General features: G+C 43.1%; 3 protein-coding genes and 2 non-coding genes across 5 annotated transcripts; 3 read left to right on the forward strand and 2 right to left on the reverse strand.

Moving 5' to 3' along the window:
- Positions 1-1,337: 1,337 nt before the first annotated feature.
- NDUFS1 (NADH:ubiquinone oxidoreductase core subunit S1) lies at positions 1,338-28,736 on the reverse strand. The gene is made up of 19 exons (XM_040984546.1): positions 28,654-28,736; positions 24,491-24,555; positions 23,652-23,743; positions 22,015-22,122; positions 20,683-20,759; positions 20,099-20,180; positions 19,878-20,008; positions 19,307-19,492; positions 17,207-17,341; positions 15,991-16,105; positions 14,299-14,444; positions 13,834-13,962; positions 12,713-12,842; positions 10,912-11,072; positions 7,332-7,486; positions 5,326-5,501; positions 4,328-4,462; positions 4,154-4,226; positions 1,338-2,899 (listed from the first exon to the last, which is right to left on the reverse strand). Exons 2-19 carry the CDS (start codon positions 24,549-24,551, stop codon positions 2,808-2,810), a joined length of 2,184 nt encoding a protein of 727 aa, XP_040840480.1. The 5' UTR covers positions 24,552-24,555; positions 28,654-28,736; the 3' UTR covers positions 1,338-2,807.
- Positions 28,737-28,918: 182 nt separating this feature from the next.
- Positions 28,919-31,376, forward strand: EEF1B2 (eukaryotic translation elongation factor 1 beta 2). The gene is made up of 7 exons (XM_040984547.1): positions 28,919-28,988; positions 29,277-29,377; positions 29,796-29,918; positions 30,202-30,328; positions 30,605-30,671; positions 30,944-31,069; positions 31,178-31,376. The coding sequence occupies exons 2-7, from the start codon at positions 29,298-29,300 to the stop codon at positions 31,330-31,332; spliced, it is 678 nt and encodes a 225-aa protein (XP_040840481.1). The 5' UTR covers positions 28,919-28,988; positions 29,277-29,297; the 3' UTR covers positions 31,333-31,376.
- LOC121159457 lies at positions 30,413-30,490 on the forward strand. The gene has a single exon (XR_005884373.1). It is a non-coding gene; the product is annotated as a small nucleolar RNA SNORD51 (small nucleolar RNA).
- On the forward strand, positions 30,694-30,826 carry LOC121159458. Its single transcript, XR_005884374.1, has one exon. It is a non-coding gene; the product is annotated as a small nucleolar RNA SNORA41 (small nucleolar RNA).
- A 4,829-nt stretch (positions 31,377-36,205) lies between the features above and the next one.
- Positions 36,206-37,379, reverse strand: GPR1 (G protein-coupled receptor 1). Its single transcript, XM_040984404.1, has one exon. The coding sequence runs from the start codon at positions 37,337-37,339 to the stop codon at positions 36,272-36,274; it is 1,068 nt and encodes a 355-aa protein (XP_040840338.1). The 5' UTR covers positions 37,340-37,379; the 3' UTR covers positions 36,206-36,271.
- Between the last annotated feature and the right edge of the window lie 34,034 nt (positions 37,380-71,413).

The raw sequence follows: 71,413 nt of genomic DNA on the forward strand, positions 1-71,413 counted from the left end.
TACTATCATTAGACTCATGAAGAAACCATCCTAGGAGTGGACATCTGGTACATCCTGTCTCACAGTGCCAAGCCTGCATTCACACCCGAGTGCCTGCCATCCATATGGAAGACCTGGACCAAGTTCCCTGGATCAGCTTTGGCCTGATCCAGACCTGGTTTTGCAGACATCTGGGGGGTGAACAATGAACACACTGACATCTCTTTCTCTCTGCCTTTCAAATAACAAATAGAAAGTAATCCCAAATTTATTCTTAGTAATTTTTCCATAAGTATAATGCACCTATATGACTTAACATCAAGAGTTTCTGCAAGCCAGCAACAAAAAATAACAGATGATTATAAATAACACAATATTGTTGAGAAAGTTATGGGTGAGTGGTGCAGGAGTTACCACTTGTAACACCTGCATCCCCTGTCAATATATCTGGTTTGAGTTCTGGTTTTTCCACTTCCAATTTAGCTTCCTGACAATTTGTACCTGGAAAGCAATAGATGAGAATCTCTGCTACTCTTATGGGAAATCCAGACGGAGTTCCACACTCCGGGCTGCCGTGGACCAACCTGTACATGACTTCTTCCTGCATTTCAAATAAAAATAAAGGACAGTTGTGACACTTTAAACTAATATCAATGTTGTACCCTTTGGGGAGTAAACCAGTAGATAGAAGATCTCTCTGCCATGCTTTCAAATAAATCAATACTTTTTTTTTTGAAGATTTATTTATTTTTATGACAAAGTCAGATATACAGAGAGGAGGATAGATAGAAATATCTTCCGTCTGATGATTCACTCCCCAAGTGACCGCAACAGCTGGTGCTGAGCCAATCTGAAACTGGGAGCCAGGAACTTCTTCCGGGTCTCCCACGTGGGTGCAGGGTCCCAAGACTTTGGGCCGTCCTTGACTGCTTTCCCAGGTCACAAGCAGGGAGCTGGACGGGAAGTGAGTTTGCCAGGATTAGAACTGGTGCCCATATGGGATCCCAGCACATTCAAGGCGAGGACTTTAGCTGCTAGACCATGCCGTCAGGCCCCCAAATAAATCAATCTTAAGAAAGAAAGAAACCATCAAGGGACATATTTGGAAGGTCTTTCCAGACTGCCTTCTTAACCAAAAGCAACCTGGAAAGGAGCTCTGGCTGACCACCTCCTTAGTGACTCCTGCACGGCTTACACTGTCACGGTTCCCACAGTCAGGTTATTCTCTTGTACTTTTCTTCCATCTTTAGTCTTTTTCTCCCTAGTAACCATTTTCAATGTTTGTGCTCACCATAATCTTAACATCTACCAATACACTAATATGTGCCCATAAAACAGATTTTAGTGTTTACTCTATGTAAAAACCAATACATTTTATTTAGTACTACTTACCCCAGACAAGACATTCTTGGAGAAATAAAAACATTTCAGCACACACTGCTTACAGGATAGCTAAGGACGCTGGATCAACACAGCAATTTTTTTCACCATTTTTCTACTTTAATATACCAACAACCCATGAAGTGTGCATATATTCAAGAATACTGTGTAAAACAAAATTGGAGTTTGCTCCCTTCAGGTGTAAGGGGAGAAGAACACAGAGATACAGAAAACTGTCACTGAATTCAAACATTTTAGCAAGAATTTTTAGAACTGACAACTGCGGATTTTAAGCAAAATCTGTAACATCATGATTTATCACTGAAGAGGAAAAAAGGATCTAAAAAATTCTAGCAATAAATGTACAATTTTGAAAGTATTAATGACACTACTTTAAAAACCTTATCTATTATAACAGGAAAATGGTTTTTTATGTAGTGGGGCTAAGTCTAATGAAAGCAGAAGAAATAAACATAATAAGAAAAGCATTTTCAATGAATTTTTCTTTTTTAAGCTTTTCAAAAACGGAATAAAAATAGAATTGAGCTTTAGAGTATTTCCTAGGTTAGCTGTAAAATTATTTCCTTTTTTATTTTCACAACTGAAAATTATGGAAGCTATTAGTTTTCTGTAATTTAGTTGGCGTAACACTACAGTTGGGGTTATAGTGAACACAGCATAGTAATGAGAATTAAATTTGTTTCTCTTCAGCCTACCCTCATTCCAAGTATAAATATGTATAATCATTTAATTATAACAATATAGAAACAGATTTGAGAAATGTGTTATTCATGAACTCAATATGGCATTTTAAAAGTAACAATCTATGAATGGAGGGTGTGTAGCAGTTAAAAATGGACTATGGAATAAAACCAGAGTTTAAATGTGACTGTGTGGCCTTGGACAAGCTACTTAATATGTACACTGGGCTTTAATTTCTTCATCTGTAAAACGAGGTACTACTACTATCTCACAGGGCAAAGGAAAACAACACATAAAAGCAGAGTGCTTAGCACAAAGAAAAAGCTAAATAATCATGAACTACTGTTACTGTTATTCATTAGCAAGATGTGATATATTACATAATTTTTCTATTTTGCAATCTTGACAGAATGATTAAACCTTTCCTTCAACAATATAAAAGGTGAGTCTTAATGGAAGGCCTTTTCATTTCACCTGTTTTATAAACATAACTTTACGAAACTAAACAAAAATCTTTGTATTCGTCACAAGGATCAATGCTTTTCATGAAGCCGTATCTTGAGAGCTTTATTAGCAATTTAACAATGTTTACATACAACACACGTTTTTCTGAAACTGCCAAGTATCTGATAACTACAGTTTCATTTTCAAATAAGCATGGTACAACATTAAATACAGTATCAGATTTTTTTCTGAAATTGATACACCTCCAAGGAATCATTCCAATGCAACTCGCAGTAGATGGTTCAGCATATGGACGGTTCCTCTACTGCCTGGGCACCCTCTGTAACAGCTTTAACACACTTGGCCATCGTCTGGGAGGCTCTGCTAATTGAATCTGAAAGATATTAAAAACATGTGCATTTGGATAATGCAATTTTTACAAGCATATTATATTTCATTGTTGTACACATTCAGTAACAAAAAATAAGGGTATAAAGTTGTATGCAATTATATGTAATTATATGAAACCAATAATTCTTCAGATAATTCTTTTATTGGCTAAATCATTTTAGTAATTATCCCTAGGAACAATCATAGAACAAATAATGCACCAATATACAATCACCAAAAAGCAAAGTATTAGAAACACAGGAAAAATGTGAATACTGTTGTTGAAGAAAGGTTACACAGCAGTACATACACTAAATTCCACTGAATCGTACACTTTAAAGATGAATTTTATGTGGATTAAATTCCTTTTTGTTTGGTTTTTGGTTGTTGGAGATGCAAAGGGAACAGAGAAAAACAGCGCCCATCTGCTGTTTCACTCCCTGAGTGCCGCAGTGAGACGAAACCCGAGAGCCAGGAACAATTCAGGGCTCCGGTGAGGCTGGCAGGAACCCAATTATCTGGGCCCCGCCTCCCGTCCCCAACAGTCTACATTAGCAGGAAGCTGGAATAAAGAGCCAGTGCAAATATGGAACCCCAGCACTCTGAAGTGGGAGCTGGGCATCGTAACAATTTTGCCACACTCCCATCCTGCAAACTATATGTCAATAACGCTGTCAGCCCTCTGCATGCGCCACAGCAAGTGAACAATCTCACGTAAGCACTCTTTCATAAACATGATTTTTCTAACATCTAAAAAAACTAATAAAAATAAAAACAATTTAAAAAACTTTTTAGATACAGATTGAAACAAAATTTTAAAATACACAACTATTTTAAATAGGTAACTATCTGTTTAAATATGCTTTTAGACAGATAACTATTTAAAAATTATCTGTTAACTATCTGATAACCTAAATGTCATATAAACTGTCCCAAGAGCTGGAGTGAACCTTTCAGTGGGGTCTGCATTCCGTAACAACATTCCTGATAATTCACATCAGATGAGCTGCTCAACACACTTTGTAAGTTCTAATGCTGTAATGTACAATTCATAAAACACCTTCAGTTTTTTGACACTTTCTAAAATGCTCATAAAATTGCTATACAAACTAATTTTTGTTAAAATTTATACATAAAATCTGTTCACTGTTTTTGGAGTTTTAGCCTTTACCTACATTTCAAAAATAAAAACAGTACAATCAGAAAAGCAGAGTACATTAGTTCCAATGTTTGAAAGACTTCAAAACAAAAACCATACCTGTCATGTAGAAATCTTTTATTGTTAGCTGAGGTGGAACAAGAGGGTCGGCAAGAAGCTGCTGATTCACAAGCTGGGAAAAAAAAATAAACAAGGTGTGAAATATGAGCACAGTAACAGCATTAAAAACTTTCCTATCACCAACACTGACCACGCACATGAGCTGGCTTTTACCTTGGAGAGCTCGCTAGCTTGCTGGAAGTAGTTGGCTCCTTCAACATCATCATACCGAACAAGATTAGGAGCAACTTCTTCAAGCCTTTTCCTCACTTGATCCAGAGTATCATATGGAAGAGTTAAACCGGCAATCTACAACACAGATCCCCAAAAAAGAAACAAAGCTTTAATATTTAAAAAAGTTTAAATAATTCATAATTGTAACTATGGTGAAATAAAGTACTAACACTGTAAAATCTATTGGTATTCATTTGAGATTACACATTAAGGAAACAAATGAGGTACACAAAAGTCAAAATATATAATGTATAAACAGCTATAAACTGATATATAATTCAGTTTATCAGTTCATTTATTTTTAAAAAATGGGACTTACTGGGGCCTGTGTTGTGGTACAGCACATAAAGCTGCTTCTTGAGAGCCTTGTGATGTCATGTACCTTATGGGCACTGGTTCAAGTCACACCTATACTGCTTAAAATCCAGTTCCCTGCTGATGACTAGCCTGGGAAAGCAGCAGAAGATGGCCTAAGTGCTTGGCACCCTGCATCCATACGAAAGACCTAGAGGAAGCTCCTCCAGGCTTCCAGATTTGACCCAGCCCAGGCCAGGCCACTGTAGGCAGTTGTGAAGTAAACCAGTAGATGGAAATATCCCCCTTTCAAATAAATGAATGAATGAATAAATAAATAACCTTAAGCAAAAACTGACTATGAAATAGACACTGCTAGCCAAAATCTGAGTATTCCTTACCTGTTATGAATCATATGCAAAGTTACACATAATGTGCAATAAGTTCCATAATATTCCCTTTAATAACAAGGAAATAAAAATAAGAATTTTAAATCCCATTTTCTGAAGACATTTTTCTTACATAAATTATTTACTTGTACATTTCAGACCGTGATCTTCCTTGACCTTGAAAGTCATTCTAATCAGCTAATATGTCAAATATCTTTTTAGCTACATTACTAAGAAATACCATAAAAAGAATACCTCAGAAAGGGCTCTTATGATTTTCCAGTCTTCTCTAGCCAAGCCAGGAGGTGTCACTGCTACTTTCGTCTGCTGAGCTCTGCCCTCGGTGTTGACGTAAGTAGCAGACTTCTCTGTGTAAGCAGCTCCTGGGAGAATGACATCAGCTATGGGAGCCCCAACATCACCATGATGTCCTGTAAGACAGAAACAACAAAATGTACTTAGTGAAAACTTGATTCACTATCGTACGTTATGCTATACTGGAATTTTAAAGTTACTACAAATATCTTTACAAATATTTAAACATTGTATTTGAAAAGCAGATTTTATAGAGAGGACAGACAGAAGATAGAGAAGGCCTCCATCTGCTGGTTCACTCCTCAAATGGCTACCAAGGTGAGAGCCAGGAGCCAAGAGTTTTTTCCGGGTCCCCCATGTGGGTGCAGGGACCTAAGGACTAGAGCCATCCTCCACTGCTTTCCCAGGCCACCAGCAGGGAGTTGGATCAGAAAACAGAACGGCTGAGAGCACATATGGGATGCCACCTCTTGGAGGTAGAGGATTAGCCTGAAATGTTAATCCGCATTGGCTCAGATAAGTGTTGCCAAAGCACTCAAATGAGGAGGAATTAATGCAAATACAGAACAGGATTATGAACAAAAGCATGGGAAAAAGGTATCAACGCAAAATTAATAGAAAAGAGTATTCTGAAACTCTATTACTCAGTAACAATGAACAAAACATGTAGAAAAGCTATGCAGGAGCCGGCACTGCAGCACAGCAAGTTAAACCACTGCCTACGATGCCAGCATCCTATCATGCTGCTCCACCTCCTACTCAACTCTGCTAATGCACACAGGAATGCAGCGAAAGATGGCGCAAGGCCTTGGGCCCCAGCCACCTCTACGGGAAATCCACATTGAATTCCTCATTCTCAGGTTATGCCCCATGATTTGGGGAATGAGCCAACAGACCGAAGGTCTAATTCTGCCATCCAGAATTAATCTTTCGGTAAAAAAGATACAGAACATTTCCTTTGAAAGGAAGTAAATTTCAGAAGCTAATGCAATGGCTTACTGGTGTAAGGCTCCAACTGTGGCGACAGCATCCCATATGTCCCAGCTGCTGCACTTATGCTCCAGCGCCACTGGTGGCCTGGGAAAGCAGAAGAGGATGGCCCAACACTTTATACCGTGATACCCCCACGGGAGACCCAGAGGAAGCTCTAGGCTCCCAGCTTCAGACTAGCTCAGCTCTGGATGCTGCAGCAATTTGGAGAACAGGCCAAGGAGTGAAAATCTGTCTCTTCCTAATTCTAATCTTCAAAAAAAAAAAAAAAAAAGAAATCTTACCCAAAAAAGTGGGGGAGGGTGAGAAGGCCCGTCACAGTAGCCCAGCGGCTAACGTCCTCACCTTGAACATGCCGGGATCCCATATGGGTGCCAGCTTGTGGCCCAGGAAAGCAGTCGAGGATGGCCCAAGGTCTTGGGACCCTGCACCCATGTGAGAGACGAGGAAGAGTGGAGAAACCAGTAGGGGGGAGGGTGATCCATTCACTGATTCACTCCAAAGGCTGCAATGGCCAGAGCTGTGCTAGTCCTAAGCCAGAAGCCAGGAGATTCCACCAGATTTTCCAGGAGGGTGTGGAGGCCCAAGAACTTGGGGCCATCTTCTCTGTCTTCCCAGGCACATTGGCAGAGAGCTAGATAAGAAACAGAGCAGCAGGGACAACCAGTGCCCATATGGGATGCCAGGGCGATAGGTGAGGCTTTGCTTGCTATACCACAGTGCCAGTCCCAGGGGAATAATTTTTAAAAGCAATATGAGTTACAGTTTGTGTTAAGACAACTGGTGGGCAGGAAAATTATTTAGTTCACTAAACATATTCAACGTACTATTCAAATGTACTTAGTGAAAACTTGATTCACTATCGTACGTTACGCTATACTGGAATTTTAGTAATAGATCCTAATATACATAAAGCAATATTCTATTCTGTTTCTGGCATGACATTTGCCACTTACCTTGATAAACGATGAAACAATCCTTTGGTAAATCCTGTCGCGTGACACAGCCTCCATCTGCTCCCAGGAGAAACAATACTTTGGGAGGGTTCTTTCTGATCGCTTCCACCCCGGGTTTATAGCCAAGATCCAGAGCAGCCACTTGGCTTGCAATCCTGCAAAAGCAATTAAGGAACTTTACTGTACTAGCAATTTTCAGTAAAAATATTACACGTGAATTTTTGGAATGACATCTAGTTTCTTTTCCATTCCTGCTATCCAAGGCCTTTTCTTATCCATGTCAAAACCAAAAATACTAATGTTATAACGTTCTAAAAGCCAACAATAATGTAAGATGGTTAGGACACTGTGAGTCTCTTCAAGAGATAATATATAATTGAACAATTCTAGAATCTTTACACTGTAATTATCTCCAGTGTGGCATTTTTCAGTATGCTAAGATATTAAAGATATAAACCAAGCATATTCCTAAGATAAAAAACTAATGTTTTTGAAAACCAAAAGTGATCAATTTTAAAACCATTAACAAACCTGTAATTCAGAGAAAACCATAATTCTGGTGTTATATCCTTTGGAATTCTGTCTAAGAATACAAAAAATTATACTTTTGTAATTTTAACCAGAAAGGCAGATTTACAGAGAGAAGGAGACAGAAGTATCTTCCCTCTGCTGGTTTACTCCCCAAGTGGCAGCTTCTCCTGGCAGAGACTCACATGCAGGTTCAGGACCCCAAGGCATTGGGCCGTCCTCGACTGCTTTCCCAGGTCACAATCAGGGAGCTGGATGGGCAGCGGGGTGGCTGGGACAGGAACAAGTGACCATAAGGAATTCCAGCTTGTGCAAAACGAAGATTTAGCCACTGAGTCATCCAGCTAGGGCCACAAAATTATTCTTATTACAGGAATCCAAAGAGAGATTTAAAATAACTAAGCTTTGAAACAGTAGGGTTGCTTTGGTCTTGAAGACCTACGGTGTGTAAGTTAAACTGGTACAACCTTTCTAAAACAGGTTGGAAGCATCTATCAAGAGCCTTAAAAGTGTTTATTTGGGGGAAATTCTTAAAAGAAATTATAGTAACAACAAAAAGTAGGGCCCAGCACAGTAGCCTAGTGGCTAAAGTCCTTGCCTTGAACACACCAGGAACCTATATGGCCACCAGTTCTAATCCTGGCGGCCCCACTTCCCATCCTGCTCCCTGTAGCCTGGGAAAGCAGTGGAGGGCGGCCCAAAGCCTTGGGACCCTGCACCTGCGTGGAAGACCTGGAAAAAGCTCCTAGTTCCTGGCTTCAGTTCAGCTCATCCTGGCAGCACTTGGGGAGTGAATCAGCACATGGAAGATCTTTCTCTCTGTCTCTCCTCCTTTCCATACATCTAACTTTGCAATAAAAAGCAAATAAATCTGACAACAACAAATGATGAACTGTTTATTCAGTTATGACTTGCACATGATTTGGCTCCCCAAGCTCAGTTGTGTGTTAGGAACTGACGGGTTAAAGAATCAGACATGATCTGACTCTAGCACCTGGGAGGCCGACCCAGTGTGAGGTCTTTATGTCACTGGCGTCTTGCTCCTGGAACACAGTTCTCACAGGAGAATGGGTTACATAAGCTGAGCATAAAACCCTGTCTACTTCCTCAATGTGTGGGGCTGCCTAATTTTGGACTGCGAGCCTCCAACCTTTAATTCAAAATAAAGCTTTTGCTTTCTTATGTGTCACAATCTCAAGATTTTTGTTGTTGTTGAAGATTTATTTTCCTTACTTGAGAGACGGGGAGACACAGGAGATTTTTCTATCCGCTGGTTCACTCCCTACATGGCCACAGTGACCAGGTCTGCGCAGGTCAAAGCCAGGAGCCTGGATCTGCACCCCCAATCCTCACTGTGGGGAGCACAGGCACTGGAGCCATCCTCTGCTTTCCCAAGTGCAATATCAGGGACTCGGGTGGAAGGTGACTAAACTCATCCAACACGGGATGCTGGCATCGCAGTCATCACAGAGGCTTAATCAGCTACGTCACAATACTAGCCCCACTCAGGGTATTTCACTTGAAGTAATAAAACTCTAACATACCATTATAGTTCTATTTTTGAAGTCTACCTTAAGGAAACAAAGTTGAGAGATGTGTATATCAGTACACTAATTAAACACATGTATTAATGTAACAGTAAAAAGGAAATGAGCAATAGAATATTAAGGAACTATGCATGTTTTTATTCACAAAGAATTTCCAGGGCCTGACAGCGTGGCCTAGCAGCTAAAGGCCTTGCCTTGAACACAGAAGGATCCCATATGGACATCGGTTCTAATCCCAGCAGCTCCACTTTCCATCCAGCTCCCTGCTTGTGGCCTGGGAAAGCAGTGGAGGACGGCCCAAAGCCTTGGGACCCTGCACCCGTGTGGGAGACCTGGAGGAAGTTCCTGGCTCCTGGTTTCAGATTGGCACAGCACCGGCCATTGCACTCACTTGGGGAGTAAATTATCGAACGGAAGATCTTTGTCTCTGCTCCTCTCTGTACATCTGACTTTGTCATAAAAATAAATGAATCTTAAAAAAAAAAAAAGAATTTCCAATTGTGGGAGGAAGCTCTTAAGCCTGTGACAAGGGGCTGGCACTGTGGCACAGCAGGCTAAGCAGTTACCTGTAATCTTGCTGCTTCACTACCCAGCTAACTCCCTGCTTACACACCTGGAAAAGCGGAGGATAGTGGTCCAGGTGTTTGGGCCCCTGCCACCTGTGTGGGGAACGTGGCTGGAGTTCCTCACTCCTACGCCGACCACGTGCGATCATTCAGTGAGTAAACTAGGGGGAAGAGCTCTGTGTGCCTCTTTCTCTCTCCACAATTCTCTTAAATAACAAATCCTTAAAAGTAAGAAAATATAAAAATGTCTGCAACAGCCAGGGATGTAAAGGATCCTAACACCTCAGCTATATCCGGCCACCTTCCAAGGACCTTAGCAAGAAGCCGAGCAGGTGGTACTATAGGGAAGCTCTCTGATATGCGACAAGCGTGTGCAAGCAGGAGCCTAACCTGCTGGGGCACAATGCACACACCAGGAAATCCTACTTGGTAATGAAAGCTGATGAAAAGCAGAGCACAAAACTGTATTTACAGTATGATTTCAACTAGACAAAAAAAACATTTACACAGAAAAAAATTAAATGTACCAAAACAGAAATAGCAATTATTTACTTATTGTAGAATAACAATCTTTTCAATTTTGTATACTTCGCTTTCCAATTTTTCAAAGAGCAAAGCATACATTGATATAATCCTTTTAAAAATAATCTCAATTTTCCTGTTAGCTTAAATTTAAATGATTAGTATTTGATCAGATTCAGATGATCTGTTCCAATTTTTGAGCTAAAGTATAACTTTTAATATTCATTTTTCTTTACACTATTATTACTTATTTTAACATTATTTGTTAATTTGATTTTTTCACATAGATTTCATACCTGCAACTGGGATAATGTTTAGTCTCAAATTGCTTGCAAATCTAAATGTGACAGCATAACAAGAACACATATCCACAAAATCATTTGCATTTTATACCATAAAGAGAATTACTCAACAAACCTATGAAGGATATTCATAACTTTCCAATCATCAGCAACACCACTAGTCATCCTAATTTTCTGTGCGATGCTGGAAACGGCTGCAAGAATTGCTGCCCCATCACTCCTTTGGAGTGCAGAACTGCCTAAGACGACCATTGGTTTTTTAGCTTCCTTTAGGACCTATTAAAAACAAAACAAGACAATTTTTTAAAAGATTAGAAGTAGATTAAATGTCTAATCAAACCTACATCAATGGTTGTCCCTTATCTTTTGCTCAGTCTGCTAGCCAAGTCCTTGGGAGACAGAGGAAGCTCCTGACTTCAGATTAATTAAGCTCTGGCCAGCGCTGCCATTTTATGAGTGAGCTAGTGGATGGAGGATCTCTCTCACTTGCTCTCCACTCTGTAAATCTATCTTACAAATAAGAACAAATACATCTTAAAAAAATATAAAAGACAATCCTAGCCAACCACCAGAGTAACTATGGGTAAATTCCAGACAAATTGGGTTATATCCCTATGGAAATTTAGATGGTGATACGCTCAAAGATTCATGTCCATGACCCAGTGCATTGGCCCAGTGACTAAATCCTCGCCATGAATGTGCCAGGACACCACATTGGTGGCGGTTTGTGTCCCAGCTGCTCCACTTCCCATCCAGCTCCCTGCTTGTGGCTGGGAAAGCAGTTGAGGACGGCCCAAAGCTTTGGGACCCTGTACCCACATGGGAGACCAGGAAGAAGTTCCTGGCTCCTGGCTCCTGACTTCGGACTGGCCTGGCACCGGCTGTTGTGGTCACTTGGGGAGTGAATCATCAAACAGAAGACTTTTCTCTCTGTCTCTCCTCTTCTATGTATATCTGACTTTCCAATAAAAATATATAAATCTTTTTTTAAAATGAATTACATATAAACTATCAAGGATAAATAACCTAAATGGCACAACAAAACAAAAAATCAGGAAAGGGCGGAGACAACATTAGGCTGACATTAGCTGAAAAAACAGTGTGATCTTAGAAATGTGTATCATGATAAGCTTCCTTTTCAGAAGTAAAACACATTCTCAAATAAACAAAAAATGAATTAAAAAAATCTAAAAATACATAACTTTTTAAAAAGAAACATTGGTAAATCTTCTTTTAGGAACAGTAAAAGTAAAGAAAAATTTAATTTAAACTGAAACTTCAATTTTTGGGTCCACTGTTGCAGCACTCATAGCGTAAGGCAAGCCTCTTTGGGTAGCACAAGCATCCCACCCGGGTGCCGCTCCGTGTCCAACTCTGACCCAGCTCCCTGCATGTGGCCTGGGAAAGTGGCAGAGGGTTTCCCAAGTCCTTGGCAGCCTGCACCCATGTGGCAGACTAGAAGGAGGGTCCAGGGTCAGGGCTTCGGGTCGATCCCGCTCCTATCATTGCAGCCACGAGGGGAGAGAAGTAGTGACCGAAGATCTCTCTCTGACTCACCTTTTCCCTGTAACTGTTTTCCACATAAAAGTAAATCTTTATAAAAAGATTCTATCAATTTCACTTCCATTATTTTCAGATAATTTCAAGTAAATTTAACCCTAATTAATAAAAAGAGCAAGCATTGTATGGTATAATTTCTATATCTATTACTGTCCATAAACAAAGAGAAGTCATTAAAAGCTTTTATCAATACTTGTTACGGGATGCTGGGATTCTGGTTAATGCTTTACTTTTGTCTCATGTTTTTTTCTGTACTGATATAATTTTTACCAATAACCACACTGTGTAATCAGCAAAAGAACAAATCTTAGAAATAATTAAAAACCAACAACAGTAGAAAGGTAACTCGAGAGCACCTGGCTGAATGGATGGGTGTCAGTAGCAATGTCCTGAAGAATCTGGGGAGAGTCTCCCAGATGATTGTATCTGTAAGTGAGGTCCACTGGACTGCCTATAAGGGCCACTTTCAAGTCATTATGAAGCCAACTGAAATGAAAACGTGTGTAGAGCTAAGTAAGTACAATTATTGGTTTCACTGAGGCTAAGTGCTACATTTATTATAAAATGTTTAACGCACAAAAGCACACAATGAACATTTAACAGATATACTATGAAAATACAGTGCCACAAAAACAAAAAAAGTAACAAAACAAAACAAACAAAAACACCCCAACAAATCACTAAAGAAATCCAGTGCGTTAATTTGTTGTATAGGAAGACACACTATAAGCCAGTTAAAAAAATTTTTTTACACTAACTGATTTGTATGTTTTATTTTGTAGTATTTACATGGCAGACACAATTATCTCTTAATTGTCCATTAAGAACACTTACAACACAGTTCATGGAAAAAAGAAAAAAAACTACATAATTCACATTTATTGTTTGGCCAGACAACATGGATCCATTTCCCCAGAAATAGTTAACTGCTATGACAACATATATGATTTGTCTGAGATAGTGCTATTTTTCAATTGTTATCCTTTTATTAAACAGGAAAAGGAAGGTACTAAAGATCAGGATATTAACCTGCAATATATAGCTAAAGACTGGAGGCTGGGCAAGAAAAAAAAGCTATAAAAGAAGTCATGAGAAAATGGATGCGATATGAATATGAACTGTGGATTAGGTTAACAATGTTTTTGCCAACATTTACTTTCTTGATTAAAAAAAGAGAATGTCCTTTCTCCTTAGATAATCCAAATTGAAGTATGTAATAAATGAGCACTATTTCTGCAACTTCCAAATGATCTAGAAAACTACTCACATTTAGTCATATGCAATCATAAAATGGTAAAATATTAACATCCATTAATCTGAGTGAACAGGTATCCATCTTCATTTGAAAATTTAAAAAATTAGCAAAACAAATAAGATGGAGACAAACCTGGAGACAATTATCCTTTTGGAGTTTCAGCTACAATGTAACTTTTTTCATACATAAGACAGAAAAGATTACCAAAATATTATTACTAACCTCTTTCGAATTCTTGCATTAAACAGTGGTGCCTCAAAACGTGGATTTGTACCAACCAGAAGAACAACATCTGCCTCTTCCACACCCGCAATTTTGGAATTAAGGAGATAATTGGAACGCAAATCTGTGCTAGAAACAGAGTATGTAAAATACAAGTTTACTTCACTTAAAAATTTGTATCTGACAAAAATTCACAGGATAATCTTGCATCGGCAAATTTACAGCACTTGCAGACAAAAAAATTTCATGAAATATCTCACTATTAAATAAGTCAAAGTTCAGATACTTGGCGTTAACCAGATACTCTCACCTACAGTAATGATGTGCTCTTGGTCTGTATGTGAAAATAAATAGGCGGTTATGTCAGAGAATTCAGGCTGCCAAACATGGTCATTAATGTGGTTGTTTAGTAACTTGTAAATGAAAGACAAACGAAGGTCTCAACCGTAAGATTTTATTCCTCACCCTGCTCCTGCAGTGGGGAAGACCTCTTCGGTGCACAACGAGTCCGAATCCACTCGATTCAGCAAATCTTTGAGAGCTACCAGGGCCTCAGCATCCACCAAGCCACCTGCAATCGCTGCCACATCCTTGCCTTGAAAACTCTGCAACTAAGACATCAATTGAGAGATTATCACCAAGAAGTCTGCATTTAGCAATAGCCATAATGAATTGTTCAGAAAATTTTAAAAACCAGCTAAAAAGTTACTAATCGTTAATCTTAAGAAACTGCAGAGGTGTGTGTGGAACCAAAGTTAATAACAACAAATCAGAAGGAAGCTTTTGAATATTTAGGAATCAAAGGGCTTCAAAAAGAGGGGGCTGGCATGCTGAAATAGCATGCTAATCTTGCACCTGCTAACACCAGCATCCCATATGGTACCAGTTTGTGACCTGGCTGCTCCACTTCTAATCCAGCTCTCTATTTACGACCTAGCAAAGCAGGGGCATACAGCTCAAGTCCTTGGGTCCCTGCACCATGAGAAACCGGGAAGAAGCTCCTGGACCCCAGCTTCAGGTCAGCTCAACTTCTTGACACTGCAGGCTTTCGGGGAGTGAACGAACGGATACAGATCTCTGTTTCTCGTTTTCTCTGTAAAATCTGCCTTACTTAAAAAGAAAAAACAGAGAGAGAGAAAACTGAAGGGGGTGTTCTGGAGAACTAGGGCTCTGAAGCTATGGTCAGTTACTTTAACTGTATCCTCATCTAAACAAACTGCCCTTCCTTCCAGCCGTTTGTCCAGGTTGCCCGCCTTTGACGCCAAAACCATCCCTTTCACTTTTTTTTAAAAAAAAGATTTATTTATTTTTACTACAAAGTCAGATATACAGAGAGGAGGAGATATAGAGAGGAAGATCTTCTGTCCAATGATTTACTCCCCAAGAGAGCACAATGGTCGGTGCTGTGCCAATCCAGAGCCAGGAGCCAGGAACTTCCTCCAGGTCTCCGATACGGGTGTAGGATCCCAAGGCACTGGGCCATCCTCAATTGTTTTCCCAGGCCACAAGCAGGGAGCTGGATGGGAAGTGGAGCTGCTGGGATTAGAACCGGCGCCCATATGGGATCCCGGTGCCTTCAAGGTGAGAACTTTAGCCACTAGACCACACCGCCGGACCCCATCCCTTCCACTTTTGCTCTGGCAAGCTCACACCCACTCTCCGAGGCTGCTTCCAGGACCATCCTCTCTAGGAGAGCATCTTGATGTACTAGCCTTGCTCAGACATCCCTCCTCTCAGCGCCTTTTTACACCACTTCCTGTACAACTACTCATCACAACACATGATTTACATAATTAGGCATGTATGCATCTTTCTCTGCCATAAGACTGTGGAAAGTGGACAATTCTGTCTTTATATCCTTTTACCCTGCATACATAACATCTGACATATGACTCTCAAATGATTGTCAAACGGATGGAGATTGTTACCTTGGTAAGAGAAAAAGAAAAGAGAACATATCTTTTTACAGTACAGATGTTTCTTAAAAATCAACTATTATATATAATATATATTATAATCACATGAATTATATATTTTATAGAAAATAAATTTTATATAAACACATAATTATATATTATATATAATCATACATAATTAGGTAAAATCAACTATTATATATATAGATATACTATTTATTTTATTTTTTAGGTTGATTACCATTCCAGCCACTCGAGACAGTGCATCCTCCCAGGAGGTATAGGTTAAAAGCCCCTTTTCATTTCTGACCATTGGCTCCGTAAGTCTTTGACGTTTTAGCCCATCATAGGCAAATCTAGATAACAGAAATTATACCATTTGTAAAATTTTACTGAAGAGGCTACTATATGTTCAAGTTTAACATGCACAAGAAATCCTACTTAAATAAAGTGTTAAATATTTAGACTATTCTGAGAACATTATCTGAAAGCCAAATACTATCTAGAATGCTTTCTTTCAAGTACCTCAACCATCTTAAAAATTTTAACACAAGCATACCTGATGGTTGAAAGTCAAATATTTTATTTCTAATACTTCGGTGTCTCTAGATATTTAATCGAAACTGCACTGTGAATGGACTGGTGTTGTGATGCAATGGGTCAGCCCGACACAGACACCGGTTTAAGACTTGGCAGTTCCACTTCCAATCCAGCTCCTTGCCAATGTGCCTGGGAATGCAGCATCGGCCCCTCCCATCCACATGAAAGATCTAGACAGATTTTCACTTTCCAGGCTTTGGCCTGGTCCAACTCCAGCTATTGCAGATACTTGAGGGGATACTTGAACAGCAGATGGAAAAATCTTTCTCGTGTCTCCCACTCTTAAGCTCTTTCCAATAAATACATCAATCTTTTGAAAAATATTACAATCTGCAAACTTTTATAGACCTAGGACTATTTTTCTTAAAGATTTATTTATTTTTATTGCAAAGTCAAATATACACAGGAGGAGAGACAGAGAGGAAGATCTTCCATCTGATGATTCACTCCCCAAGTGCCTGCAATGGTTGGAACTGAACCGATCCGAAGCCAGGAGCCAGGCAGGAGCTTCTTCCAGGTCTCCTACAAGGGTTCAGGGTCCCAAGGCCTTGGACCGTCCTCCACTGCTTTCCCAGGCCACAAGCAGGGATCTTGTTGGGAAGTGGAGCTGCCAGGATTAGAACTGGCACCCATATGGGATGCCAGCATGTTGAAGGCGAGGACTTTAGCTGCTAGGCTACTGTGCTGGGCCCAGACCTAGGAGTCTTAAAGTCAGGGTTTTTTTTTTTTTTTTTTTTTGCTATCTTTATAAGCAGTTCAAATTTCAACAATGTTTATTAGATAATGTAACATAAAATATAGCTCCTTAAAATCATTATAGTTTCTTTCTGAAATAGAAGGGAAAATACAGTACATACCTGGTTTTATCAGAGATCCACTCTTCATTGATGTCCTCATGCATACGTGGCAAGATTCTCATCACCTCTCCAGTTCTTGTGCTAACCACAATATTACTTCCAACTGCATCCATAACATCAATGGATTCTGTCTTTCTGAAAAATAAATACACATACAAGAGAATATGTCTCAGCTCATGGAAGGTCAGGCATTGTGACACAGCCAGTTAAGCTGTGACTTAAAACATACACATCCCATAACAGTGAGCCTAGGTCAAGCTTATTTTTGCTTCCAATCCAACATTTTGCTAATGTACACCCTAGGGAGCAGCAGCTGCTGGCTCAGGTACTTGCACCCTGTCACCCACTAGGTGACCTGAGTGGAGGACTTGCTGCCTCCTAAATTTGGCCTGGCCCAGCACTGGCTATTGTGGGAACCTGGAAAGTGAATCAGTATCAAAGGCTATAAAACAATTTTCAGACACACATGTGCCCCTCTGCCAAGTCATGCCAGGCAATGCTGGGGAATCTGCATGAAGGACCTCTCTCAAATGCAGCTCCTGAACATCACAGCCTTAAAAACATGAGATGAATAAAGCTTTAGTCTTCACTAAAGAAAAAAAAAGTCTATTATCTGCTGCCGAACGTAGTACTGAGGGGGAACTCAGTTGGGTGGAGGGAATTTGGGGAGGGTATAAGGGAAATCCCAGAGCCTATGAAATTATATCATAAAATTAAAAACAAAATAGCAAAAAATTAAAACAGCCTAACAGTTATGACTCAGGTTGATTTATTTGCATCCCATGCTGGAAAGACAAGGCTGTATATCTGGCACTGCCTCCTAAATCTAGATTCCCATTCAACAGGAACCATGGTTTGCAGAGTTGATGGCTCAAGAAGCTGTTTTCTGATTACCCATACAGGAGTCCGCACTGCACTTCAGCCTCCCGGTTTCTGTGCGCAGGCCTACTGTGGGCATTTAGGTCATCAATAAGCATATGGGAGCTCCCTCTTCTTCTCTGTTGCTTTTTTCCCAAATAACTTTTTAAATAAATCTGCTTTAAGAATGATTTTATTTTTATTGAAAGGCAGTTACAGAGCTCGGCACAATAGCCTAGTGGCTGAATGCTTGCCTTGCATGCACTTTGGGATCCCATACAGAGTGCAGGTTCATGTCCTGGCTGCTCCACCTCCCATCCAGCTCCCTGCTTGTGGACTGGGGAAGCAGTCGAGGACGGTCCAAGGCCTGGGACCCTGCACCCGTGTGGGATACCCGACGGAAGCTACTGGCTCCTGGCTTCAGATTGGCTCAGCTTCAGTTGTTGTGGCTACTTGGGGAGTGAGACAGTAGATGGAAGAGCTTTTCTCTGTCTCTCCTTTTCTCTGTAGATATTACTTTCCAATACAAATAAATAAATCTTTTTAAAAAAATTTATAAACAGCAAGCTTCACAAACTTATAAAGAAAGATAAACAAGCTTTCTAAAATAGGATCTTGTTAAACACCAAGGCATGCAAGCATCTACATGGCTACAAACTTAATACACAATAAGGAAAGTATATATTTATAATCTCCAGATTATTTTACTCCATGGACAGGTAAGCTAGAACATAACTTTGTGGTTAAGTATTTTAGTAATCTTCAAGAAAACTAGCACTAGTTTACAGAGGTTCCTCTGGCCTCATTCTAACAACTCATCTTTTATTAAAAGTGTTACTTAAAGCAAACAAAAACTTAACAGACTAAAAATGTTCACAAGCTTACCAATTTGTTTTTGGAATAGTAGTGAATTAAGATCAAAAAAGATAATTGTAAAAACACAAAGATAGGGCCTGGAGCGGTGGCACAGTGGTTAAGGTCCTCGCCTTGCACCCCTGGGATCCCATATGAACGCCGGTTCTAATCCCGGCAGCTCCACTTCCCATCCAGCTCCCTGCCTGTGACCTGGGAGGGCAGTCAAGGACGGCCCAAAGCTTTAAAGCTTTGGGACCCTGCACCCGTGCACCGTTGCGCTCACTTGGGGAGTGAATCATCGGACAGAAGATCTTCCTCTCTGTCTCTCCATGTCTCTGTGTATCCGCCTTTCCAATAAAAAAACAAAACACAAAGATAATCCAATACCTTGTCTCCCAAGGCCGTGCAGTAAAAGCATAGGGTTTGGAAGTTAGTGCACCTACAGGGCAGATATCAATGATATTTCCAGACAGCTCCGACATGAACATCTTTTCAATGTATGTGCCAACTTGCATATCATTTCCTCTGCCTGTTGTTCCCAAATCATCCACACCTGCAATCTCACTTGCAAACCTGTAATTAAAAAGTGTGTTATTAAATGGTTAAGTCCAGCAAAATTGTTCCTTTCCTCTATATGATCACAGATAATAGGAGGCACAGTCCCCGAGCAAAAAGCTCGGTAAATGTCTGCATTAAATTTAAGGTATAACACACAAATAACAAAAAGAAAATTATACAAGTATCACAAACTGAATGCTTATTGATTTTAATTCTTAAATCCAACTGAAATTATGTTAGCTGAACAACTACCATGTTATTGGTATATGCAAAAGCCATTTAAGAACAACATTCCTCTTCTGAACTCACATTGGTTGCCACAGTATCTCTGATGTCATTTCACCTGTTTGTGAGAACTAAGTCAGGATTCGATACTGCAGAAAAGAGAAGGGGGAACTACCTGATGCAGCGAGTGCACTGTATGCATCTGGTCATGATAGTCTTCACCAACGGCCCCAAATTCTTGTCCTCCACAGCACGTTTCCCCTCTAAAAATCGGCTCCTATCACTTCCAAACATCATGGATTGGTCCTTAAACAGATTACAAAAGAGTCAATCCGCTGCCACCATGCAATTAAAACGCGAGACAACCCAGCAGGCTTACAAACTCTGACCACGTACCTGGAGATCACATTCACCTCCTTGGTCACAAATAGGGCAGTCCAGCGGGTGATTTGCTAGTAAGAACTCCATCACACCTTCTCTGAATACAAATTTTAATTTAAAAAATGACATAAGTTGCTAGGACTCAAAAGTATTTACCTATAAACGTTTAAATAACTTTCAAAGACAAATACTTTCTTATAATTTCACATGAATTTAATATCAGAATGCCAATGTAACTCTCATTCCGAAAGTAGTATATGGAAATTCTTCATAGAAATCTCCATTAAAATATTAGAAAACCTACAAAAATCAGTACTTTAATAATACAGAGTTGTCAAAAGTTCCTAAAGAGTCCTCAGAAAATACATCAATTAAAAACGAAAATATCGGAACTCATACATCTCAGTCCAATAGACCCAGACTCACAGTTCATGGTAAACTGAGCAAATTACTAGAGGTTTTCAATGTTGGCCCCACTCTAGATTCAACTGCACAAATCTCAGACTTCACCTACTTCAATGAAAAAGTCATCAACGCAAAGGATTAAGTAACAAAATGTGTAATTTCTCTGTTCTACTATATTAATAACAAAAAAATACCGGGCTTTCTTGGATTTTTCTGAGTTTGTCAGAATATTCCAACCCTTCATTACTGGCATGGCACATGCAGCTACAACCTAGAATTCCAATGGAAAAAAAAATCCTTATTTGCATGTATTTGTAATTACAAACAACCTAATGTATGAAAATATTCAATTACACAAAAGCATTAAACTACACATTTAAAATCAAGCAAAAAAGCACAGTAACTTACTAAAAGTCGAATTTCTAAAATTTTTCTGTTCACAACATGACCATCTGGTACTTTGTACTTCTCTTAAAAACAAACAAGACCCTTCGATGGTGGATGAGACTTGTCCCCACAGAGGTGCACATGCTGAAGCTTGACCCTCAGTGTAACAACATTACCAGGTTGGGGGAAGAGGTGGGCCCTAGTGGGAGCCTGGGTCCCAGGGGCCCTAGTCAGAGCAGGGGTTAGGTCTGGCGAGACAGGATGAGTTCCCCAGAAGAGTAAGCCTGGCCCCCTCCTGCCTTCTTGTTTGCTCCTCTGCCACAGTGCAACACAGAGAAGACCCTGACCAGAGGCCAGCTAAACAAGACTGTACCATGGCCTCCAAAACTGAACTAAATAACTCTCCTTGTTTTACTAAAATATTAGAAAACCTACAAAGTCTAAATTGTACGTCATAGCAATATTGTTATAGCAATGCAAAGCAGACTAAGAGCAACATTCTGGCAGACAGAGAGAAGAAAGAATGAGGGCAACAAGGAAGTATTACTATATTCTTAGAATTATACTTATGAGTACACTGAATTAATAGCATTATTAGTATGAAAATTCAAAATTTTTTATAGTAACTGTTATGCATATGCTGTGACATCAAGAATCTAAAGTATTAATCAATCTCAAAACATAGACAAACGTCACGGTTTTAGTTTATTGTAACAGTATCATCTTTACTTGTTCTGAAACAAAAAAATTTTGTTTCTGATTAAGTAGACACTACTGAATTAAAAACATGCCAAAATGCAATCAAACTACGAGAGTGAACCCCTTTACTACAATGGTTTTCTCAAGTGAAAAATAAACCACATAAGTACTTTTAATTTGCTGCTTGAGAACATCCTCCTTGTGTGTCAGTTATTTGGAAATACTGACAGCTCTAAGTAATCCCCATTAACCTCTACACATCTGTGCAATTTACATGCCATTTGGGTTTGCAAAACACTTCCACCGTTGAGTTTCCAGTGTGAAATTAGTATCAGTTACCTGCCCCCCAAAATTAAATACTGACTATAAATAAAATTTGCTGCAGGATTTCAAGTTTCCTATCTCCTACAACATGGTATAAAATTTTAGGTGGCAAGTACCTTAGGTGCTTTCTCAATTTCCACAAGGCACATTCTGCAGTTTCCAGCAACAGACAGCCTTTCATGGTAACAGAAGCGAGGTATCTGCATGCCAACTTTCTCACATGCCTACAAGACAAAGTAAAAAACCTTTTGCATTAGCATGTGTGGGAGGGGCAAAAAGAACTTGCTGTTTTCTGTTGTTGCTGAAATACAGATTAAAAGAGAGTGAACTGAGTGAGTTCACCTATTCTGACCTATAAATCTGTTGACCATCACCAATTCATCGGGTAACTGAAGGAATTCCTTCCCTCTCTGCTCTTGATGCCAATCCTGCCTGGCTCTGATGCTGCCGGAGGAGCTGAGCACGTCTTCATTTACGTGGAAGAAACTGGATAGAGTTCCTGGGCTCTGCTGCAGGACTGACTTCTCATAACCACTCTGAACCACCATCCCGACCTGCAGACTAACCCAGCCATTTCCCAGCTGGACTTCTTTCTGCCCTGTTGCTCTCCTTTGGAGAGTAGAGATGCTACTTTACTCCCAGTGGATGCCTTCCTACATTCAGTTCAACATTCCTTCCCAGCACTCACAGTCCAGGTGTGGCTGCTGCCCTTCTCCAGTTCCTGCTTGCCTGTTTCACCAGCACCTCCTATTTGTCCACAAGGTTTTCCTCCTTTTAGCCTATGAACATATTTAAATTTCCACTAGAGTTGATGTATCCATCCTCATATCTCACTCTAAAACAGTCTACTAAATTTCCAATAATTTAACCACAAGTATTTTATCATCAATACTATTTTGCATGCCTTCTACATAATACATGCAATAGATGAGCACTTCAAAAAGATGAAGGTTACATAGGTGCAAGACATTTTCAAATCACTGCATATGCCAAGCTTTCAAAAAGTCTGTAGAAATGCATACTGCAAGAACCCATGGATTTCAGAATTTTATACAAGTTTACTATTTCTTTTCTATAACCTTTTTAAAAAGATTTATATATTTGAAGGATAGAGCAACAGCAAGAGGAGAGAACCAGTTTACTCTCCAAATGCCTTTCTACAGCCAGAGTTGATCCAAGTTAAAGCCAGGACTGGAACTCCATTTGGGTCTCCCACTGGCCATCATCCCATCTCTTAGGTCCCTTAGTAGGAGTAGGATGAGAAGTGGTTACAGACATCCCTAGTGACAGTGTAACCCACTATGCCTCAATGCCTCATGAACTTTTTGAAGTATGCTTGCATGGTAGTGAACAGACACTGCCCCAGGAGCTGGCATGATAGCTCAATGGGTCAATCCTCCACCTCCAGGTGTTGGCATACCATATGGGTGCTGGTTTGTGTCCTGGCTGCTTCATTTCCCATCCATCTCCCTGCTTGTGGCCTGAGAAAGGTAGTGCAGAATGGCACAAAGCCTTAGGACCCTACATGCATGTGGGAGACCTGATGGAGGATCCTGGCTCTCAGCTTTGTATCAGCTCAACACCATCTGTTGAGGCCATTTGGGGAGTGAATCAGATGCAAGATCTTTGTCTCTGTCTTTCCTTCTCTCTGCAAATCTGCCTTTCCAATAAAAATAAATAAAACTTAAGAAAAGAAAAAAGAAAAGAGAAAACCACACATAAGCAAAGATAAAGAATTAGATCCTATACTTACTTGGAGGACGGTTGTCCCTGGTTCCACCATGACGGACTGACCATCAACGAATACTTCAATCAAGTTGCTTGCGGCTGTGGCAGTTGTTCGAACTGATAGCCAAAAAACAAGTAAAAAAAACAGTTAACAGAGTTTAATTTATTAGGGTGCACAATTGATTAATTATATTTACATGCCTAAAATTTTTCTTCATTTTATACTACTCTTTAAACTTTTACAATATTAAGTTTGAGAAAAGCTTTCTCAGGCATGTGGCCACGGCCACAGGTTAAGCCAAGGCCTTTAATGCTAGCAAAGCAGCACAGGACTAGACAAGCACCTGGGCCCCTGTACTTCTACTGCAGCACTTGGGCCCCTGTACCTATACTGCGTTCCTGGATGAAGATCTGGGTTTCTGCCTTTAGCCTGGCCCTGGCCCAATCACTGCAGCCACTGAGGAGTAAACCAGTAGACAGGAGTTCTGTCTCAAACAAAATAAGTAAATCTAAAAAAAAATTAAAAGTTTTTAGCTTTCTGATTTTTCAAATTGAATACGGTTGTCTCCTTCCAAACGTTTAAACTCAAACTTTTGATATCACAGAAAATCAGTTCAAGGGAAGAGCACTTGTCAAAAACAGAATGATGCGATTTTCTACTTCGGCACGGACAGGTACTTCTTACCACTTTCCATCATATGAGCATTACTGTAAATTGTTTAAGGTAAAGCTGTTACTTTGAAAATCATTCTATCAACTTAGATAATTTATTTCTATTTTTCTTTAAAATAAATGATAGGCTTAGGGACTAAGAAACAGTTCACAGATCTACAAATTCACAAGGAAAGTTAGAAAAAAACTCACCACATCCTTTAGGGGATTTGGAAAGGCCCACCAAGGCCCTTCTCACAGGGATCCTGAACATTTTGCTAAAAATTTAAAGAAGAATTATATTATTGTAGGAAAGAAAACACCTAGTTACAAATTTTAGGGGACTATTTTACAGTTGTGAAGTCCTTGGGGGCAGGCATTTAATCTAGTAGTTAAATGCTGATTAAAGGGTTGGGAGTTGCAATGCAGCAAGTTGCCTGCTCAATGTTATCCCTGCTAAGGTGCCTGGGAAAGCGAGCATGAAGGCCCAACTTTTGGTCACTCACATGGAGGACATGAATGGAGTTCCAGATTCCAAGCTTTGGTCTGGCCCAGACACAGTCACTGGCCATTTAGGGAATGAACCAGTTAGTGGCTGGAAGCTTTCTTTCTGTCTTTCTTGCTCTGTCACTCAAATAAATCAATCTTAGGGACAAAAAAAAAGTAGTAATTAAGATTCTCACACCCCATGTAATAGTATCTTGATTCAGTATGCAGACCAGGCTCTTGAGTCTAGCTTCCTCAAGTAACTAAGCTACTAATGCCCAGGTGGGAACTGTGCTCCTGGCTCCAATACTGGCGTGTTTCTAGCTGGTATAGACATCTGAGGAGTGAACCAGGAGATGGCAATTCTCTTTCAAATAATAAATAAAAATTAAGTAAAGTAGCTCAAATGCATAACATCAGTAAACACAAGTTCTAATATTTTTTCCTCAAGCTCTGTAGATAAGAATATTTCATCTAGGGCTTGGCATTGTGGCCTACTAGCTAAAGTCCTCATCTTGAATGCGCCGGGATCCCATATGGAGGCCGATTCTAATCCCAGCAGCCCCGCTTCCCATCCAGCTCCCTGCTTGTGGCCTGGGAAAACAGTGGAGGACGGCCCAAAGCCTTGGGACCCTGAATCCTCGTGGGAGTCCTGGCTCCTGGCTCAGCTCCGGCCATTGCGGCCGCTTGGGTCTAGAATCATTGGACATTAGATCTTCCTCTCTGTATCTGTATATCTACCTTTCCAACAAAATAAATAAATCCTAAAACAAAAGAAAGAAAGAAAAAAAAAGAACATTTCATATAGGGTCTGGCATGGTAACCTAGTGGCTAAATCCTTGCATTGCATGCGCTGGAATACCATATGGGCACAGGTTCATGTCCCTGCTGCTCTACTTCCCATCCAGTTCCCTGCCAGTTGCCTGGGAAAGCAGTAGAGGATGCCCCAAGGCTTTGAACCCAGCACTCATGCGGGAGACCCGGAAAAGGTTCCTGGCTCCGGATCAGCTTAGCTCCAGCTGTTGCATCCACTTGGGAAATGAACCAGCAAATGGAAGATCTTTTCTCTGTCTCTCCTCTCTGTGTGGGTTCTAAGACAGCCTTACAAAACTGCTTACTAACAACTCAGTTTAAACACAATTCTGCACTAAAACAAAAACTCCTATCTATTCATTGAAATCTATGTGTGAACACAGCTGGGTCCAATCCATGCTTGCACCAGTACAAAAGTGTATCTGCCTTTCCAATATAAAATAATAATAAAAAGAATAAATCTTCTAAAAATATTTCATCTCAGTTACATCAACTGACTTACATTATATCAGTGAGCTATGCAGCCCGTTATTGCACAAACTTGGACTTAATAACAGAGAAATGATGAAACTTAACATATTGCTACATAGAATATCCTAAGAATATTCAGAGAATATGTGAAGTGAAGCCTGCCTTTCAGCATGCACTTCCCACCAATACGTATCCATGCTATCTAGGAAAGAAGTTATCTCATGGCTCCTGAGATGTTTGACAGCTCACAATCCCCAACCTCTCAGGTACCTTGAGTGCCTTTTATGTGCTGAACAATCAACTACTCACACAGATTTGCAGTTACGTGTCTATATGCATGCCTGTTCCACACTCACTTGTATTATAACTCCATGAATCTTTCTACCTTCAATCTCTTCACTGTGACAAACTCAAAACCGTAGTCTGGGCTAAAACAATTTTGATCATTAGTAAATACTGGGCTTTATGTAAGGATGGAGAGTTACTAACATCTAATGGTGACAAAGCAGGTTGATGCAAAATATTCCATAAAGCATAGGATAAGTCCAACAGTAAGGAAGTCTAAGGTGTCAACACTCTTGAGGTTGAGAAAGTGACCTAAAAGTCTGCTGAATAACCAAAATCAACGTGAGGGCCACATAGCCACCAGTACTTACACACACACACACACACACCAGTTACCTAAGCTATCAATTTTTTGTCTATTTAATAGATTATAAGCGTTTAGTAGGCACTCAAACCATACTTTCTCACTTGGAACTTACACAAGAGGTAAAGGTGAACATTTTAGGGGTCAATACATGGTAAATTTCTACCTGTAGCCTTGGCATCCCATGTGGGCAAGTTCTGGCTGCTCTGCATCGGATCTGGTTTCCCCTTTATGGCCCAGGAATTCAGCGTTAGCTGGCCCACCACCTTCGGCCCCTGCACTCCCTGCATCCCATGTGGGAGGCCCGCAGGAAGCTCCTGGCTTTGGGCTGGCCTATCTCCGGCCATTGGGCCATTTAGGGAGTGAACCAGAGGATGGAATTGAATCAGAGATTAAATGAAAAGATTCAAAGCCAACAACATTTCAGCATTTCGTACTAGGTTTGGAAACCTTTATGACTACTGTAACACACACACGCTGTAAAAGCAGGAGCCCACCTTAGAGACATGGGAAATCGGCAGAAACAGGCTGGCTGTCCAACACCGACAAGCAAAAGGATTCGCACAGAGCCCCACCACAAGCACAGGCGCACAAGACTTTACTATGCGCTAGTTCAGCCTAGCAGTAGAGCAGCCAGCTGCAACACCCCAGTCCCACAGGGGAGGTCCCACCAGTCCGGCACCCAGGTTTGTCTCCAGCATCCCGTCAAGGCTGGCTCTGGGATATCCATGGCTCCACCTGGGTCTCTGGCTCCAGGTGGGAAAGCTGCAGGCTTCCCCACCAGCCCAGCCCCGGCTGTGCAGGTGCAAGGGGCGTGAACCAGCCGACAGCACCTCCCTCTTCCATGGTCCCAGCCCTCCTCCTCCAGGATGTGGCCTCATCCTTCAAAGCTACCTAGAATTTCCCGATTGCTTCCTAGGCAGTCAGCCTCCATAGTCTTCATTTCTGACTTCACTACAGGTTCAATAACCAGTGGATTTGCAATCTCTATTCTTAGCTCAGAGACCACTTTCCTGGGGCAGGTTCTCCGACAGCTTTAAACACTGCTCACCCACATCAACTCAGGTTAAAAACAAAACCTGCACTAAAACAAAAAATCATGTGTGAACACCTGGGTCCGATCCATGCTCGCACCAGCACAAACATTATAGATTATTACAGATTTTCCCCAAACTGATTAACAACGTAGTTGTCACTCACAGTACAATCTTGAGCTAACTTTTCCCATTTTTTTTCCCCATGACATAGTTTTGCAGGTACAGGAATTTCCACCTTCTCCCTCATACCCCCATGTTATTAAAGTAGCAGAGTCCTTTGGTAACAGTCGTTACAAGTTTAACATTCTTCTGTTTATATGGAGCACCGCACTGTAGGCAATGGCAAAGGTAGACAAATCTAGTGTTTTGCTGTCAAGGTAATATTTAACGCTTCACAGGGGATCCTCACTTTCCCCATCCGTGAAAGGGGTTTGGCAATGTGGTCAATTGGGCAAAACAAAAAAAGCAAAGACCAGAGGCGTGAACGGCTGGGACTGAATGAGGATGTAGCGTCCCGGGTCCAGCAGGTGGAAACTTAGGGGGGTGCAAACGCTGTTTTCAGGCCCGTGTCACCTGACACAGCTCCTCCACCGCCCAGAGCAGGGTCCTGCTCTTACCCCAAAGAAAAGGTCACCTGCAGCCTGGCGTCCTCTCGGGGTCCACGGGCCCCCCGGCCCCCCTCTCGGAGCTCCCGCCGGACCCCAGAACCCCCGGCCCCCTCTCGGAGCTCCCTCCGGACCCCGCCTCTGCTCTGCCTCCCGGGAACTCCCGAGCCGGCGCGGCGGCAGGCTGTGTCCAGTCAAGGACAAGAGGAGAAGGAGCGGCCTGAGTCACATCAGACAGTCCTGCTAAAAAACAAAGAAGCAAAACAAAACACCCGGCTAAAAAGACTCGACCTTCCGCCTGCAGCACGGCCTCACCTGCTCCCCGGAGCTGCCGAGGCTGCTCTGCGGACCTGTCGGGACCACACCGAGCCGCTCGAGCGCCGGGAGCCTATGCAATATGGCGGCGCTCACCGGCTCGGGCAGCCGGCCCCATCGGACGGAAAGCCGGGAGGGACCAGACACCCCGCTCCCACCCGCTTCCGTCTGGGCGGAACTCGGCGCCTTCCGCCCGCCCACCGAAGGCCGCGAGGGCGGGAACGACGTGGCGCCGCAGTTCCGCCGGAAGTAGCCGGAAACCGGGGGCCGAGTGTCTTCGGCCATCTCCGGCGCGCCCAGGGGCGGTTCCCGCCGAGTGTTCGGCAGCCGTAGAGGTAGGGGCTTAAGAAATGATTCACTTTTTCACGTATTTCGCTATACTACGAAAAGCCCAGGAACAATTTGTGTGACAGCTAATGCCGAGTCCTCATTTTGTTTTCTTTATTTTTCTTACGTAGAGGCGAGCGCGCCGGAACGCCCTTTGACCCTTGACCTCCGGCTTGGCGCGGTGGCCGGGAACGCCTCCGTCTCTATATAAGGACTTCCCTGACTTCCTCTGGCCCTTTTTGTCTTTTTTAGAGCCGGGCTCCGGGGCCTGCCCTCTGCCGCTCCGCCGCCCGCAGCTCCGGGATCCAGCCTCCGCCATGGGATTCGGAGACCTGAAAAGCCCTGCCGGCCTCCAGGTGCTCAACGATTACCTGGCGGACAAGAGCTACATCGAGGGGTGAGCGGACGGGCCGGGAGCGGCCGGCCGGGGCCACGTGGCGCAGGCTGGGCTGGCGGCCGGGCCCGGCGCCGCTCCTCCGTCCCGGGGGGCTGGGGGACAGCAGGGTCTCCGAGGGAACTGGGAGTGACAGAGTGGACATCGTGAACGGTTGGCCGCGGCTGTCTGCTGCCAAGTAGCCAGCCTGTAGGGAACGGTGTGGCTTTGCAGTCTTGGAGGTGCGTCACAGGCGTGCCGAGGGGTGGGCAGTGGACCCGCCATGCCGAGGGGTGGGCAGCTCAGTGGTCACTGGATCCCCTCATGCCGAGGGCGGCTGGGCAGCCAGATGGTCAATGCATGCGTCCCACCCCAGGGGTGTGGACCACGTGGCGTGTGGGTATACCTGGCTCTGAAATGCGCTGCTGCTTGTCCTCGGCAGGTATGTGCCATCCCAAGCAGATGTGGCAGTGTTCGAAGCCGTGTCGGGCCCGCCGCCTGCCGACTTGTGTCATGCCCTCCGCTGGTATAATCACATCAAGTCCTATGAGAAGGAGAAGGCCAGGTAAAGGGACCTCGGACTCCTGTCTAGTGGAGAGAGGCTGCGCTGTACATGAGGTCAGGGTATGCATGCACCTGTGGCCTCAGGGTCAGGCCACTTGCTTGGACCCTTCTGAAAGGCCACAACCCTGAAGCCGTCCCCGGGGGGACGGTGGGGATGTGGACCCCAACAATGAAACGGAGCAGACTGGGGAAGAGTAATTATGAAGTTTACCAGGGAGTGTGTTAAAAGGAGAAATTGCTAATCCACCAGCAACCTTATTTTTTTTTTTCTTTGTTCTTTAAAGCTTGCCAGGAGTGAAAAAAGCTCTGGGCAAGTATGGCCCTGCAGATGTGGAAGACACCACGGGGAGTGGAGGCGCAGATGGTAAAGACGACGACGACATTGACCTCTTTGGGTCCGACGATGAGGAGGTACGGCATGGCTTGTCCCACGTACCTGCGGTGCCTGGGCTTGCTCCTGGCTTCCCTTACAATCTGCCCTTGGAAAAGTTCTCACCAGTTACATGATGAATAAAATCAAATCACCATCTTTCGGCTGAGCTCGTGATGGATTTGCTTTTTCTGATGAAACTGAGTGTCGGGTGGGGTGATGAATGGCTGTGTGCACTTCATGCAAAGGGGTGATGAGCTGTGTGAAATACATATATGTGTGTGTGTATGTATTTATTTATCTATTTCCCTTCACAGGAAAGCGAAGAGGCGAAGAAGCTAAGGGAAGAACGGCTTGCTCAGTATGAGTCTAAGAAAGCCAAAAGTAGGTGACTTTCCCTTAAGCCTTCCACAGCTACTGGTCTGCAGCTGTTTGTATGGTAGCGGTTGTGGCATTCCACTGTGGGAAAGCAACTGTCACACAATTAAACACCTCTTTCTTGGCAAACCAGAAAGTGGGCATATTTGTGACAGACATGAGATGCTCTGTTACTTGGGCAAAGTGTTCCAGCTCAAACCAGGAAGACTTCTTCCTGGAGTGAGGGAGGAGAGAAGTACCGAGTTCTGACATAATGCTGATTCTTGCTCTTTGTTTAGAACCTGCGCTTGTTGCCAAGTCTTCCATCTTGCTAGATGTGAAACCTTGGGATGATGAAACGGATATGGCAAAATTGGAGGAGTGTGTCAGGAGTATTCAAGCAGACGGCTTGGTCTGGGGCTCCTGTGAGTGTTAATTATTGCTTTCTGGAGCAGCTAGGATTTGCGTGCAATTTGGACTTAGACCGACCAACAGAGCTTTGCTAACTGGTGTTTTCTTTTAATGCTCTTTAGCTAAGCTGGTCCCCGTGGGCTATGGGATCAAGAAACTTCAAATACAGTGTGTGGTTGAAGATGACAAAGTCGGGACGGACATGCTGGAAGAGCAGATCACAGCCTTCGAGGACTACGTGCAGTCCATGGACGTGGCTGCTTTCAACAAGATCTAAAGTCCACCCAGATTGTTCCACCTAAATAAAAGCTTGAATGTTAACCCTTTCTCTAGACTCTGTCAAATGCGGGTGGTACAGATCTACATGGTGACATTTCTTTTTTATTTATTTATTTTTATTGGTTGCATTGCATTACATGACACAGTGTTATAGGCACTGGGATTTCCCCCACCCCTGCCTGAGCCACCTCCCCATGGTGGTTTTCTCCACCTTGTTGCATTACCTCAGTTCAAGTTCAGTTGAGGTTCTTTCATTGGAAGTGTTTACCAAGCATAAAGTCCAGCATCTTACTAGTCTAGTGAGTTCAACGGGTGACATTTTGAGGGAAGGAATTTGTTATGCATGTAGTTCATGAATAATACTTGGTTCTTTGGTGGTTGCAAAAAGATCTGGGCGCTGTGGCTCATGTAATTAGCAGCCTTGTGTGATGCTGATGTGAATTGTTGCCCAAAAGAATGTTATGCCACTAGCCTAACCCTTGCACTTTGTGTGCAGCCCCTTGATGTGCCTGGGAGTGCTGAGGAAGGCGACCCAAGGATGAATTGAATGTCCCTCTGCCCAAGGGAGTTCAGAGGAGTGGAAGATCTGTCTCCTACCAGCCACATTTCAAATTTTTTCAAGGAATGGTAGGCCAGGAGGTCGGCATGAGCTTCCCGGGCTGGGAAAGTAACATCTGTTGGGATCTGCTTGGTGTTGGCCCAGGGAGAGGCTGTGAATTTGTTGGCATAAGTCTGAGAACCTCTGAGGGGGTGATTGGTGTGACTGGTCACAGCCCAGGCATGGAGCCCACCTCTGCCTTTTTTGTTGTTGCTAGATTTATTTGAAAGAATATCCTCTGTCCACTGATTCCCTCCCAAAGTGGCTGCAACAGCTGGAAGTGAGCTGGTCCAAAGCCAGGAGCTTGTTTCAGGTTTTGCACGCAGGTGCAGGGTCCTGAGACGGGGCTGTTCACTGCTCTCCAGGTCATAGGCAGGGAGCTGGAAAGACAGACAGTGGGACTGCTGGGACATACAGAATCCCATTGCGAGCAAGATGAGGACTTTATGTCAGGCTACTGCACTGGGCCCTTGCTGCAGCATTTGTAAGTATGCTTCTGTACCTGTCATGGTTTACAGGTAGTTGCTGTATTTTAAGTTTAAGCATTTCTCCTGAGACCAGACCAGTTTTTCCTACATGTTTCCACTGTGGATAATTTAACTTCTCTTAGGATCCTGCATTGACGGTGGATGGGCGAAAGGACACTGGGCTACAGCCCACTGCCAGTCTGCGTTTTGCTGAGCTCTAGGAGTGGAGAGGAAGAACCATCAATAAAGCCCTCAGCCCGAGCCGTCATTGCCAGTTCCCCGTGGTGATGCTTAATGTTGGGCAGTTTCCTCGGGGTTTATTTTTCTTCATAGGAAGTGGGAATGAAAGATGCAAGGCCTCTTCCTGCTCGTACTTTTTGTTACAAAATAGAAGCATGGGTTTGTTGTTGTAACGAATGTCTCAATCATATAAGTTATATAAAGAAACAATTTCATATATAAGGAAACAAAAGGAGACATGGGATGTGCAATGACGGCAGGATGCCTAACTGGAGGGACTGTGGGTAGTAGAAACCTGCCCAAAATTCTCACATTCTCCTAAGCCTTATTGTAGCTGTACTTATACTGAGGACATGGTGTGAGGCAACTGCATCTTGGGAGGGAGATGATGCAGGTAACTGGCTCTGATCCCCCAAAAGCCTCACTTTTGGGGCCCAGCACAGTAGCCTAATAGTTAAAATCCTCACCTTGCACATGCCAGGATTCTATATGGAGACCAATTATACTGGCAGCCCTGCTTCCCATCCAGCTCCCTGCTTGTGGCCTGGGAAAGCAGTCGAGGATGGCCCAAAGCTTTGGGACCCTGTACCCGTGTGGGAGATGCAGAGGATGTTCCTGGCTCCTGGCTTTGGATTAGCTCAGCTCCAGCCATTGTGGCCACTTGAAGAGTGAGCCAGCGGGTACCAGATCTTTCTGTCTCTGCTCCCTGTAAATCTGCCTTTCCAATAAAAATAAATCTATAAGAAAAAAAATATTAAACTTTTTTAGGTTACATAGAAAAATGTGTAGGTGGAGTTGGAAGCATGATGGAACTTAATGCAGGGAAGATGTGTTTGGACAAGTGATGAGTCATGATAGACATGTATTTGAAAAAAACCCTCCTAGTGACACTTGGAGTACGTGTAACATTTTTTAGCGCTGGTTTTCACAAAAGAATGGTTACTTACAGTCTTCATTTTGTAAATAATGGACTAATGATTTTTCACGCAACCAGGGAATGCTTTTTCCTCTCAATATGGTTGTATGTTTCCCACATCAAGGTAGTTGAATGTGGGAAACCATAATACAGAGAACTTAATTATGAAAAAAGAAAAAAAAAATCGAGGCTTGTGCACAATGGCTCAATTGGCTAATTCTCCGCCTTGCAAGTGCCAGGATCTCATACGGACACCGATTCGTGTCCTGGCTGTTCCACTTTCCCATTCAGATCCCTGCTTGTGGCCTGGCAAAGCCTTGAGAGCCTGCTCCTGCATGGGAGAATGAAAAGGCTGGCTCCTGGCTTCGGATTAGCTCAGCTTCGGCAATTGCAGCCATTTGGTGAGGAAAACAAATGGAAGAAAGTGGTTGGAAGATTTTTTTTTTAAGATTTATTTATTTTTATTGCAACGTCCAATACACAGAGAAGGAGAAACAGAGAGAAAGGTCTTCCATCTGGTGATTCACTCCCCAAGTGACCACAATGGCCGGTATTGCGCTGATCCAAAGCCAGGAGCCAGGAGCTCTTCTGGATCTCCCATGTGGATGCAGGGTCCCAAGGCTTTGGACCGTCCTCGACTGCTTTCCCAGGCCACAAGCAGGGAGCTGGATGGGAAGAGGAGCTGCCGGGATTAGAACTGGCGCCCATATGGGATCCCCATGCATTCAAGGCGAGGACTTCAGCTGCTAGGCCACGGAAGGTATTTCTACCTCTTCTTATCTCTGTAAATCTGCCTTTACAATAAAAATTGATTAATTAATTAAAAACCACACACACTAGGCAACACTGATGTAGTCAACAGACCCATCCTGAAAAATCATGTAATTTTCAGGTTGTCAACATCATCAGAGCCAGCAGAGGGCAGCAGTTGCTTTCTGGAGGACCAGCGATCCTGAGAATTTCAGAAATAACAAAATACAATACAATTAAAAAGGCCAATGATCTAAAGACATATTTCATTGGCATTGCAGTGTCTATGAAAATACAGTAATAGAAGCATCACAATGTCGGTTGTCCCTGCTTTCTGACATTATACAAGAGTTAGGCTATCTGGGCCTGGCATGGTGGCCTAGCGGCTAAAGTCCTCACCTTGAACGCGCCAGTATCCGATATGGACTCCGGTTCTAATCCTGGCAGCTCCACTTCCCATTCAGCTCCCTGCTTGTGGCCTGGAAAAGCAGTCGAGAATGGCCCAAAGCGTTGGGTCCCTGCAACCATATGGGAGACCTGGAGGAAGTTCCTGGATCCTGGCTTCGCATCGGCATAACATCGGCCGTTGCACTCACTTGGGGAGTGAATCATCGGACGGAAGATCTTTCTCACTGTCTCTCATCCTCTCTGTGTATCTGCCTTTCCAATAATAAATAAATAAATCTTAAAAAAGAAAAAAAAGAGGCTCTCTGAAAGCCAGTGTGTCTATACTCATAAATCTCAGTAGATATGTGAAGTGGGGGAGGTGAGGTCTAATTTTCCATCTCAGGTCCGTTTGTAGAGAAGAACTCTGTGTCCAGGAGTGTATACGGTGCGCAAAGTAACAAGGTGTATGAACAGCAAACACATGTGGCCATGGGTGAGGGTGGAGGAGGGCGAGCCGAGGAGCAGTCTTTCACTGGGACGTGGCACCTGTTTTTCTGCATTAGCGTGATCACCGAGGAGGCTGGTGATACCTCCATAACACTCCACGTGGAACTCACTACACTTATTTTCATGGTGACCTTTCCCCACATCCTGGATGAAGCAAGGCATCCCAGGCAGCAGAATAGGCTTGCGTGGAGCGGAGGCTCGGGGTTGGTGACCTTTATGGCTTGTACACGACAAGCATTTCCCCAAGCCACTTCATGGTAGAGAATTAAAGGTAGGCTCCTGTCTGTGGCCTTTAAGATGAGCAGAAATGAACAGCAGGGACTCTTGTAGCCCCCATGTTACTACCCTGTGAGAAGCCCGCACAGCCTCAAAAAATCAGGAGGGGAGAGCAGGGGGGAAGGAGGCTGCCGAGCCAGCCACCAGCTGCTCCAAACCTCAGCCAATTGCATCATCCCCGTCCAGCGGAGGCTGCAGACAAGGCAGTAAGATGAACCTCCCTGTGGGCCCTGTTTGAATTCCTGACCCCTGGAACTGTGAATTATAATAATAAATGACTGTTCGACCAAACAACTAGGTTTGGGGATCGTTTATTAAGCATGGATAGTTAACTGAAACAAAATGGTTTGAAGTAATACAACTATTCTTAAGTGTGTATGCTAGGTTATTACATACAGAAGTATATAGCATGTTTGACTATGTCTAATAGGTTATTTTTGTAAAGAATTAAAATGGATTTAGCATTTTTTCAAACCAGTTAATCATTTAGTATTAAGACTTAGGACTTTTAAATGTTATTAAGATTTTTACAAGTAAGATAAACCTTCAAAGTGGTGATTAATCCAATGTGGTGGAATTAGCAAGAAAGACACAGACCACATCACAGGAAAAAACTAATCACAAATATCCTTCCTAAGTTTTATGTTGACATATAAATAAAATGCCATTAAACCAACCCCAAACAACAAGGATAGGGTCAGTTCTGAATCTTGGAATCAAATATACTGTGAAAGCATCTGTGAGAGGACCCTCCCCCCCCCAAAGCCTTATGCTAACTTGCGGCAAAGTGGTGAACTCACTGGGCAGTTTCCAAGAGCCGCGGACTCTTGGTCTCAGAGTTTCTCAGTGTTTCACTCACTGAGCCAGAACAGCTGGCTTCCCACAAGGTGTGCTTGAGGATCTCAGCAACCGAGGCCCGGAAGCGAGTCTGGAACTGCTTACTGATGAGGACGTAGAGGGTGGGGTTCAGACAACTGTTGAGGAATGCCAAGCCAGTGGAGAGGGGGATCCCAGCTTGCAGCACCTGGTGGAAAGAGCTATTGTGGTGAATGGTGAGTTCCCAAATGCTAAACAGATGATAAGGAGTCCAGCAAACCACAAAGGCCACGACCACGGCGAGGACTGTCCAGAAATGCCTGCTGGAGATCAGCACGCTGCGCTTCTTCACCTTGAGGACGAGGCACAGATAGCAAACGCTCATCGTCAGCAGAGGGAACAGGTACCCAGCAGTAAATTTCACCCAGGTCAGAACATGGTGCCTCATCATAACTATGTCAGGATCATGCTCATGGAAATTGTTGTAGCAGACGGTGTGGTTATTGAACTCGACGGTGTCCCGGAAGTACAGGGCAGGGCCGCCAACCAGAGAAGCTGAAAACCACACAAATATAATCACCACCAGGGAGTTCCTTTGGGTTCGGTACCGATGGGATACAACAGGATGGATCAAGTGGATGTAGCGATCCAGGCTGATCACTGTCAGGAAGAAAACACTGGCAAACATGTTTAACTGGGCGATGAAGGAATTAGCCTTGCACAGCCAGAGGCCGAAGGGCCAGTGGAAGTTCATGAGCACGTAAGAGATGTACAGGGGCAGAAAGAGAACAAAGATGAAATCAGCGATGGCCAGATTCAGGAACCAGAGAGTGGTGACTGTCTTCTTCCACTTGAACCCTGTGAACCAAATGACAGCTGCATTTCCTGGAACTCCCAGAACAAACGCTATGCAATAGAACACCAAGGAGACCCAGTGAACTGCCCCCAGGTGCGCTTTCTCCTCCAAGTCGGACTCCGGGAGGGAATATTCCAGGGCATAGGAATAGTTGTCAACATCTTCATAGAATGCTTCCTCTAGGTCTTCCATGATCTTACTTGTTAAGTGCGGAACAAACAGACCTACAGAAGCAAATCTAACAAGGAAAAAAAAAAAAAAAAAAACATTTTAAGAGACAAGTTCAGCGAGGACCGGGGAACATTAAAACAAAACGTGCCGTCTTGGGAGCTGGGGGTACTTCATGGTAGGACTTGTGATTAGACGAAAGTTGTCAAAGTTTTACTGGCTCTCAGTTTTAAAAGCTAAGAATTTGTTTTTTATAAGGCATTCAGTAACGAGAGAGAATATTAATACTTAATGAGTATTTATTAGGTCCCATGTTGCATTATTATTTTTGGCAAATGCAAAAGAAAACAGATTAATACTTAACACAGGGATGATTTCCAAATGTGCTTGAAGCCCGGACAAAAAATTCTGCATGCTTTCTAGAACGCCACGCTGGATACAATAGGAGCGCGTGTGAGATCTTAACCCACTGTGTTGTACCCAACACTGTTCTCATTGTAGGACTGTGAGTGCGGACGTGGTTATCGGGGTCATATCACCTTGCATGACTTTTCATCCAAGAGGAGTATCTGCGGATAAGCCTGATTCTAACCACTTGTAATTAGTTTCCAGCAGAATCAAATTAAAGTTTTTATGATTTTTTTTTTAAGATTTACTTATTTTCATTGAAAAGGCCGATTTACAGAGAGAAGGAGAAACAGGTATCTTCCATCTGCTGGTTCACTTGCCAAATGACCACAATGGCTGCGACTGGTTCAGTCTGAAACTATGAGCCAGGAGCTTCTTCCAGCTCTCACCTGGAAGCAAGCACCCATGTGTTTGGGCCATCTTCCACTACTTTCCCAGGTAATTAGCAAAGAGTTGCATGGGAGGCACACCCATATGGGACGCTAGCACCACACATGCGAAGTCACAGTACCAGGCCGAGAGTTCAGTGTCATCAACATGGCCATCCTACTGTGTTAGAGAGCATGTTATTTCTGCTCTTCAACCACACTCCTGTGCCACTCAAACACTTGCTTTCTATTCCCTTCCCCTTGTTTCTTAATTATCCCTACAAGACTTCTCAAAAAGCTTTAACTAGAATGACAAATTCAGTGATAGGAATATTTTTTAAAGATTTATTTATTTTTATTGAAAAGTCAGATATGCAGAGAGGAGGAGAGACAGAGGAGGAGAGACAGAGGAAGATCTTCTGTCCACTGTTACACTGCCCAAGTGGCTGCAATGGCTGGAGCTGAGCCAATCCTAAGCCAGGAGCCAGGAACTTCTGCTGGGTCTCCCATGTGAGTGCAGGCTCCCAAGGCTTTGGGCCGTCCTCAACTGCTTTTCCAGGCCACAAGCAGGGAGCTGGATGGGAAGTTGGGGCACTGGAATTAAAACTGGCACCTGTATTGGATCCCAACTCATGCAAGGTGAGGACTTTAGCACCGGGCCCAGCTTTTTGTTGTTGTCGTTTTGTTTTTGAAAGTCAGTGTGACAGAAAGAGAGATCTTTCATTTGCTGTCTCACACTCCAAATGCCCACCACAGCCAGAGTTAAGCTAGGTCAAAGCCAGGAAGGAGCATGGGTCTCCTTGTGGGTAACAGGAGCGCAAGGACCAGGGCCATCATGTGCTGCCTCCCAGTGCATTTAGCATGGAGCAGGATGTGGAGTGAAGGTGGGGCCCAATTCTAGGCACTCCAGTATGAAATGTGTATATCCCAAGTAGCAGCTTAAGATGCTGTGCCACAACATGCATCCCAAAGTTATGTTTGAGATGCTTGTGGGCAACATGGGGTATTTTGATGCCTTCATCCTGCTATTTTTTATTTATCTGAGAGATGGAGTTACAGAGACAGGGATTGTACTTCCCAATGTCTGTGGTGCTACTATCCCATAAGGATGCCGGTTCAAGTTCAGACTGCTCCATTTTCACTGGAGCTCCCTGCTTATTGCCTGAAAAGCAGAAAAGCTTGGCTCAGGTTGGACCCTTGTACCCATGAGGTAGACTAGGAAGAAGCTCCTGGCTTTGAATTGGCCCACCTCTGGCCATTGGGGCCATTTGGGGAATACACCAGCAGATGGAAGCTCTCTCTGTGTGTGTCTCCTTCACACTGTAACACTTTCAAATAAAATTAGGTAAATAAATAAATCTTTTAAAATGCAAATAAACTTAATTTTATATTTCAAAATAGCTGCTAGAAAGCATTTGGGAAGTTCCCAAGATTAATGATAACGGTCAGAGATGACATATATGTTAATACCTTGGCCTGATCCTTCTGCATTATCAACATATATTGAAATGTCATACTGTACCTGGTAAATATAAACAATGATTAAGTATCAATTAAAAGCAGATGAAAATCTGGGGGTGCAGCTAAGAGGGTGGTCAGGATGCCCACATGTCGTATTAGAGTGCTTGCCCTGCACCAGCTCCTGACCCTTCATGCGATCCTTGGGAGGGAGCAGTGATGCTGAAAGCAGCAGGCTTCTGCCAGCAGGTGGTACACCTAGATCAAGTTCCAGGCTGCCAGTGTCAGCTTCTGTTAAGTGAGCCAGGTTCAACCATGTTATATGATTTCTTAAAAAAATAATAAATTAAAAAATAAGTGAGTAAATAATACAAATCTTTAAAAAAAATAGAAATGAACCAGAATATGGGAATGTGTACTCTCTTTCAAATAAATAAGTCATTCTAGGGAAAACATCTTATACATACAAAAATCTGTTAGTTTCTCTTGACCCTAGGCCAGTCAACCTCTTTATTCTTCAAAATTCAATTCAAATGCCTTCTGTTCTTAGAGTCATTTTCTGACATAAAAATAAATAAATGATTTTTTTTAAAAAAAGCTTTAATGGTTTGCATAAGATCACTCAGCAGTAAATACAGGTTCTAAACTCAAATGTTCTTAACCACAGGATAATTTCTTCTGCCATTCTTCTATAAAGTCTAAACAATATTGTTATGAAGGGTTTTTTTTAAAGATTTCTTTTTTATTATTACTATTTTTTAAATTGGAAAGGCGGCTATACAGAGAGGAGAGACAGAGAGGAAGATCTTCCGTCCGATGAGTCACTCCCCAAGTGAGCGCAACGGCCGATGCTATGCCGATCCGAAGCCAGGAGCCTCTTCCGGGTCTCCCACACGGGTGCAGGGTCCCAAAGCCTTGGGCCGTCCTCGACTGGTTTCCCGGGCCACAGGCAGGGAGCTGGAAGGGAAGTGGGGCTGCCGGGATAGAACCAGCGCCCATATGGGATCCTGGGCGTGCAAGGCGAGGACCTTAAGCACTGCACCACCGCGCTGGGCCCCGAAGGGTTTTTTTTAAAACATTTATTTATTTTTATTAGAAAGTCAGATCTACAGAGAGGAGGAGACAGAGGAAGATCTTCTGTCCACTGTTTCACTCTCCAAGTGGCTGCAATGGCCAGAGCTTAGCTGATCCTAAGCCAGGAACCTGGAATCTCCTTTGGGTCTACCATGTGTGAGCTGTCCTCGACTGCTTTCCCAGGCCACAGGCAGGGAGCCTGATGGGTCCTGGGGTACTGGGGCACAAACTGAGGCTTACATGGGATGCTCGCATTTGCAGCAGGAGGGTTAGTATACTGAGCCACTGCACAATGCCTTGTGCTATAAAGGTTTCTAAAGGTTTAAATCTGAACATTGATGTGGTTAGGATGCTGGGTGCAGCTTCTCCCTTCTCCTATCCCTTTCCCCCAGATACAGGAAGAAAAGGAAAATTGAAAACAATGATCTTGGACCCGGTGCCGTGGCCTAGCGGCTAAGGTCCTAGCCTTGAATGCACTGGGATCCCATGTGGGTGCCGGTTCTAGCCCTAGCAGCTCCACTTCCCATCCGGCTCCCTGCTTGTGGCCTGGGAAGGCAGTCGAGGACGGCCCAAGGCCTTTGGACCCTGTACCCGCGTGGGAGACCTGGAGGAAGTTCTTGGTTCCTGGCTCAGGACTGGCGCAGCACCGGCCGTTGCTGGCACTTGGGCAGTGAATCATCAGACGGAGGAGCTTCCTCTCTGTCTCTCCGCCTCTCTGTATATCTGACTTTGTAATGAAGATAAAACAAATCTTTAAAAAAAAAGAAAAAATAAAAAATGATCTCATCCTCTTTTCTCTATACCTCAACCCTTCCCACCCTAATCAGTTCACAACATGGGCATGCATCCTTCTCAACTACATAAACATCAGAAATAAAGTTTAAAAATGAGAAAGGTTTAATTTTTTTCTTGCTTAATTGAAAGACAGACAGATAGACAAAGAAAAGTCTTTTTTATTCATTGATTCACTGTCCTAATGCCTGCCTCAGCCAGAGTTGGGCCAGGCCAAAACCAGGAGTGTAGACTTCCCCTCAGAGCAGAAACCCAGATTCTTGAGCCATCATTTGCTGCCCTCCTGTGGTGTGTTTAATCAGAAAGCTGCATCAGAAGCGGAGTAGCCAGGACACACATCAGGCATTCAGATCATGGGCATCCCAAGCGGCATCTTAACCACTGTGCCACATTCTTTTCCCAAATTTATCTTAAATTTCTGCCTTACCAGACTGTGAATTCCTTAAGAATAATAACCATCGCCTCTGTACCCCCACAGTGTCTAGCACAAGTCTGAATATATCACAGGTACTTAATGTTTAATAAACGATTGGCTGTGCTGGGAATCCTGTTCAGAACCCAAGCTTCAGATAAGAGATTGTAAGCTCACCTCTAAATCAATGTCACTGCTAACATCTCTAACCTGAACTTGCAGTGCTGCCCCCAGCATCTTGCCTTGCCACTGAATCCTTTGCTTTGTGTCTGTGTCTTACTCCAGGGAGCCAAATGGGGCTTCTGCCTCGAGGCTCTGTTCTTTCAGGCCTGGAACTCAGCCCTCTCACGTCTGCTGGCTGATCCTTCCCAGGGTCAAACCCTTCCCTTCTGAGTGCCTTCTGAGGACTTCTGTTAGGCTCTTAGCAATTGTGGGCCCAAACAGTCCAACCGGTGATCAGAATCATTTTATAAGATCTTAAGTGGTGAGTACCAGGAGCCTCATTCCCCAAAGAAAAACTCCTAAACGATCTCTGATTCCTGACAGTGACGCTGGTCACCCAAAGTGGGGAGACTCTCTTGTTCTTAAGCCTGCCAGGAGACAGTGGTCCAACCTCCTGCTGAAAGACACCAGTTACCTTCTCTCCCACACTCCCGTGGCAAAGCAGGTGCATTCCTCAAGCAAGAGCGATCTGGACCATCCTAATCCTGCCAAGAAAAAGCCAGTGTCTCTCTCAGTAAGATTCAGGGCCAGTTCAGGCTTGGAGAGAAAGCTCCAACAGAAGTTAAAATTCCCACTTCAATGAAGAACACAGGTGTCCGTGCAGTGGTGATAGCGAAGGGTAGGGACGGGGTGGATGTAAAAGAAAAAAGGCATAATCCAACTACTCTACTGCTGAGGCCATAAGCAGAAACAGTTAACCCTCAGGACATACGCTTGCATAATCATTGTAATTTCTGTATTACTTTACAATTTATAGGCACTTCCACATCTGATTAAGTTTCCAAACCTAATTTAGAATTGCTCAAATATTTAGAGTAATTGTATTCATTTCTTAGAATTACCACACTTTGGCTTAAAATAAGCAAAATATAATATTAATGTCTGGAAGCTAGCAAATAAATTCTTTTTTTTTTTTTTTTTTAAGAGACAGGGATTGTTCCTGTCAAATGCCCAGAAACAAAGTCATGAGCTGACAATACCATCCAGGATTCCTTCGCCTTTCCTTTTTTTTTTTTCCAAAGATTTAATTATTTTTATTGGAAAGTCAGATTTATAGAGAGAAGGAAATACAGAAAGATCTTTCGCTGGTTCATTCCCCAAGTAGCCACCACAGACAGAGCTGAGCCGATCTTAAGCCAGGAGCCAGGAGCTTCTTCCAGGTCTCCCACATGGGTGCAGAATCGTAAAGCATTGGGCCATCTTCTATTGCTTTCCCAGGCCACAGGCAGGGAACTGGATGGGAAGCAGAGCAGTCGGGATTAGAGCCAGCGTCCATATGGGAGCCAGAGCGCATGCAAGGCAAGGACTTTAGCCATGAGGCTACTGTACTGGACTTCATTCAGATTTTTAATAGGAGTGGTAGACACCCACGTGCTTCACCTGTCACCTTCTGCCTCCCAGGGTGCACATTAGTGAGGGGCTGGACTGGAAGTGGACAAGCTGGGACTCAAACGAGGCATTCCAACATGCAATGCTGTTGCCCCAAGGAGTGACTTAAACGCTGCCAAACGCCCACCCTGGGAGGGTGTTTCTGAGGGCTGCGAGGTAGAATTTGTGCTATGCTTCGAGTTTGCTGGCAGACTGGCATCCTTGGATATGTATTAGCCAATCTGAGCCTTCATCTTCACAGTGTGTTCTCCCTGTGTGAGCATCTTGTGCTTGTGTCCACATTTCCCATTTTGACAATAAGGACATTAGCCATTTTGGGTTAGAATAGCCTCTATAGATCTCATTTTAATATGATCAGCCCTATGTAGACCCTATGTTGAAAAAGGTCATATTCTAAGATTCTGGGGACTGGAACCTGAACTTGGCTATTTTGGCGAGTCACCAGCGTCTGGCCTATAACACTAACTCAGAGTTATCATTTCTGACCATGAATCACACACGCGTTCAGGAAACATTTAATAAGTTTACATTTGCTAGGCACTCAGTAAGATAACTATTTCTTTCCTTTTAGATTTTAGATTCTAGCAGGAAGAGATGGACAGTAAAAATCAACACAATAAAAAAGTAAATTCCTCAGTGTCTTAAAATTTAAGATGAAAAAATAGAGTGGTTCAGGGATTTAGCACAGTGGTTAGAGTTCCACTAGGACTCTTGCATCCCATATGCCTAACTTGAGTTCTGGCTCAACTTTCCATCAAGATATCTACTATTGCACACCCTGGGAAGCCAGTAGAGGATGGCTCGAGCACTTGAGTACTTGCCACTAATGTGGGTGATCCAGGAGTTCCTGGCTTACTCCCTTGGCCTAGCACTGGCTGATGTGGGCATTTGGAGGATGAAATAGCAGATGTAAGATGACTCTCTCTCTTAGATATCTGTCTATCTATCTATCTATCTTTCTTTATTTCTTTCTAAAAGACAGTTATAGTGAGAGAGTGATATCCTACATGAACTGGTTCATTCCTCAAATGGCCACAATGACCATGGCTGAGTCAGGCCAAAGCCAGGGGTTTGGAGTTCCATCTGGATCTCCCAACTGAGTAGCAGAAGCTAAAGCACTTGGGCTGCCCTCCTCTGCTTTCCCTGCTGATGTTCTTATGAGGCCAGTGAGTGAGTCAATTCGCAGACCCAGTATAGCAAACCAGTAAGAAGGAAATTACTTGATGTACAGCACTTTGATCTCGCAATTTCTCAATACACATGGAGGACCTGATTTATGAGATCTAAGCTGCTGTAAAATACTTCAAAGAAGTTTTACACTTCAAATTATCCTCTCCAAGAGGTAGGATGGAGAAAAAGATCCGTTTTGTAGAAGATGGAGATTCTGGTAACAGAGGAGACTGGCTTAGGAGAGGAATGGACTAAGCAGTCCATCACAGCACTTTTGGTAACCTAGTTAGTTAGTAAACCTTCCTAAAGTTAGAGGCATTTCCCTGCAGGGAGAACATGGATACATAAGACCCTGAATTTTCTGGAGTTTTGCTGGAGTTACCCAGAAGAACCCTGGGAAACAAAGTAAAATGACTTTGTAATCAGCACCTAGGACCACCGAAGCTGTTCTCTGCAGCTGTGATAACTCTCTTGCCCCCGATGAAGGATCCTCAACCTGCTTCCTGCTGTCTCTGGAACACAACTGAATCCCACAGCTTGATTTTTTGTTTTCACTCCCATTTACAAATTATGTTCTTGAACTCAACCATGTTCCTAATCAAGGTATAACTTGGCAGATATCCCAAGCCACATCCCCTTTGAGTAACTGGCATATTGTCTTATTCCTAATCTTTGTTCCTGGCTTCCGGTTTTGGAATGCCATAGCTTGGAAACTTTCTAGTCCTCTGGAGAACCCAGATCTCTGTTACCACATTTCTGTGACTTTGCTAGTTCACCTACCATCCCAGGAAGTATTACCTTCATACCAATTCCCATCCCTTTTTACCACCAAAGTTTATAACTATGGTTCTTAATCTGGAGTAGTTTTGTCTCTCCACTCCCTACCCACAAGAGATTTTTGGCAATATTTGGAGATACTGTTGGGAGGGTGTGTGCTACTGGCATCCAGTGGCTACAGGCCAGGGATGCTCCTAAAATATAATGACAGCTGCCCACAACAAAGAATTCTCTGGCCAAAAATATCAGTGATGCTGTGGTTACAGAGTCCTGATCTGTACATATGGAGCTCAATCTGTACTCCTTCCTTGTGTTTCTTGCCTCTGAACCTCCTCTTTCACAGCGTGTCCTGTCATAGTGGAGTCCTGGCTCTGCCCAACACCTACAAATACACTTTCTAGAGGTTACACACTGTTAGTCTCTGTGTTAGATTTAGTTGAGAAAAAGTTCTAAAAATGTTTGCTGCAGGTGCTAATATCTCAACATTAGGAGACTTCACAAGGATTCCAATTTTTAGATTCTCTTGATTTGTGTGACCTGTTAATAATGGGCTTGCATTTGCTGTGCCTTCGCCAGAATTTCTGTTTAGAAAAGTGACATACACACCCTGTTAATTTCCTTAGTCACTATCTGTTCCATATCACTACATGATGATACTTATCAGTATAATGTCCTCAGTTGAATTTTCTCTCCCTTTTTTTGAAGATTGATTTATTTTTCTTAGAAAGTCAGACATACAGAGAGAAGGAGAGACAGAAAGGAAGATCTTCTACCTGCTGATCCACTCCCCAGTGGCTGCAACAGTCAGAGCTGAGACTAAGCCAGGAGCCAGGAGCCCTGTGCACATATAAGAGTACAAATGAAATGTGCAACAATGGAATATCAAAGCAGTATCTATAATCTCAAAGCAAAAAGTTCAGGGAGCAGATGTTTGGCACAGCAGTTAAGCTGCTATTTGGGATGTCACATCCCGTGTCTTGGTGCTTGTTCCAGTCTCTCAGCTTCTGCTGCATCTTTCTGCTGACGTGTACCTGGGAGGCAGCCGATGATGACTCAGGAGCTGGATTCCTGTCACCTTCCTGAGAGACCCGCACTGTGGTCCAGGCTCCTTAGCTTTGGCCTGGGCCAGTCCTACCTATTACAGGCATTTAGGGAGTGGCACAACAGATGGAAGATTCAGATACCTTTCCCTTTCTCTATTCCAAACCAAACAAACAAAAAAATTAAAAACATAGTTTGCAAAGAAAAAATTAATACATTGCATATTTCTTCCAATTATACCCATACATAGACATGCTCCATTTTTATTGTGTTTCATTTTACTGTGCCTTGCAGATGTTGTATTAAAAAAATAAGTTTCTGTCAACCCTGCATTGAGCAAGTCTATTGGCACCATTTTTCCCATACTTCACATGGTTGTTAGTAATTTCAGCAATAAAACATCTTTTAACTGTTATTGGAGATGCTAAGAGCAATAGAGTAAGAGAGAGGAAGCCACAGTTACAGACTCAGAGATCCCACTGTATTTGTTCCCCCAATGCCCACAATGGATAGGGCTGGGCCAGAGGTGAAGTAAGGATCCAAAAACTTAGTCCAAGTCTCCTGGGAGAGAGACAGAGACGCAAGCACTTGAGTCATTACCATTGGCAGGAAGCTGGGCTCAGGAATCAGAGCTGGGGACTGAACCTAGAACTCCGATACAGAATGCAGCCATCTTAACCACTAAGCCACATATCTGTTCATATATATATGTATTTCATTTGTATTTATTGATTTCTGGCTCAGGGGGAGACAGGCATGGAAGGAGAGGGAAAAGACAAGGAGACAGCGAAACCATCCATGGTTCACTCTCAGAATGTCCAAAGATGCCAGGACTGGACCAGCCAAAGTCAGGAGCCAGGAATCTGGACCACCGAATGGCAGAGACTCAAGCGCTTAAAACATCACGAACTGCCTCCTAGGGTATGCAATCTCAAGAAGCTGGCATCAGCAGTAGAGTCAGGAGTCAAGCCTAGGCTGGAATGAAGCCATCCCTACTGGCATCTTAACTGGCTAGGTGAGATGCTGACCTCTCCAAGGAAGAATCTCACAGTTAAGGTATAATGGGCATTTTTAGGCATAATGCTGTAATACACTTAACAGACTATGGTGTAAACATTATTTTCATATGTATTAACTAACCAAAAAAGTTACATGAGTTGTTTTATGACAGTGGTCTGGGATTGAATCCATGTTATCACTAAGGCAAGTTTGCACACATACATCACACACACACACACGTGTACTCACAGTATTTTTTACTCTGTAACAGCAAGATGCAAAGACTCGGAGGTGGACTGGTGGGGCGTCTGAGCAGTAGGACGGAGGATGGTTGAACAGTTACTGGAAGCCAAGATGGAAAACAGGTGCATATTAGGTTTCTAAACTAGGGTTTGAGGAAAATATTGCCATTTATTAAACAGGCAGGGTCAAATAACCCTGGCTGGTGGTAACTTTCCACTGAAGCTTCACATTTCTCAGTTTGTGTCAGGACAAAGCTTTCACACTTGTCCAAAAGTAGGAAACAGCAAATGTATTTCCCAAATTATGGATGTTGCTGAAAGGCAAATAATTAATCATTCTGACTGAAATACAGACTTTTAAGAAAGAGCACTATGGCCTTAAAATCCGCAAATAGCCGCTCAAATAACTACCAAGCTGTGCTGTTGGGCACACTTGTACGGGGGTCCATCCAAGTCTGTGAGAAATGTGTCAGAAACACTTAGTGTGGGGTGAAGTTCACAGGGTCATCCGTGGAGTCCGTGCTGTGGTTTCCGGAGTCGGGGCGTTTTTCCTGGAGGGAGTCAGCTGCAGTGAGGCCCAAGTATAACATTCCTGACTTACATTTATCCAAGCACCCGGATGTCTAATTGTTTGGCTCTGTAGCACAGAGGTACTCGTAGGATTAAGAAACGTTCTGTCTCTATCCAGATCTAATAGAAGTTAAACAGAAACACTTTGCTGAATGAATACATTTCCCTGTAAGAACTCTGGCAGAAAGTGTAGTAGTCAAGAATTTGTGATGTTCAGATGATTTTAGAGAAAGACATCTGGTAGAAATGTGTTATCTTTAAATTTTTAAAAAAAAAAATCTTTATTTTTATTTGAAAGGCGGGTTTATAGAGAGAAGGGGAATCAGAGAGATCTTCCATCTGCTGATTCATTCACCAAGTGATTGCAATGGCCACAGCTGGGCCTGCAGAAGCTGGAAGCCTGGAGCTTCTTCTGGGACTTGCATAAGGATATAGGCTCCTAAGAATTTGGGCCATGCTCCACTGCCTTCACAGAGCGTTATCTAGGAGCTGAATTGAAAGTAGAATACCCAGGACTCAAATCAATGCCCATATATGATGCCAGCACTGTAGGCGGAGGCTTAATTTATTATGCCACAACACTAACCCCCATCATTAAACTTTTCAATGAGGACTCACAATAAAGGAAAAGATTTTGTTCATCTCCTTTGGCAAAACACAAAATTCTTTTTGGTAAGCAGAGAAAACAGCTTCACTTTAATTCTTGTTTTATTTTTTAAAAATTCTTTATTTTCCTTTTAATATTGTCTACATAGTTGAGAGGGTTGCACGCCCATGTGGGCCTCTGGGTAGGGTGTGGAGGCTCAGGCAATAAGGAAAGAGGGTGGGACAAATGTTTCAGTCCTTTTTTTTCTCTGTTCTCCTGTGTCCCTGGAGAGGAGGGGAAGGAACCACACCTTGTTGTCAAACTGGTACCTGGGGATGGGGGATGTTCACTTGATAATGTCTTAGAGACTCCTGTGTAGGGAAGAGTGTTCTAAAGGTTTTACTTGGGTATTTTGATAGTTTTGAAACATCACCAGGGTTGATAAAATCTTCCAAATGTCTATTGGTTGACAAAGGCCACCTCAGTGCATTTGCAAACCCATGAACATGCTGCAAAGCTGGGCCAGGAGAATTGTCGAACTGGTTCTGTTTTCCATCCTCTGATGAGGCAGTTGATGTCTCCTACTGGCCCAGATGAGCTGGCCATCAGGTCTCCCATGTATATCTGGACATGCTATCTACTGTGCAGGCAGCAGCAAGTGAGGAGGCCCAGTCCGGATACATGTATTCCAAGGTTGGAGCACACCGTATGGCCAGGGTCTAATTCCAGCAATCTAGTTGGGAGTTCCCCAAGAAACTTCTCCTGGGATGAGCTCAGGCTTGACTCTTGTGTGCGCCAGCCAGTGCACCAGCACACCAGTCAGTTTCAGTCTGTCAGCTGCACCATGAAATGCACAGTGGATGCAGCTGACTGGTAAGTTCTGCCCCAGCCCCATACCTCACACAAACTGATGGGTGCTGTGGCCCAGTCTAGTCAGTCCACCATGCATAGCAGTGGGTGCCACAGCCGAGTCAGGGTGACTCGCAGTAACTCCCACCAAGCCCACCCCCAATAAAAATAAATAAATCTTAAAAAAAAAAATAAAGGAGTGTTACAAAATTAAAAAAAAAAAAAGTATCAATATGAGAAACTCCCCAACAAAAGTCACAGGTCAATGACCCAGAAAACATATCCCATAAACTAGTTTCCAAGGGCTGTCCTTTTAGGGAAGAAAGATTTCTTTTTAAGATTTATATATTTTTATTGCAAAGTCAGATATACAGAGAAAATGAGAGACAGAGAGGAAGATCTTCCAACCATTGATTCACCCCCAAGCAGCCACAATAGCTGGAGCTGTGCCAATCCAGAGTTAGGAGCCTGGAGCCTCCTCCAGTTCTCCCACACGGGTACAGGGTTCCAAGTCCTTGGGCTGTCTTCTATTGCCGTCCCAGGCCGCAAGCAGGGAGCTGGATGGAAAGCAGGGCCTCCAGGACACAAACCGGCACCCACAGGGGATCCCGGCGTATTTAAGGTGAGAACTTCAATCACTAGGCTACCATGCTGGGCCCAGGGAAGAAAGATCTTTTGAAAAGCATGTGTTCACATTTATGCGCAAATGGAAATCACCTGGGACACTGTTCAGTACTTCTTACTGTTTACCACAGCCAGAAGGTCCTCAAGAGAACTGACACCAGAGGAACATTTTGATGTTCTTTGGATGAACAATTTCCATTCCAAACGCATTGAGGTGCACCAGCATTTTATGCAGATACCCTTTATGTATTACCCAAAGGGGTTTTAAATTTAAACTGCAAATTGGGAGCAAGATGGACAGCCACCAATGGCTGGCATGTGGTGACACAGTGCTTGTCAGAGCATACCCAAGCCACCCCTGCCAAGTCCTGGCATAGTGTTTGCTTTGATATCTTGCCTGACTGCTGTTTCCATGTTTTATTTATTTTTTTATTGCTAACTCCAGGCATTAATGTGAGTGATACTACCATGTGGTTTAGTAGGAAGAATGGAGGTAGTTTGGTTTGTATGGGAAGAGACAACATAACTGATGATAAGAAGCCTTTGAATGTCTTGCTTAGAGTTAGCTTACATTCCACTGATGGTTGGGAGCAAGTAAAAATGTTTGCAACAGGGAGTGAAATGATGAAATCTTTGTTTTCGCAAAATTCATCTGGTAGTAGTTTGCGAAATGAATTCAAAATGGATTTGAATTTAAGTAAGGCTGTCAGTTAAGAGGCTATTGCCACATTGACAAATAAAAAAAAAAAAGCCTAGAATGGAAATGAAGGTGATATATTAAAAACAAATTCTTTTAGAAAATGAATCTTCCAGGAAGATTTACTGAACTGAGCCCAACTTTCACAATAACATTCCTGTGGATTTGGCATTGAACATCTACCAAAGATAGAGAATCAAGCTGATGTTAGGTGGACACATGCTTCATTCAGTTTTAAAGGCAGTGAGGTTGGAAAAGGGGAAAATTGTTTCCATTAAAAATTACTAGACATTTAACCTGGCAGATAAGACGTGCTCCTTCAAAGGTGGAATATCTGGAGTCGTACCCCACTCCAGCTCCTGGGTCCAGCTTCCTGCACACACCAGATCCTATCGCCTATGTGGAAGGACTGTGTCTCTGGCACCTGATGTTGACCCTGGGTCATCACCAACTGTTGTGGACATTTGAAGAGTGGACTAGATGGCACAGTGCTTGTTCTCCCTCTCTCTCAAATAAATATACAAATAAAACAATGGATTTGGGCCCAGCTCCATAGCGTAGTGGTTAAAGTGCTCATCTTGCATGCGCTGGGATCCCATAAGGTCACTGGTTCTAATCCCAGAGGCCCTGCTTCCAATCCAGCTCTCTGCTTGCAGCCTGGGAGGGCAGTAGAAGACAGCCCAAAGACTTGGGACCCTGCACCCATGTGGGAGACCTGGAAGAGTCTCTGGCTTTGGATCAGCTCAGCTCAAGCCATTGCGGCTACTTGGGGAGTGAACCATCGGATGGAAGATCTTCCTCTCTGTCTCTTCTCCTCTCTGTATATCCGCCTTTCCAATAAAAATAAATAAATCTTAAAAACAAACAAACAAACAAAAAACCACAATGGAATCAACTAGAGACAAAACGATATTCATCTTCACCATACTTGAATCAAGTTTTCTTCCTAAAAGAAACATAAAGCCTCACCTGCAGAGTTCTTCTGAATTAAAATTTTTACTGTTTATTTTCATTTTATTTGAAAGAGAGAGAGAGAAAACGTCCCTCCACTGGCTTACTCCCCAAATGGCCACAATGGCAACAGCAGGACCAGGAGCCCAGAACTCAGTCCTTGTCTCCCACAAGGGTGGCTGAGACCCAAGCACTGAGCCACCCTCAGCTGCCTTCCATTTTTCTTGTAGAGATGTGTATGTGGACAAGTAACTTTTTATCAGAAAAAAAATATGGGCATGGAATTTGAAAACTGTAATGGCATAAGATTTCTGTAACTTCATTTATTTACTTCTTAATTTTTTTTTTTATTTATCTATCTCTTTGGGAGGCAGAAGAGCAAACAGGAAAAAAGATGTCACGTGCTCGTTCATCTTCCAAAGGCCCACCCAAATTCAGGGCTGGGTCAGACCCAAGCCAGGAGCTAGGAACTCCATCTGGAACTCCCACGTGCACGGGACGGACCCGCAGACTTTGGTCAGCCTCTGCTGCCTTCCAGGGGCAGTAGCAGGAAGCTAGATCAGAAGTACAGAGTAGGGCCTGGTACGGTAGCCTAGCACGTGAAGTCTGCCTTGAATACACTGGGATCCTATATGGGCACCGGGTTCTAATTCCAGCACCCCTGCTTTCCATCCAGCTCCCTCTTTGTAGCCTGGGAAAGCAGTCAAGGATGGCCCAAAGCTTTGGAACCTGCACCTATGTGGGAGACCCAGAAGGAGTTCCTGGATCCTGGCTTTGGATTGGCTCAATGGTCACTTGGGGAGTGAATCATCAGACAGAAGATCTTCCTCTTTGTCTCTCCTCTCTGTATATCTGACTTTCCAATAAAAATAAAATAAATCTTAAAAAAAAAAAAAAAAAGAAAGAAGTACGGAGTAGCTGGCACTAGAACCAGGCACTCCAACATGGGGTATGAAATTCACGTGGAGCCCTAATCTGCTATGCCACAATACCTCCTGTAAACTTATTTTTGTAGGATGTGTGGCTGAAAAACTATCAGAGATCTGTATTGTTTCAATTGTGTTGCAGTTGTGATCATGTTTTTAAACAAGCAAAATGGGCCTGGCACGATGGCCTAGTGGCTAAAGTTCTTGCCTTGAACACACCGGGATCCTCTACAGGCACTGGGTTCTAATCCCGGCTGCTCCACTTCCCATCCAGCTCTCTGCTCGTGGCCTGGGAAAGCACTTGAGGACGGCCCAAGGCCTTGGGACCCTGCACCCGTGTGGGAGACCTGGAGGAAGTTCCTGGCTCCTGACTTCAAATCATATCAGGGAAGCACCTGCCGTTGTGGTCACTTGGGGAGTGAATCATCAGACAAAAGATCTTCTTCTCTGTCTCTCCTCTTCTATGTATACCTGACTTTGCAATAAAAATGAATAATAAAATCTTTAATTAAAAAAAAAACCCACGCAAAACAAAATCTTGAATTCCTCTTTAGTGCCTTCTGGGCAACGTATGGTTGGTGAAGAATAGATTTTGAAAGTTGGAATCACATTAGGGTACCTAACAAATTCTAAAACTTCTTACAGAAATTTATTACCCACCTTTACAAAAATTGAAAAACATTAAACATCACTGAGCTTGTGTGGATCTAGAATATTAACTGTAAACCATAATCGTGTTCTTTTGGAGAACAAGCTATGTTTCAGAAAAACCTACACGGTGGAGGTAAACACTATATTTCTGCTTTCAATTTCATCACGACTTGGTGCTTAAAGGTGTTTTGGTTCTGAATCATACATTGTCATTGGCATTTATAGCAATCCAGGGGGAATATTAAGTTTAGGGTGGAAATGTGTCTGCTTCTACTATAGTCTTATTTTAATATATATCAATATTCCCTCTCTGAAAGAAAAAGAAAGTTGTACTATCACAAGGGAAAACACAGCAGTCAAACAATTTGCAGAACATATTGAGGTTGAAGTCAGTCTACAAAACAACATTCTTCACTGTGCCATTTATGCCACGGGGTCATCAGTGCATTGAAAGAATGTTTGCGTTTTGGAGTCACCCGGGTAGGTGAAGGGTCCAAAGTGGATCCAAGATGGCTGGGCACACACTTGCTCTAATAGCCACCGACGCAGGAGCTTTTGGGAGCATCCTGTCCTGAAAGCAGAGGGCCATTGTTAACTCCCTGAAGTCCCCAATAACCTACCAGTTATCAACTGCGTCTCCTACAAGGCCAATGTGGCCCATGGCGGCTTGGTGGGTGACCTTAAGTAGAAGTTCAACGCCCTGAATATCCTTGTGGCTGAGGATAAGCACACTGTCCTCTTGGATGCTTATGAAGAAAACGTCACAAGCTGTGTTGAGTTCCTGTCTCTCTTGAAGATCAAGAACAACAGGAGAAGATGAACATCATGACTCCCTTAGTCGAGTGACCATTGAGGACCTGAATGTAGTCTTTCCTAAAACCAAATTAGACAGATGGAAGTATCTCCATAGCCCTCACTGGCCAATTGAGAATTTATTAACCCAAGCCTGGAAGCCCTGGTCTTTATATTCTAAGTCCCAAATATCAAAAATAAAAGGCACACAATTTAACAAAAAAATTTTTTTTTCTTCTTGGAGGAGAGGTTGAAGAGTTTGGAAGCAGAAGATAAAGCACAACTCAAAAGACTTGCTCATTGATCAAAGGCAAACAATTTGAATGTCTATCAGATTCATTCTGAATATGGTTTAAAGGCATTCATCATAAACATCTTTATTTTGACAGTGAAAACAAAGCTAGTAACTGTAGCATTCTATTTGTTATGATCCAGCTACATGAGGAGTATGTTGAGTTTTGCAAAACAGCCTTTGAAAGACCGCTGAGAAACTGAAATAGTTCACAAGCAAGCACTCAGGGCAATGAGGGAAATCATCTGGAATCACATCGTGTTGGAATGGTTGGAAGAATCCTGAGAGAAGAAGACTTAATGACCTTGATAGCTGTCTTCGGGTATTAGAAGATGAGGACAAGGTAACACATTTTTCTCCATGGGTTTGATCTTTGAATGGAGACAACAAAAATTTGGCATAACAGTCAGGAAACTTTTGGCCTAGGAAAATCTAGAGTTTACATGTATCCAAAATTCTGAGAGTTAAAAGCCTACCAAACAATGAGCTGGACAAAGGAAATGTATTGCACTTGATGAAGAGTAAAGAGTTTAAATCTATGGAAATGCTAGAAGAGGTACATCAAGGATGCTTTTAATATCATCCTGTAAGTGCAGGAATCCAAGATGATGGATACCAAATTTTTGAGCCATTTTCTATTTGCAGATTAGGAAATGGAAGATTTGGAAAAATAAAGGATGTATAAAAACCATTCAGCTGGCAGGTCAACAAGGTTAAGATTTTTATTCCTATGAAAAAATACATGTATTCTTAATCATTAGGCACCTGGGGTACAAGAATGCTTCCTCAAGAATGGTTAAGCCAATACAGTATCTGACAATGCTATTGTGTTAAGAGGGTAAGTCTATTTTCCTTTTCCAGGGCTCCAGTCACAGCTGCATAAAAAAACAAGACATACATACATACATACATACATACATACATACATACATACATAAAATCAACAATTCTTCCCCGTCAATGAGGAGGAGTAAGAAGAAACTCAGAATGGTAACAAAAAGAAAAAGTCACTTTGTTTCTCCCCTCAACTTTCTCATTACTCCCCATTGCCCATGTTCCCCTTTTGGCCCAGAGGAGTCAGTCTGTAAGAATAGTTTTTGGGATCCAGCATAATGGCTCAATGGCTAAATCCTTACCTTGCAAGTATCAGGATCCCATATGGGCACCGGTTCTAATCCCAGCAGCTCCACTTCCCATCCAACTCCCTGCTTGTGGCCTGGGAAAGCAGTAGAGGATGGCCCAAAGCCTTGGGACCCGGTACCCATGTGGGAGGCCTGGAAGAAGCTCCTGACTCCTATCTTCACATCAGCTCAGCTCCAGCCATTGTGGCCATTTGGGGAGTGAACTAGCAGATGCAAGATCATCCTGTCTCTCCTTCTTTCTGTAAATCTATCTGCCCTTTTAATAAAAATAAATCTTATCAGAAAAAAAAGAGTAGTTTTAAACTTGGCTTTCCTGAAACACCTACACATTAGTACTGTGCCAAAGGTCCATATTTGTCCAAGCCCTATTCTATTCCTGCAGCTGCTTCTGATTTGGCTGTTAAAGTCTCTGAAAGATAACTTTAGAAGGTCCAAATCACCAGGAACCTGAGTCAATTTCCACCCAGCCCATTGTAGCTGGACTCTGAGGAGTAAGTGAAGAAAAGACCCTGCAGCAATGCTACCTCAGGCTGCTCCATAGCACGCTACATCCCAAAGTAACTTTTTGGTCTGTGTAATGACCTAGACCTTCTTTGGACATGCAGAATTCCATTAGCCCATTTGTCCTTTCCTTTGGTACCCCAACATGATTTCTTCTTCATCTTCTAAAGTCAGTCACTTTCAAATGTGTATGTGCAAGTCAAGTTCTGCCTAACATTTCAGACATAGACTGTGAATGAGAAAGAATACTTAAAAAGTGAACAAAACTTTGTTTTTTTACAAGATGTATTTATTTTTTATTGGAAAGGCAAACATACAGAGAGGAGGAGAGACAGAGAGGAAGATCTTCCATCCAATGCAACAGTTGGAGCTGAGCCAATCCGAAACCAGGAGCCTATTCCAGGTCTCCCACAGGGGTGCAGGGTCCCAAAGCTTTGGGCTGTCCTCAACTGCTTTCCCAGGCCACAAGCTGGGAGCTGGATGGGAGGCGAGGTTGCCGGGATTAGAACTGGTGCCCACATGGGATCCCAGTGTGTTAGTGGCAAGCACTTTAGCCGTTATGCTATCGCGCTGGGCCCTGGACAAAACTTTAATTGCAGACTCTTGGTCTGAACAAAGCTTGCTGTAAGGTTCTGAATACTCTGTTTCACCCTTTGCATAGCAGAGTCTTTGAAAGGAATCATGTTTACCATAGAAACTATGTCCCCTATAGGTTACTATGACCTACTGTCACATCTCTCAAGTTTTTCCTCTATTTTCTCCTCAGCCTCAATTTCTTCTTACAAGAAACAAAGAATTTGCTTATCTCCATACACTATAGTGGACAAAGGTTTGTGATCATTTTTGAATATCTGGACATTTCAACCTACACATTCAAAGATTCAGTTAAAATTATCCCAGCCAGGCCTGGCACAATAGCCCAGTGGCTAAAGTCCTTGTCTTGCATGCTCCAAGATCCCACATGGGCACTGGTTCTAATCCCAGTAGCCATGCCTCCCAGCCAGCTCCCTGCTTGTGGCCTGGGAAAGCAGTCCAGGACAGCCAATGCCTTGGGACCCTGCACCTGGGTGGGAGACCAGGAAGAGGCTCCAAGCTCCTGGTTACAGATAGACTTATTACTGGCCATTGCAGCCTCCTGGGGAGTGAATCAATGGATGGAAGATCTTCCTCTCTGTGTCTTCTCCTCTTTATATATCTGATTTTCTTCTCAAATAAACAAAATACATTTTTTAAGTTACCACTTAGGATGTACCACATTTTATATCATGGTGACTGGATTCTAGTTTTTTTTTTTCTGTCTCTCTAGCTCTCTCTTTTAAAAAGATTTATTTATTTTTATTGGAAAGGCAAATATACAGGGAGAAGGAGCAGACAGAAAGATCTAAGTGACTGTAATGGCCAAAACTGAGCCGATCCAAAGTCAGGAGCCAGAAGTCTTAACTCCAGGCCTCCCATTGCAGGTCCAGGGTTCCAAGGTTTTGGGCCTTCACTGCCTTCCCACAGCAGGCCGCAAGCAGGGAGCTGGATGGAAAGTGGAGCGGCCAGGCACAGACTGGAGCCTGTATGGGATACTGCACTCGGAGGTAGAGGAATAGCCAGTTGAGCCATTGTGCCAGCCCCTACTGGAACCACTTTCCACTGCTTTCCTATATACATCAGCAAGGAAGTGGATCACAAATGAAGCAGCTGAGATTAGAACCTTCCCCCATAGGGGTTGCTGCTGGCCATCAGTTACCATGCTGCAAGGCAGTGCCGCCCCACCCCAGCTATTGTTGAGTCCAGTGTCCTGTGAATGCACACACACTCTAGGAGGCAGCAGGTGATGGCTCAAATAGTTCAGTTCCTGCCACGCATATGAAAGAACCAGCCTGAACTCCTCGGTTTGGTCTCTGAGTTTGCCCCGACCCAGTCCTGGCATTTGGGGAGTGAAATAAGGAATAGGACATCTCTGTTTGCCTCTCCCTGTCTCTGTCTTTCTGCCTTTAAAACCAATAAAGTAGTAAAAACAATGACATTTGAGTCATTAGGAATTTTTTGCCTTAATTTTGGCTACTAAGGGTGATAGCAGTCTGTATAAATGTTATGTCAACGGCCTAATGCTAAATCTAACCCGCCACGTTACTTGACTGCATTTGTGCCCACAAGTATTAAGTCATCCAAGTGTGTTGAAAGAAAACTGGAACTCAGGAGAGACGGTCCTAAATTTCCGTTCTGTACACTGCTGGCAGGGTGTCTATGGACAAGCCCTCCTTCCACTAGCATCTCAGTGGACACTGCAGGTGGCTTCCAGATCCACATGATTTTGCTTTTAAGATGATCCGAGATGACAAGGACAATGCCTTCTATTTTACCTCTGAAATTCAGTGTTTTCCCCAGAGTGGAGATTCCAAAAGAGAATACCAAGTAAATGTTTTTGTTGCATATTAGATAAAACATATGGACTAAGGTCTGAAACAAGACGACTACATAAATGTAAAGTATTCTTCAAAGGAAAACAAAATCCTACCCATATTCCTCCCACAGAAGAGAATGAATCTGAAATCATTGGCTTTTCTGATTCATTTGAGAATAGCAGAGTCTTGTTATCTGTTTTCTTTTTTTTTTTCCCCAGGAAATGCTCTGTTAAAATATTTTGGGTTTTGACTGAAGCAGACTTGTGTAATCATCCAGCCTCAGGGATTTCTTTCCATCTAAAGATACAAGTACCACCCCGATGAGTCACACTTCATAAAATGGAACATCTGTGAAAGAAGGTCTTAAATATCAGAAATGCCCCAAACAGCCAGAGAACTTTACAAGAAATACAATTTCCACTTCTTCCACTTTCCATCTATTTCTTCACATTAAAGTCTCTGTAACTTGAAGGCAAAGAAAGCTTTGTGTGTGAAGTCCTAAGTCCTTGTTCCCCTCCTCATTCTTTCTTTGAAAAAAAATACAAAGAAAGAGTCTGGCTCAATGGTAAAAAGTTTAATATCTGAAGCCCTCTTCTCCTTATATCATGACATCTTTTCCATTTACTTTTTCTCTGACCAGTGGTAGTAACGAGAAGACAAGAACCACTTCTGAAACCTCAATCTATGAATTCTTTCTGGGCATAAAGGGTCTATAGCAATCACTGTATAGTAAATAATTCTAAAATATTTCTTTCATGTTTTCTATTAACCATCATGTCCCAGTAACAAAGGAATAGCAGTTCAAGGAAAATGAAAGCGATCCTCTCTGAAGGTTCTTATGGAGTTCCAACCATCTGCAGACTGCTGGACCGTCTTGGGGTTCTCATTACTTTAGATAAAGTTAAGTGCGTGTGCAGGTACTCAGGCTTTACAGTCAGAAATTATCTTGACACCTACACACAACACGAGAGCCCTTCAATGAAGAATAAACACAAGTTTGTTTCCCAGGGAGAAACTTGGAAGAAACTCAGGAGTAAACTTTTTGTTACAATGAAACAACTTTTTCAGGGTCTACTCTCAGACTAAGTTTCCAATAACCTATTCTAGATTTTTCTTTACTGAGACACAATCAGACAAGTCATTGTAAATCCAAAACTTGATTCCCTGAAACCGTGTTAATTCCTCTGAAGACTGCGTCAAAGCAAAAAAGTATGGTGACTATAGGCTCATCTTTAAAACCATAAAATACTTACAGGTATTTTAAGTTGAAAGCACTTTAATTTTGCTTGCATTCGAGAAAACAAAGTTTGGATGGTTCCAAAAGAATAATAAGAATGGCTATTAAATTACATCTATATAAATTGAATTCCATTGTACTAGCCTAAAAAAACTAATAAAATGTAGCATCCAGAAGGTTCTTTAGAATTACTTGTCTGCTTTCCTGGTTCCTGGATCCAGTCTGCCCCAGGCGTGGCTGGAGCAGCCATTTGGGAAGCGAACCAGTTGACGGAAGATTTCTGTATCTCTCCACCCTCTCTCTGTAACTCTGACTTTCAAACAAATAAATAAATCTTTTTAAAAGGGAAAGTGTAATAAAATAACCTTAAAAGGAAGACTCACCTGTCTTCTTTCATTTCAAAATCCACTTATTATGCAACGCTGAGTTTCATGCCACTTACAGTACAAAGGAAATACTCTTCTCCAACAGGTTTTCCTAGTTCATAATGTGCTTAGGCAGCAATGTCAGGCCCTGCATGATTGCCCAAAACTGGATTTGGTTAGCCTACACTAAAGATATATGTAATATTCGGTGGGCATTTAGTTTAATAGTTAAACCACCACCTGGCATGTTCTACCCACATGAAAATATCTGGGTTCAAGTTCCAGTTCACCTACTGATTCTAGCTTCCTGCTAATGTGCCTGGGAAGCAGAAGGTGTTGGTCTAAGTACTTAGGTCGCTGACCCCCATAAGGGAGACTCCAGGTTGAGTTTCTCCTGGCTTTGTCCTGGCCCAGCCATGGTGGTTGCAATCATTTTGTGAGTGTGACAGTAGGTAGAAAATCTCTCTTTGTCTCTATGTGTCTGCCATTCAAATTTAAAAAAAAAAAAAAAAAAAGGACATTTCTGGCACAGCCAATTTAATATGTCATTTCTGCTTACAATGCTTCCTTGTTATATCTAAGCACCAGTCAGGAATCCTAGATGCTCTGCTTCTGATCCAGCTCCATTCTAGTGTGTCTGGGAAAGCAGGGGGAGGGTGGCTCAAATGATTGACTCTTTGCTATTTACCTAGGTGACCCTGATGGAGCTTCTGGCTCCCAGCTTCCCACCCAGAAAAACCAACACCTCTCTTTCCGCCAATGAATCAGTACAAGGAAGATCTCTCTTTGTGTCTCTCTTTTGTACTTTTCAAATAATATATTTTTAAATTTTATAATTTTTTAAAGATTTATTTCATTTTGATTGGAAGATATACAGATATACAGAGAGGAGGAGAGACAGAGAGGAAGATCTTCCATCCGATGATTCATTCCTCAAGTGACTGCAACGGCCAGTGCTGTGCCGATCCAAAGCCAGGAGCCTGGAACCTCTTCCCTCACCGGTGCAGGGTCCCAAGGATTTGGGCTCTCCTGGACTGCTCTCCCAGGCCACCAGCAGGGAGCTGGATGGGAGGTGGGGCAGCTGGGATTAGAACTGGCGTCCATGTAAGATCCCGGCGTGTTCAAGGCAAGGACCCTAGCTGCTAGGCCACCACGCCGGGCCTCAAATAATATTTTGAAAGAAGATATATACACACACATATAACATATGCATATCATACATGCTTATTCTATTTCTTTTCATTAGAAGAGGGCCAGTGGGGGTACACGGCACAGGATCTCACTCAGCCAGCTTTCACAGGGATCTCCACTACAATTTAAACCACTTACCAAGAGCTACCAGATCGGCGGCCTGTGGTGATCTTTTCTGTTATTGAAACATGCTAAATCTCTGTCCAAAGGCAAGCTTGCTCCTTGACCATGATCTCAATGTGAGTTAGCAAAGGGAAGTAATAGCTTCCTCAGACTTCAAAAAAAGTGAGCTTGTCCTTGGGCTGTATTAATAGAATCGAAGAATGTTTGTCCAACTCTACTTGTATGGGTCAGACCACACCTGGGAGGGGGGCTATTGTGTTCTTTTTTGGGGACAATTTAAGAGGGAACAATGATAAACTGGACTGTGTCCAGAAGTGAGGAGACAGGATGGGGAAAAAGCTTGAAACTATATCATTGCAAGGAGCATTGAAAGTACCGGCGAAGGCTTTTATTCTGGAGAACAGGATTACATTTTTCAAATGCCCCAGAGCTGTCTGGCATGGGAAGGAGCTATTTTATCAGACAAGAGTAAAAGTAGGAATGTTACAGAAGCAGAAGTTAGCTTAACATAAAGCAGAGCACGCTAGAGATTACAGTGAAAAAATTTGGCGTTTGGGGTGGATTATTTAGGGCAACATTTAAGATCTTAGGTTCTTCCCTGGAATGCTTGGGTTCTGTATCTGATTGCAGTTCCTTATTCCAACTTTCTGTTAAAGCAGACCCCAGAAGACAATGGTGACAGCTCAAGTAACAGAAATACTGTCCCCCCCCCCCCATGATGGAGGACTGCAACTGAATTTCTGGTTCCTTGATTTGGACTCCTCACCGTGGGTGGCTATTTTCTAGCAAATCAGCAGATGTGCATACGCTTTAGATGTTTTTCTGTCCCTTAAACTTGGAAGAATCTTTCGTCCACTGACAAGTACTCATTGAGCACCTACCATATATTCGAGGCCTCTAGCTAAACAGCAGGGAACAGAACCCCGAGTTTTGGTTGCACTGGGAAGCTGAGTGAGGTGAGGGTACATTTTTTCGTACTTGGAGGTGTTTAAAGAGATAATCATGAAACAAGGGTTTAGGAGCAAGATATCAGACACTGAATGTGACTTAGATCATGCCTTCCGTTCACATCAAGACCATGATGTGGCCTCCTTCTGTGGTGCCTCTGACGCAACCAGCTGCTTCAAAACGAGGCTGGCTGTCTCCTACTCGGCCACAGGCCACCAGAGACACATTGAGGTGGACAATGAACATGAACTTCCTACTTCTTAGAAGAAGCGAATGGCCACACAAGCGCTGCCCACACTGTAAGGGAAGAGTAAAAGGGTTATGTGGCCCATATTCTTGTTAGGAATGGCAAACAAGGCTTTCCCATGAAGCAAGGAGTCTTGGACTCATGGCCGGGTCCACCACAGCTGAGTGAGGGGAATTAATCCTGCTCCAGACCAGGAGAAAGAAGGTGTAACTCTATAGGGGTAACTGTTGATGCTTATTTTTATGTTCTTGACTTGGTTAACGTGAAAAAGGAAAGATATTCCTGGATTGACTGATGCCATAGTGGTATCTTTTTTTTTTTTTTTACGATTTATTATATATATTTTTTTATTACAAAGTCAGATATACAGAGACGAGGAGAGACAGAGAGGAAAGATCTTCTATCCGATGATTCACTCCCCAAGTGCCCGCAACGGCCGGTGCTGTGCTGATCCAGAGCTGGGGACCAGGAACCTCCTTCAGGTCTGCCACACAGGTGCAGGGTCCCAAGGCTTTGGGCCGTCCTCAACTGCTTTCCCAGGCCACAAGCAGGGAGCTGGATGGGAAGCAGGGCAGCCAGGATTAGAACCAGCACCCATATGGGATCCTGGCGCATTCAAGGTGAGGACTTTGGCCACTATGCTACTGCACCAGGCCCCTGCTGGAAGATCTTGCTCTGTCTCTCCTCCTTTCTGTGTATTTGCCTTTCCAATAAAAAATAAATAAATCTTTTTTTTTTTAAATGAGGAAGTCCAGGGATTTATTTTATAAAAAAGGCCATACCGTGGCCCCAAACCCACTTCCCACCCCACAATTTTTGAATGATTAAACCTCTAGGAGGCCCAGCACGTCCCTTCATGATCTTTTTATGACCACTGAGCTGGGAAAGTCCACCCTTTCTCAATCAGGCACATAACATTACTTATAGAATTCATTTTACATAGAGCAAAAATTACACTAAATATTCAGTAAACTAGCTTTATATATTTTCCCTGCTTCCATTTCATTGCAAGACCAACAAGGATAGATATTCCACACACCAAGAAAATGAGAACCAGAAGGCATCGTGAAGATGTGTAGCAGTAAATAAATCTTAAAAAAAAACAACACTTAAGGGCCTGGCACGGTGGCCTAGCAGCTAAAGTCCTCTCCTTGCATGCACCGGGATTCCCTATGGGTGACTGTGTCCCAGCTGCTTCACTTCCCATCCAACTCCCTATTTGTGGCCTGGGAAAGCAGTCGAAAATGATCCAAGGCCTGGTGACCCCTGCGTGGGAGACCCGGAGGAGGTTCCTGGCTCCCTGCTTTGCTTCAGCTCAGCTCAGGTCATTGCGGCCCCGTGGGGAGTGAACCAGTAGATGGAAGATCTTTCTGTCTTACCGTTTCTGTAAATCTCCAATGAAAAGAAATAAATCTTCAAAAGAAAATGACACATAAGTAAGACTTTCTTTTAAAATAAAAACTAAGAAAAAAAAAAAAGGCTGTGACTTCCTGGGTGCCTTGTCCATGATTGGAGTTGGCGTTTGCAGAGGCGCCGCCATTACAGGTGTCATGGCGCTGTTCACAGTTACCTGCCCCCATCGCCGCTACTATCATTTACTTCCTCTTCCTCTTCATCTGCACTCCTTCCAGGGACAACCAAACACCTACCATACCCGCAGCCCGCTGTTCGGGGCAAGCCCACCTCAGAGGGCGGAGACTCGCCGCCAACTAATCAGTCCTAAGCATCCTGAACACCAGGTGACTTCCGGCTTGGCGCACACGTGGCCACCGTGAGAGGGCGGCGCAGAGGTCACGGACATCTCCAGCCCTGCGGTCCGTGTGCTCCCTGCACGCGCCTCGTCTTTCAGATGCTTTCCGAATCCACCCTCCCAATACTCCAGTGATCCAGTAAGTAAGCTATTTTCCTGTGGGTCATGAGAGATGGCCGTCGGAACCGTGATTGATAACCCGATAACATCAGATCATGGGGTAAGGGAAAGGCAGATTTGGGGGACTGAGCCTGATACTTTGGGGTTTGCGGCATGTCTAGGCAGACAGAAATTGACATCTGTAGGGAATTGCTTAGCCTGGGCGTGGGGGAACCCAGGTTGGTGCCAGAGTACAATGTTCCAGATGCTATGAGACCATACAAGGAAAACAACCTGTTTTGCATTCTACACTGTGTATCATATATTAACCCGTTACCATCATTTTCTTCTTTTATTTCCATTGTTCTCCAGTTTCCTGTATGTAATATAGAGTCCTTCTTTATTCTAATTTCTTACCTGTTGGCATTAGTTTAAATATGTTTTTCTAAAAAAAATATATGTTTTTCTCACCAATACAGATGTAAAAGTTAAACCCAAGTTGATAGTGGAATGGAATATATACGTTTTTGCTTATGATCCTGTATTTTTTCTCAGGCGCTGAAAGAAAAGCTGTAAATTATCCATTGTAGATTTATTGTAACCAAAACATAAGATACTAAACGTAAGCACCTGGCTCATTGAGTCCAATAGAGGTGATTGTTACTAAGTCCCTACTTGTATTCTGTTAAAATGTTGTGAACTAATTGCCATGACTTCCATATGACTTGAAATGTAGCACTTTCTGGCACTTCCAGATTATTCAATGATCAATGGCACTTTCAAAGCTTATTTGATTATGTGCATATTGGTAGTTTTAACAACATTTTGGATCTGTGTTTAATCCTAAGGGGAAAAATATCAACTGAAAACCACCAGTGTGAACAACAAAATAATGATTTCCTGCTGTTACAGTAAAGCTGCATTGTGCTTATGCCTTTCTTGCCAAAGTGGGGCATTCTGATCCCATGATGATGTTTTAAAGGAGTTTACTTCTTTTGCATTAGATGGTTCCATGAATGAGTTCATTTCTTGTGATGAATATCAGTGCGGCATGGCTGAGCTTCTTGCTCTGAGTTCACTGACGTGCTCTGATCCAACTGGCTAAAGAAGTCATCAGCTGTCAGCCCCAGCACGGGAGACATTCTGTTCTGTATGTGCACTCTCTTAATGTTTGATGAATACATTGTCCACTGATTGCTTGAGAAAAATGTAAAAGACATGATCACGGTGCACGTTGCTATCCAGCACCCAACCGATTTGAATAGACTCAGCTTGTAATAACTAGACAAGACTATTTTTTAATCAACGTTTTACTTATTTTGAGGCTAAACAAATGAATGTGGACGTGCTTATAAATGTTCTAATCCAAAGCTGAAAAGGCTAGATGCTCTGCACAACCATTTTCCCCCTTCCCTGGGAAATAAACTATGTTTCTGAGACAATCTGAACATGCATTTTATATATAGTGTTATTTGTATTATATTCTAAGCCTTCCTAGGAGACTAGCATAATTTCAGTATTTATTTTTCTGCGGTCAGCCACTCTCTGAAAAAAGGCAGACGTGGAAAACAACCTTGTTTACACATGAAATATCCTGCGACAGCTGAACATTATGCTCAGACAAGGAACAAAAATCTCATCTGGGTACCTGACTGCCTTACCAATGTTTCCCAATACGTAAGTGCATATAAAGAATGTGTGTGTTTATCAGTAAGGGTAAAAGCATTCCACAGATGAAGGATTTCATTGTGAATACCATTTTATTGTGAATATCATGAGTGAAATGGGACAGCATGACAAACAGAAAGGTCATGTTGAATGTTATTGGTAAATTGGGTGATAGAATGAATATGTCAACTTAGTATTTCCCATAAAGTAACAACATAATTGATCGGACTAAGCTTTGATTTCCTCAACTGTTTCGTGCTTTAAAAATTAATCAGTAAATCATCAGAGTGGGTCAGTGGTGTTTCAGATGATACTTACCTAAATGCACTTTCCCTTGCGTCACTGAACTATTTGAACTTCTATCTGAGTCAGGGTCCCTGTTTTCTTCATCGAGAATTTTTAGGCATCATTGAGTACCCCAATGCTTATCTGAGGAGTGTCTGTTCCCACAGGATGCTGCTGCGCTGGCCTTTTTACCCCTAGAACCTAGCACAGCACCTTGCAAATGGGGGGCTCACACGGATTTAAGGACTGACTAGTGACTGAGCAGTGGACCTTGAGACAAGGTATCCCTGCCCACTGCCCAACACCCGTTTTTGTCTGAGAAGACAGATAGGACTTTGAGAATAGGATTGGAATTCTTAATCCTCATCAAATCCACAAACTCATGTTTTTCAGCTCCCTTCTCTTATCAAATCTATTAAAAGAATGCTGAGAACCCAGGAAAGCTGGCCCCAGGCCTGGGAGATCTGGGAAGGGGATTCAGCCATTTCATGAGAATAGGACCTTTGACTGACAGCACATCCCATTTCTAGGGTGAAGCGTAAAGGGATTTTGCTACAGGCTGATCAAGAACAAACAAGAGCATCAAGAGGGGTTGTCCAATCATGAAAACATTTTCAAAGGGGGCAAGCATCCACCACACCTTTTACAAAACATAGCATTTCCCACATATGGTAATCCTCCCCACACTTCCTGCAGTGCTTGCAAGGCACAGGGGATGCTCAGCCTTGCACATTTTCCCCTTTGATTCTCCCAGCACAGTGAGGGGCCCTACCTGGTAACTTTCACGAAGGCAGTCAGCACAGGTGCTGTAGCCTGGACTAGACTCCTGGTTTGTGTGGCTTCGAGGCCTTTCACCTTAACCCTGTGTGCACCCATCTCTGTGGGGATAATCCATAACTCCCTTATGCAACTGAGACCTCACAGGTAGAAATACCTTTATTCCTACTGGTATCTCTGGCTGGGATATTAGACACCAATGGGTGCTAGAACCTGTTAGGTCACAGAGACCTAAACCCTATAACCTGATGAAATGGGCTGTAGATCATTTAAAGGCTAATGGAATGTTCATTGCTCTGGAGAGCTCCCCTTCCCCCCCACCTCCCACCACAGCTAGGATGCTGCAAACTTCTGAGGATCTTAGGAACTGTATCACAAAGACATCTGCATGTCTCATGTCTCCCACCCACCTTATTGATGTCACGTGGCTCTTTGCACCTCCTCCAATATATCACTTCAGGAGGGGTTCTAACTGCCACCCAAGGGAAATGAAGCCTGCCTCTGAAGCCCAGCCCTCTTTCCAGGCAGACTGAACCCCCCCCCCCCACTCTCTCAACCCCTGGTTTTGTCTGCCTTGAAATAGTCTTTTCTACTTGAGCTGGCTGCCTCATTACTTTCCTCGAGCCCTAAATCATGAAACCTAACAATAGGTGTCAGTAACTGCGTAGTGATGGAAGTAGGGAGTGCTTTCTCAGTTATCAAAGCAATAGGTTTTAGTAGAGTCTTCGTGTGCTGACCTACACAGTGAGAAAACACCGATAGAAGAAACACTCACATAATAAAATGACAAATAGATATAATCATCTGTTATTACATTATTAACCCATGTTTCATATTGGAGTAAAGAAACTGCCATTTGTGTAGGTTATAGAACCTGTCAACAGCATGTTTTATGTGGTACAACCTAATAAATAAAAACCCATATTGGGCCCCAGTGTAATAGCCTAGTGACTAAATCCTCGCCTTGCATCCGCTGAGATTCTATATGAGTGCTGGTTTATGTCCCTGCTGTTCCATTTCCCATCCAGCTCCCTGTTCGTGGCCTGGGAAAGCAGCAGAGGATGGCCCAAAGCCTTGGGACCCTGCACCTGCGTCGGAGACCCAAAAGAAGCTCCTGCAACTTGACTTTGGATTAGCTCAGCTCTGGCTGTTGTGGCCTCTTGGAGAGTGAATCAGAAGACGGAAAATCTTTCTTTGCTCTTCTTCTCCCTGCATTTCTGCCCTTCCAATAAGAGTTAAAAAAAATTCTTAAAAAAAAAAACAATATAAGCTCTTACTTTTATATAATTAAGTAGAAATCTCCATTATCAGATTTCTCCACTTAGGAGAGGCTTATTATTACCAACTGCTATGGAGAAGGTTTATGAAATATTAAGTATTTTACAGCCATAAGCATTCTCTTCTAGGTTCAATGATTAACTTGGGTCTAATTTAATTTGATTTGATGAGATTTTTAAAATTGTTTTTAAAGATTTCTTCTTTTTCTTGGAAGGCAAGGTTATGGAGAGAAGGAGAGATACAGAAAAATCTTGGATTTGCTGAGTCACTTCCCAGATGGCTGCCACAGCTGGAGCAGAGACAAAGCCAGGAGTTCGAGGCTTCTTACAGGTCTCCCACATGGCTGCAGGAACACCTCAAGTGGAGGCCTAACCTACTATGACATGGTGCTGGCCCACATGTTTTTTTCTTAATTGAAGGGCAGAGCTTCAGAAAGATGGAGAAAGAGCAGGAAAGAGAGAGAGGAGAGATCTTCTATCTCCTGACTCACTCCCTAAGTGGCTGCAACAGGCAGAGCTTAGCCAATTTGAAGCCAGGGGCCAGGAGCTTCCTCCAGTTCTCCCATGTAGATAGAGAGGCCCAAGAACTTGAACTGTCCTCTGCTGCTTTCCCATGCCATAAGCAGGAAACTGGATTGGGAAGTGGAGCAGCCGGGAGACAATATGGGATGCTGGCACCTAAGGTAGGGGCTTATCCTACTGTGCCATAGTGTTGGCCCCCTAATTTTATTACTTTGCATGTCATTAGGGACTAAATAAGTCCCTATGAAAGCCCAAACAGGCACGTGTGTGTTATGCTTGGTTTGGCAAGTCTATTTTGTCCAAGCTGTTGAACACATATAGCTTCTTTAAAAGTCTTCCATGGAGCCCTTTATTTTAATACAAACTGCTTTAATTCTCAGTCCTGACCCATCTGTTAGGGTTTCTCAGGCTTTTTTCTGTTTTTCTTTTTTAAGGTTTATTCATTTATTTAAAAGATAGAGTTACAGAGTAAACAGAGAGATGGGGACAGAGAGAGCTTCCATCTGTTGGTTCCTGTCCCTCAAATGGCTATAAGGTCATGGCTATGTCTTGGGTCATCTTTTACTGCCTTCCTAGGCACAGTAGCAGGGATCTGGATGGCAGGGAGGGCAGCTGGGACTCAGAGAACTGGCACTCATATGGGATGCCGGTGCCAAAGTGATGACTTAACCAGCTGGGCCCCAGTGCCAGCCCCCCGTGTCTGTAGTGACCAGTTTGGACTGGAATGTTCTGATATGTGATACAAGCATTCCAAATTGTAACTTAACTTACTGAGCCACAGTACCTGCTGCCAAACCTTATCTTTAACTGGATTTATCCTAAACTTTTTAACATTCTGAAACAGTTAAGGTTTCTTGCTTAGAAATCATTTCTACACCCAGCGCTTGTATTGGCAGCTCTGGTCCTGTGACTTCTTGAGGAGAGAACTGAGGTAATGGGAGGCAAAAAAAAATTGTTTAAGATTTATCTTATTTTTATTGGAAAGTCAGATCAATAGAGAGAAGGAGAGAAAGATTTTCCATCCACTGGTCTACTCCCCAAGTGGTCTCAGTGGCTGGAACTGAGCTGATCTGAAGCTAGGAGCCAGAAACTTCTTCCAGGCCTCCCACACAGGCACAGGGGTCCCAAGGGATTGCGCGGTCCTCCACTGCTTTCCCAGGCCACAAGCATGGAGCTAAAAGGGAAGTGGAGCAGCCCACACGGGGTCCTGGTGCACTCAAGGGGAGGATTTAGCCACTAGGCGACCACACCGGACCCTGTTCTGATTCTTTCATAGAACTCAGAGCATTTGCCTTTTCTACCAAATTCCAAATTACAAATTCCAGTCCAGGATGGGTATCTATTCCTGCCAAGGCATATCGCTCACCTCCCATCCCTCTCCCCGACATCAGTCTCACTTGCTGGAAGTGTCTGGTGCCTTTCCACCAAGGACTATTTCCCTAGTTACTCTAGTATCTTCTGCTGGTAGACAAAACATTTTTATTGTCACTCTGTGCCTAAGCGGGTGCAAGAGGAACATGTCCAGATTGAGTTCATCTCTGTGTATCTGTGTGTTCCATGCGCTGCTGTGGCCGCCTTGGCTGAGCTTGTGGGCTATCTGTCCATTCACTGCCTTTCAGAGAGGCTGAAATGCAGCTGGGTAGTTATATCATACTTGAATGTACCCCACAAACTTCCATAAAGGCATGCCCAAGGTGTGCATCCCTTTATAGGCCAGGTTTCTGTTGCCTTTCCACCTGACCACGTGGCAGGGTCATTGGCAACTGCCCACCAATCACTACATACTCCTACAGGAAGGCTTTCAGAGTTTTCAGTCCTGTGACCGAGCTATTCATCCAGCTCTCCGAGCTGACTGGTTTCTACTGTCTTCAATCTGAGTGGCGGGCTTCCAAGCAGGACATTGTTTACTTTGGAGTTGCTATCCACAGACCCAGCATCTTTTGGTTAGTCAGTGGAAAGCTATTTATAGGATACTGTCCAAACAGTGATAGAATCTGGCAGCTCCTCACACTTGTAGAGTTAGTGTGAGGGGAAAAGAGGTTCCTTGCTTGTGAATGTCACCTTGGATTCCCCAGATAGCATGATCTTGTTTGAATTATTGAAATTTTCTAAACCAAATCTCAGAATCCCTTACTGGAAGGCATACACAGTTTTGCCACCGTCCTAGGCTGCACATAGGAACTTGAGAAAGAGAAATTATTTATATACCAGCATTCCAGGTTCTACTCTAACCTGTGAGGATTTAGGGAATGTTACGGGTTGCCATTTAGCATGTCCAATTTT

The sequence above is a fragment of the Ochotona curzoniae genome, unplaced genomic scaffold, assembly GCF_017591425.1.
Source record: "Ochotona curzoniae isolate NIBS_2020 unplaced genomic scaffold, NIBS_Ocur_1.0 contig_4148, whole genome shotgun sequence".
In the NCBI taxonomy this organism is placed as follows: Eukaryota; Metazoa; Chordata; class Mammalia; order Lagomorpha; family Ochotonidae; genus Ochotona; species Ochotona curzoniae.

Coding starts and splice junctions, on each gene's coding strand:
- NDUFS1 (XM_040984546.1), bottom strand. CDS start 24,551: ATGTTCAGGATCCCTGTGAGAAGGGCCTTGGTGGGCCTTTCCAAATCC. Junction 16,106..17,206: donor TGGATCTCTGATAAAACCAG/GTATGTACTGTA, acceptor TCTGTTATCTAG/ATTTGCCTATGATGGGCTAA. Junction 4,463..5,325: donor TCATAAGAGCCCTTTCTGAG/GTATTCTTTTTA, acceptor TCTGTGTTGTAG/ATTGCCGGTTTAACTCTTCC.
- EEF1B2 (XM_040984547.1), top strand. CDS start 29,298: ATGGGATTCGGAGACCTGAAAAGCCCTGCCGGCCTCCAGGTGCTCAAC. Junction 29,378..29,795: donor GACAAGAGCTACATCGAGGG/GTGAGCGGACGG, acceptor TGTCCTCGGCAG/GTATGTGCCATCCCAAGCAG. Junction 30,329..30,604: donor TTGGGTCCGACGATGAGGAG/GTACGGCATGGC, acceptor TTCCCTTCACAG/GAAAGCGAAGAGGCGAAGAA.
- GPR1 (XM_040984404.1), bottom strand. CDS start 37,339: ATGGAAGACCTAGAGGAAGCATTCTATGAAGATGTTGACAACTATTCC.